Consider the following 72,089-nt stretch of genomic DNA (forward strand, 5'->3'; position numbering starts at 1 on the left):
ATCTGCATAAGAAAGCTTACTCTTATTTACCATCCTTTTCCTGGTTACCTTCCATAACTGGCCTCCCACACACACCTTTCTTTTCTTTTGTCTTTAGTTGAAGATGGTATTTAAGCCTGAATTGTAAGCCACTTCAAGGAGTTACTCATTTTTCTTTGGGTATCTTCCATGTATATATGTCAATAAACTTCTGTTTGTTTTTCTCTTGTTATTCTGTCTTTTATTACAGAGATTTCAGCCAAGAATCCAGAAGGGTAGAGGGAAAATTATTTTTTCTCCCCTACACAGCAACACAGTTTCTAAAAGAAGCCCAATCACTAATGAAAATTAGCAAAGAAGATTATAAACTGAGCACCCGTGATACCAGCTTAACACAAGGTTGACGTAAGGGAAGCCATATTGTATAAAAGAAACTATGTTGTAACTTTGAATGACCTCTGATTAACTAACTCAGCTGGATATGCACCCTCCAGGAGATAAACATGCTGTATAGATTTTATGGCCCTTCCCAGCTGCAATAAGTTGATAACTTTGTTCTTTTGAGTTCCTTAGGAATGTGATGACCCCTAGGCAGAGAGTCTATGTTGATAGCCATCAGCAATGACAACTGAAAGATCTGGTTTGGTGACTCTGGCTATTCCTGATAATTAAACTGGGGATCAAATTTGTTTCTAAACTAATCTCTAAACCGTTTGTATCAGTGACTCTACAAATCCCTCTCCAGAGACACGGTGGCAAAACATGAGTGACTCTCTTTCATTCGATGGTCCCCCTATGCCAAGGCCATTCAGCGGGAAGTAGCCAGACAGATAACGATGACCCTGTTCCCGTTACCAGCATATGATTATACTGAGTTACAAGTGACGGTGGGGAATTGTTGGTGCTACTCACATAAACAATAATCCTTACTATACATATTAAAGATTTTGTTCTTATTATCGTTAAACTAAATCAGAGTTTAGGGCATTGGTCTGTCTCTGATGCATATCCAGTAAAACAAAAGATTATCAGGGACTAAGATCAGATATCTGCCTCCACCCAAAGACCAGATGTCTGGCCCACCTGCAGACCAGCCCCTATATAACTAACCTGTAGTCTTTGTTCTGTGAGATGGTTCTTTTGGATATTAGTCCCCCCAATCTTCCTATTTGCTAGTTTATCACTTAATAAATGCCGTTTCTCTCCGACCACCTTGCCTCTCTACTGTTGGCTTATCTTGCAACGAGTAGAAGAACCCCCTTTCTTGGTCGTAACACCCAGCTCCAGTGAGGGAATAGAAATGAAGACTTAGAGTCTTTCGGGGGTTAGGGGGACAGAGTTGCTGGAAACTATACTGACACATGCAACATTAGCAAACAAGTCTTCTCTTCCTGAACACTGTAAAATTCAGAGAAAGTTTGAAAGAAGAGGAGTGAAAGAAAATTTGGGTTATTATTTTAGAAACTGATTTTGAAAGGAAGAATGAAAAAAAAAATAGGCTGGTTACTGGAAGATACAGCTGACCTCAGAAATAAGCAGATGTGTCTCCACCACCAGGAGACGGTTTTAGAAAGGATTCCCCCTTGTTAGCTGAAGTTTATTCTTATCCCTAAGCACAGACTGCTTGGGGGATCTGGACATGGGTTGATTTCAGAACTGCATATGTTGAGAACCAGAGTAGCATAATAATGGGGAATACAAACTTTGGAACCAGTCTACCTGTGTTGAAACACCATGGCTATGACATTTAACTAGCTGTGTGCTAGTGAGCAATTTACTTAATCCCTCTGCCTCTCAGTTATCCCTATCTGATAGATGAAGTAAGGATGGCTACCTCACACAACTGCAGTAAGAATTACACGGCAACGTATGAAAGTTATGTGCACAGTTCCTGGCACATAATCACCCAAAAGATGCTTGCTTTCAATATTTTGTTATCATCTAATTTTAAGATTGGCACAGTAGAAATCAGAAATCTAATATTTACTTAGATATTTAGACTCAGAGCTTAACTTGCATTGAAATTTTGTTCTAAAGAGTAATAGCATTTGCTTAAGGATATTTTAATTTTTACAAGTTGTTTACACAAATACCCAGATATCCATAGTTGTATTACCTAAAGTGATTAAGACCCACCATCTTGAATCTTATGGAAAACAAATACCAGGCAAAGCAGGACCTGAAGACTGTGGTACAGTGCTGGCATCTGGTGGCAGCAAGCCATGAAACATGGAACTGAAGTGTTCTTATTTAGTGCTTCAGGAAGGGAATATGTCAACACCCATCACAAGCTTTCAGCAGTCTGCTTTGTTTTAGAACCCTTCAAGTTTGAAAATATAAACCAGTCCCTAGGCTTTTTATTGAAAAGAAACTCCAAATGACTAATGAAACTCCATATGAAAAGAGGCTTATTTTCCCTAGAAATCAAGGAACTGAAAACAGCGAGATACCCTTTTATACCCAACGGATTGTCAAATATTAAAAAGTCTGGTACCAATTGGTGGCAAAAGTGTGGAAAAATAGGAACTCTCAAACACTGTCCAAATTTGAAGTGCTATATTGCTATACTAATAGCAATTTAGAAATTCTTAGTAAAAGTGAAGATGTCCATGGTCTGCAATGCAGCAATTCTAATTCTAACTCAGGGTATGTATTCTAGACCTAAGGAAATGTCTGTGCTCAAGGAAATGTGTTACAAGGATGTTCATGGCAGCATTATTTGTAACAGCAAAATTAAAAAGTGGAAATATCCTACATGTTTAGCAATAAGAGGATGGCTAGTTTGTAATATGCATGTGCTTAAATGGCATACAGCAGTAAAACTGGATGAACAAGAGCTACATGTATCAACATGATGAATCTTGAAAACAATGGAGTGAAAGAAGCAAACCTCAGAATGACACATACAGTATACTAAGTATGTGAATATAAAAGCACAATACTCTACCTTATTTTTGGAAAAGCAAATGTGTAATAAAATATAAAAATGTACAATGGAAGAAAACCCACGAACTTCAGCACAGTGGTTGCCTTTGGGAAAAAAGGAAAGAGAACGGGATGGGGGGTGGATAAAGGGAGTTTAACTATATCTGCAATGCTTCACTTCTTAATATTGCTTATTTTCCCTGGCATTTTTATATAAATTGGTGTTTATTATATTCTTCTGTATCTTTCTGTGTATTGATATGCGTACAATGGAATATTATTCAGCCACAAAAAGGAATGAAATCCTGACACATGCTACCATATGGATGAAACTCGAGGGCATTATGCTAAGTGAAATAACCCAGTCTCAAAATGACAAATATTGTATGATTCCACTTATATGAGGCACCTAGAGTAATCAAATTCATAGAGATAGAAGGTAGAATGGTGGTTGCCAGGGACTGGAGGGAGAAGAGAATGGGGAATTGGTGTTTAACGGGTACGGAGTTTCTGTTTGGGAAGACGCAAAAGATCTGGAGAAGGCTGGTGTTGATGGTTGTAAAACAATGTGAATGTACTTAATGCCACTGAATTATACACTTGAAAAAATGGTTAAGATGATAAATTTTATGTTATGTATAGCTCATCATAATAAGAAAAATTAAAAAAAAAATCCATAAGTCAATTTCTGCCCTTTGGGCATCCACTCGAGGGTGTCAGAGAAGTATGCTGCATCCATGCCTGCAGCCGTAATGCAGGAATCAATGGAGAGGTGAGGAGATGGCTGTAGCTAGCATTTCAGCCTTTCATTAAAGCTATAGTAATAGGATAAAATCATGATTTGAGGTTTAGTAATTAGAGACTAGAACAAATGTATTTTACTGCCTCTTGAAACGCTAACTTTTCCTGCCCTTTCACCAACAAGGGACTAGGGTCATTGGGGCTTGGTTGGTTTTGAACAAGGTCTACCCTTCCACTCCTCCTGGACCTCACTCTCAGCAGCAGAGGCGTGACTACAATTTCCTGATGAGTCTTGGTTGTGATGACAGGATACCAGAAGATGGCAGCAAAAGTCCATCTAGCGGTAAAGTCCTTCTGCCAGATGCCATAGAGAAAAGATGAGTCATAAGTTGGCTTTGATTGCTAGGTCCCCACCTCAATTCAGGACCGAGCTTAGTGTTCCATCACTGTATAGTAACACCATGCCTTGGGACAAGAGAGACATAATAAGAACAAGGTCATCAAGATTCAATCATTTAAGAAAGGACTCTTCCAAAGTGAGGAGATGAATAGGAAAAGATAAAGGTGAACCTAGTCAGTTAAACTCATTGAAAACTCCTAGCTTCTAGGCTTGGTGGATCCAAAGCTAGGTAAAGCAATCTCTCCCCCTGAGACATTCAGTCCAGTGGGGGATGTAAACCAGATGTGCTTACATGAGGAAACTCGAGAAGCAGACCAATGCCCAAGGTGTTTGGAATGACACCTATGCTGAGTGTTTCCTTTGCCCTCCAGATTCACTTTCTATCTTTTTCCTTATGGCTCTCTGTCCCAAGAAGCTGATCTGTGTAGACTGGAAGCCAGAGGACACGGGAGTCAATGAATGCAGTGGGGAGATTAGAAGGGTAAAGGTGAATGCCATCAGGCTTTATTCCCATGACTCTCACCCTGAGAAGTTGCCTTGGTCTCACCCTTTTGCGGAATGTTGCTGTCCCTCTCACAGGGCCTGCCCTACAGGAACCTCTCTCATTTTATTTTTCAGTAATGGCTCCTTCCCCTCATCTCTGTTGATCTAGCGGTAATAACAGTAGCTTTTAGTCTTGTCTTCCTGCACTATCTCTTGAAGTCCTCTTCACTCTGCCTATATTTTAATTAAACACTTTGTAAATAAACTCTCCCTAAATGATACTAATTTGTGTGCCATCTGTTTCCTATTGAGACCCTGCCTGATAAAACACCTGGCTAAATCATAGCCATCCACTAAGACTGAGCTCAGGTAAAGAAGAATGAGGAATAGTAGGAGGCTGTTCACGTTTTCATGGAGACCATGAATAATTCAGTACCACCAGAAATAAGTTGTAAGGCAAGAGATGGCAGTTCAGTCGAAGCTGAATGGTAGTTAATATGACACATGAGGCTCTCTTGATCTGGCACCCAGTGTCTTGAGACTGGTGCCCAATGTCAGAGAGTATGTCTGAGAGAAAAAGGCAGTTCTTGAAGGGCATTCATTAGTTTAGTGTTTTAGAGTTTTGAATATAGTTTCCACCCAACATAGGAAGTTGGGAGAGTGGTTAGGGCAGAAACTTGGCAATATGGAAACCAATTAGGGAGAATTTATCACAATCCAGGCAAGAGATGAGAATTTGAACCAGGTTAATGATATTTGGGATGTGTTTGATAAATACTAAGAGGTAAAAAAAATCAATAGAACTGGATATTAAAATATTAGGGGTGTCAACGAATAAAATGAAAACCATCAGAGGCTAAGAAATTATGAAGTTGAGTCTATTAACTTCCCATGCAAAAGAATACATGCCAGTGAAAAAATGAACTGATCTGTTCACTGAGCAAAATAATATGGGGATATTTAAGTGCCAGACAGGGAATTTCATAGTGGTTACGCTAATTGAGGATTAAAAACGAGCACTTTGGATAAAACAGAATGAATCCATGGGTCTGACAAGGTTGGTTCACTCAAGTCCTAGCATTCACGATCAGGAAAGCATCATCAGTTAGTTTCAATGAGTTTCTGGCTTACCATGGTCACTCAAAAAGCATAGTCTTTTGTCAGCTTCAGCTGCTTATAGCAAGTTGTGGTGACACAACATTCAGTTTTGATATCCCCTATGCAAGGGCTGATGTAAAAGGAACATTTTCCTTTGTTGGTTGGGAGTAAGCAGAGGAGGTGAGAAAAGAATTGAAGGTTCTCTCAGATTACTGGCTTGCATGACTAGTTGGATGGGGATACCATTAACTGTGATCCTGGATACAAGAAGAGGCTTGGGGGTGGGGAGGGCAGGCAAAGGGAAATAAAGTTGGATGTCTAGGCCATGGTGAATTTGAAGTATCAGTGGAAAGGATGAGTTTGCCATAGAGAACTGGAGTGAGACTTGAGATATAGTTCTGAGAGTCAACTGGGGATAGTTTAGAGGAATCACCACTCGAGAAGCACATGGAAAGCAGTAAGCAAAGAGATATTGCGATGGTTAATTTTATGTGTCAACTTGACTGGGTCACACTGCCCAGATATTTGGTCAAACATTATTCTGGATGTTTCTGTGAAGGTATTTTCAAGTAAAATTAATATTTAAATTGGAAACTTTGAGTAAAGCAAATTGCTTTCCCTAATGTGGATGGGCCTCATCCAATCAGTTGAAGGCCTGGTCCCGTTAATACCAGATCCAGCTTCCATTTTGGATGAAGTTGCGCTTCCAGGATGTAGCCCTGCTTGCTGCCTTTGGGATGATAAGAGTTTGGGAGACTGTGTCTAAACCTACCTCAAACAAATGTGTTTTTTTGGGCTGGATCTGATTGAATGCATCATAGTATGTGCCCCAGGAGAGGGACCCCTTCTCTGACATTCCACATTTTTATGAGGAATTTGGCAAGAGACAAGGAGTACCCAACCAGTCTTGTAAGAGGCAATTGAAAAGTCTTTGAGCTCACATAGTCAGGTAAAGACCTTTCTGGCAAGAGGAACAGCCCACTTTCAAATATCAGGCACACAGGGGAGTTTGCACACCTTGCCAGAATCAGCTAGGGATTTTGCAGCATTTTCTACTGAGCCAGCTCCTTGCTAGGCTACCTAAGGTAGGAAGCTACTGGGGCTGTCCAGTAGACAAATGGGCTTATGTCTCCTCTGAAAATGATTGTTAGAGGTCTAGAGTTTAGGTCCAATCTCTGTGGGATGGTGTAATTAATCCATAAATAGTTAAACAACATGAGCCCAGGGAAGATAGATGCTTCTTAGACCAAACATAGGAAAAAATCTAACAAAAAACATCAAATTGAAGGAAAAAAGATAAAACTCACTGAAGAAAGCCAATACCCATCACATCTTGCCTTTAGGAATCACACCTAAGTGAGAGAAGAATCTCATTTCTGTCCATTCAAAACCCATTCAGCAGCCAATTAAAGCTTTTGAGGTAACATAAAGACCCCTAGGAAAAAGCGAACATAGACCAAACTCAGGAAAACAGGGAAACTGAGTCCAGGTTAATCCTATATGAAAAGGAATAAGCAGGCTCTGGACTGGAGAGAATGCTGCACCCGGCCCTGCCCCACCCTGGAAGAAGGAAAACTAATTGGTTTTGTTTGGAAACATAGGAGTAAATGTTTGATAAACTTGGAAAACACACAAAAAAATAAGCACTAAAAGAAAATTAAAATCACCCACAGTCCCTCAACTCAAAGGTATTCGTGTCAGATTCCCTCTGGTACTTTTCTTAGGTGCATTTTTTAAAAAATTGAGATGACATACAATAGTGTCATGCAGTACTATTTGAATTCTAAAATTCTGTTTCATGTCGTGTTACATGATCAAAGCTTAACATAGGCTACAAGACTTACAATGAAAATAAACAGATTTTTCCTCATATTTCTAAAGTTTAATGTTTTATAAGTTAAGTTATTATGGAAGATGAGGATTTAACACTCTTATGTAATACCAGTCTCCAGCCCCTCTAATATCATATCAATTAATAGTTAAACCAGTATTTACTATTTTCCTTACTATCATTACTATGATTCAATGCAAAGCTAAGTGATAAATATGATTATTATTTATTTTTGGCACTCTTCTACCCCATTCCTGGAATTCATCTGCCTTATTTTTCCTTTTTTGCAGTTGAATATTTGCATAGGTTCAAAGGAAATAGTTTGGAAATCCAACATGTCTTATAAGACTTACAATTTAGTTATGAGTCCTTAGTGAAAGAAATATCAACAATCTAAGATATGCAGATGACACCATCTTACTGGCAGAAAGCAGCAAATGACTTGAAACAACTTCTGACAAAAGTGAAAGAAGAAAGTGCCAGAGCAGGATTGCATTTGAACATCCGGAAGACAAAATCATGACTACGGAAGAACTACACAACTGTAAGGTACACAATGAAGACATTGAAATTTTGTTTACCTTGGTTCAGTCATCAGTTTAAATGGAGACTGCAGGCAAGAAATCAAGAGAAGACTAAGCCTCAGTAGGACAGCAATGAAAGAATTAGGAAAGATCATCAAGCGTGAGGAAGTGTCATTAGAGACCAAGGCCAAGATTATCTGCACCCTCGTATTCCCAATTACTATGTACGGGTGCAAAAGCTGGACACTGAGAAGGCTGACAGGCAAAAAATGGATTCATTTGAAATATGGTGTTGGAGGAGAGCTCTGTGGATACCCTGGACTGCCAGAAGGACGAACAAGTGGGTCCTTGAGCAAGTTAAGCCTGGACTATCGCTGGAGACAAAAGTGATAAAACTGAGGCTGTCCTACTTTGGGCACATCATGAGAAGGCAGGATTCTTTGGAAAAGACAATAATGCTGGGAAAAGTAGAAGGCCGCAGGAAAAGAGGAAGACCAAGTATGAGATGGACTGACTCCATAAAGGAAGCCATAGGCACGAGTCTAAGGAGCTGAGCAGGGCTGTTGAGGAGAGGACACTGTGGACAGCACTCATTCACAGGGTCGCCAGGAGTCAAAGCCAACTAGACAGTACATAACAACAAGTGGAAGAAAACCTTTTTAAACTAAAAGACACCACCATTATACACTTCAGCTTTATGTTTTGAAACAAGACTTCTATACATTCTCAGTTTTTCACAGAATGAAGCCCTAAAAAGTAATCTTTGATGATGTTATCACATAGACTGCAAAGTAACATTTTTCTTATGCTGAATGTCCAAAACTACACACATTGTCAGGAGATATTGATGGTGTGCTCTCTGTCAACAAGAAGCAAGAGAAGGAAGGGCAGCAATGAAAGGGCAGCAAGGCCTTTTTTTTTTTTTTTTGCTCAGCATTCATCATTTTCAACATTTCTTCTTAGCCTTCTAAGAGATTGCTTACATTCGGTGTCCCATCAAGACTGATGTGGACGTTCTTAACAATAGTCCAAAGCACCTAAGTGGAGACACCAGTTTCTCTGGCTCTCCAAATCTGAAAGTCTGCCATAACTGCTCATTACTGAGCATAGGGTTGGTGTCACTTCCTTAGAAGCATCAGTACTTTCTGGATTTTCCTTGTTAACAGAATCAGAATCTGAGTACCAAAACACTGAGGGGATCTGAAGCCATTTAGCACATCTTTTTGAGCAGTTACCTCAAGCTGACCTTCAATTTTTGAAGCACGCTAGCAATTGCCTGACCCACCCTTTGCTTTACTTCCCACACAATCATTTTTCCATTTGCAATCGTTTTTCCACAACTTTTCATCTTTGCCATTTGCAATTGTCTAGACATCTCCCTCTTCATGCCCTCCTGTGGCACCAATACTGCTCCTTTCTTCTCCTTTTTCTGCCTTTCAAGATTGACTTGAGTTATGTGTGGTTTTCTCTTCTTTCTTCCCTTCATTTTGCAATGTTCTAACCTGATCTTCTTCAAGCAGAAGCATGCATAATTTTCCAATGGAACAGGACAATCTTTTCACAAACACTGAAAGGACAATCAACCTCAGGATATTTTACATATTCAGATATCTATTTGTCATACTTGTCTTGACTTCTGAAACCATGATCACAGGTATCACAAAATAGTAAAATACTCATTTATTTCTTTTTTTCCATCTGTTTTCTACCGGGCAAGAGATTAAAATCATTGAAATTTATATCTTATTTTCAAAAAAAAATATGGGTTTTCAATATCATAGTACTGGAGACAGTCTCTTGAAATTTTCCCTCAGCAGTGGAAGTGTTATAACACTCCAGATGAAAATTAAAAATCCCAGGAAGGCTGTGAAACAAGAACACTAAGTGCTGAAAGGGACAGTGCCCCAGGGAAAGGCTGGGCATTAGGCACCTGAGAAACGCTCTAATCTGGTAGAGGTGGTAAGGATGGAGGCAGTGGCTGTATTGCTCAGAACATCCAGTTTTCCAGCAGGGGGCAGTGTTGTCCAAAGGCTCCAACATGGGAGTCACCTATGGGGTTGGGGTGGAAACCACCCCACAGAAGCCCTGAAAACTCTAGCTGCCTCAGACGTGGGACTTGCCAGCTGGGGAAACTCACCCACAAATGTCTTTTTTGCCTTGTTTTTCATTTTCTTAGTTTCCCATTTCCCTATCACTAGTTCTTTAGGTTCTACAATTGAACTGTAAACCTCCTATGAATACTCTTTTCTGTATAGTCAAAATCTAATCTTTTGTCTTTTTGGAGTCATCTCCCCTGGAGTCTTCTGTTTTCTTTCTACAGTTCCACTGGACATTGGTCGGGTAAGGTCCTGCAAGCTTGTTGGAGTCCCACCAACTGTCATGTCAATAGGGTGTCTCTAGAAATCTTGTCTTTGGAGAAATTGAATAGTCTCAATCTCCAGTGTGGGATGGAAGGGCAAAGTTCAATAGCCAGTATCATCAGGAGTGAGCATGAGAAAAGGTTGTGAGTCTCCCCATTCCGTTAGGAAGACTTTCATCAATCTTTTCAATATGGCAGCCTCCCTCAAGTCCTGCTGTGCCTGATGTCCTGGAATTAAGAGCTTCTCTGGTACAATGTGTCCTTAGAATAAGCCTCTAGTTTCCAGTGCAATTCTGGGAGAGGTGGTCTGTACTCACAAGAGAGGGAAGGCACGCTGGGGGCTTAACAGTTCATTGTACAGATTTTTTAAACAGCTTATTTTCAGCATCACTCCTCAGCTCACCTTCTGAGGTACAGTATTTTACACTGCGAATTTCCTTGTCAGCACTTGAATCAGAATACTTTTCATGGCATTCCCTCTGCCAGCACTTACTATTAGAAAGGAGGTAAAGGAGCTGGTAACATTTGTTTCCTAGTTTCCAAAGATGTGTTGATATTTTTCCACAGTTGTCTCTTCTCCCATCTTCTTTATCCCTGCTTCTTTAAAGAGCCAAACTAAAATGAGAGGTAGGAATTCCATAAAAATTATTAATCCTCAGAGGCAAACACTTCCAATCCAAGAGGTTTAAGCGTAAATCTATTTTTTTCCTTTTAGGTTTTGTGAACACTTACCAAGTAACATTAACGGTTTTAATTTAAATTTGTATTTTAAAATACAAATGGCTCTCAAATTAGTATATTTTCTGTTCCTTCTTCCTCCCCTCCTTTTCCTCCAACAATCAGATTTTTATTGATTATCTTGTCCTTTTTAGTTTTAACAGTATAAAATTAAATATACATAAGCAATAGCATATCAAATACTGTAACCTCCCAGATAAAAAAGATAAGGAACTCAGCACAGTTATAAACTCTACCAATGTAGAAATTATACAATGTAGACATTCCCACCACCTCTTCCCTTTTCATTCCATTTTTATTAGTTATAAAACAAAATGTGAATGCCCACATGTATTTTCGTCAGTCATATATTTGTGTATTTTCATGAGTTTTTACCATAGTTTTTTTTTTCAGTAATTTTATCTGATTGAATTTCATGTTTTTCTAAGAAAAGGGCTCATTCCATGAGATCTAGAATGTTCTTTCAAAAATATTTGTAAGCATTTCTCCAAACTTTTGTTCAAATAAGGGCAAGCAAAGTACTCAAGGGAATAAAGAGTGACCACACAATTTTATAAGCAGCAACCACTCTTTAAGAGGTAATGAATGCTGAAGAATGAAGGCAGTTTTGTTTCTAGGAAGCTTTTAAATTAGAAGACCACACCAAGGCCTAGGAGGAGAAAGATGATCCTAGTAAATTACTAGATTTTAGTGATGACCATTTTGTGCCCAAAAACAAAATGAATTTTTGGGCAGCTAGGCAAAAGACTGTCATTCATAAGAGAAAGAGAAACAGAACACAAAACTAGAGAGTAATATTTGCTTGGAAACCTTTAAAGTACTGAAGTGATGGCCCAGAAAAAATAAAAGAATAAAAAGAATTTAAAGTGGATAAAAAGATGAATGAAACAAAGATAGTCAAGGGAGCTCCAACACAAACATAAGCATACTAGACTTTTTCATTTCATTCTTACTGCTTGCTGTGATTTTAGTAACACCTCCCTTCTTCCAAATTCCCTCTTAATCTCCATGGTTTTATTCTTCCACTTAAAATGTGAGCTGACAGAGCTCAGAAAATATCTTTCCTGTGTCAAGATATTTTCCACGAGCTCTTCCACACCTGTTTTGTGTTATTCTTCTATAAAAACAATTGCTTTAGTAAGTTTTCCCATTTAGGGTAAAATATTTCAAAGTTTTTATTTTCTCTGTGGCAATATTTTTTCTTGTGAGGATTACTCTGCCATTAGTTATTCCCATTCCTTTATTTCTTTTTTCATCTCTAAATAGGTCACGTACAATTTCCTCTTTTTTTTTTGCTCAGGAAGATTTGCCCTGAGCTAACATTTACTACCAATCTTCCTCTTTTTTTTTTGTATATGAGCCACCACCACAGCATGGCCACTGACAGAGGAGTGGTGTAGGTCCACGCCTGGGAACCAAACCCAGGCTTCCAAAGTGGAACATGCCAAACTTAACCACCAGACCACCACAGTTGGCCTGCTATTTCCTTTTTGATTACCCATGTTTAGTCCAGGAAAGCTCTCTTCCATCAGTCAAAATCATTTGCAGGAGATTTGTGGTGGATGAGTTAGGCCCTTCCAGGCAAGGAAAATTTCATCCACTGGATATAGATTTGCACAGTAAATACCTGTATGGCTACCTCTTCTCCCAACAACCACAGGGACAAAATATGGCTTGCCTGTGTGCATTCTTGTTCAGGTTCACCAACTTTCCACCTAAGAACCAGGGAATCTTTTGCAGCCAGGCTGTGCTTCCCCATTCCTACTATTGCAATGAAGAAATTTAGGTTTTGTATCTCAGGTGTGTTTCTCACCTTAAGAAGTAAATTTTGCCAGCCTTTCTTGAGAACTGCAGCCATAAGAATTCTCTCTCCATTTCTTTCCATATGTTTTCAAATTTTATTATCACTTTGGGTACTCATTCCACCTATTTTGCGGTTTGGATTTTTAGTGAAAGCAGGAATCCACTAAGATAGAACATATTTTTCTCAGTTTTCTGGCTATGTCTAGGTGATTTCCAAAAGGATGGAAAAATGGTAACTTTACACCTACATCTTCAGACCAAAATACCTCAAGAGTAGAAATTCTTGATGATCTCCTTCAGGAAGCTGAAGTAACAGCCAATTTCTCATCAGAAACCCATGGAGACCAGAAGACAGTGGGATGACATATTTAAAGTGCTGGGGGGCAAATCTGTCAACCAAGAATTCTATAGTAGATAAAACTGCCTTTCAAAAATGAAGGAGAAATTAACAGTCCCAGATAAACAAAAACCAAAAGACTTTGTTATCTCAGACCTTCCCTACAAAAAACTGCTAAAGAGAGGGGCCAGCCTCATGGCATAGTGGTTAAGTTTGGCACCCTCCACTTTGGTGGCCTGGGTTTGTGGGCCTGGATCCCAGGCATGGACCTACACCACTTGTCAGCTATGCTGTGGTGGCAACCAACACATAAGTGGAGGAAGATTGACACAGATGTCAGCTCATGGCTAGTCTTCTTCGAGCAAAAGAAGAGGAAGATTAGCAACAGGTGTTAGCTTAGAGAAAATCTTCCTCAGCCAAAAAAAAGCACTAAAAAATGCTAAAGAGAGTACTTCAGGTTGAAATGAAAGGACACTAGACAGTAATTCAAAGCCATATGAATAAATAAAGACCTCTGGTAAAGGTAAATACACAGGCAAATATAAAAGCCAGTATTATTGTATTTTGGGTTTATAACTCCACTTTTTTTTCCTATAGCATTTAAAAGACAGATGCATAGAAAATAATTATAAATTTATGTTTTGGGGAACACAATGTATAAAGATGTGATCTGTGGCAACAACAATATAAGGGGGGGATGAAGCTGTAAAGGAGCGGTGTTGTTGCAAGCTATTGAAGTTAAGTGGCTATCATTTGAACTAGATTTTTATAAATCTAGGATATTAAATGTCATTCCCATGGTAACCACAAAGAAAATATCTAAAAAATATATACAGAAGGAAATGAGAAGAGAATCAAAACGGTTCACTATAAAAAAATCAACTAAACCTAAAAGAAGGCAGTAATAGAGAAAATGAGAGACAAAAAAAGGTATAAGACATACAGAAAACAAATGGCAAAAGGGCATAAGTAAGTCCTTCTTTATCGGGAATTATTCTAAGTGTACATGGATTAAACTCTCCAACCTAAAGGCAGAGATTGGCAGAATGGATTTAAAAACATGATCCAACTATATGCTGTCAATGAGAGACTCATTCTAGATCCAAAGACACAAATAGACTAAAGGTAAAAGGATGGAAAATGATATGGCATGCAAATAGTAACCGAAAAAGGCCTAGGGTGGCTATACTAATATTACAAAAGAGACTTTAAATCAAAAGCTGTCACAAGAGACAAAGAAGGACACTATAGCTAATAATACCATATTGCATATTTGAAAGAGAGTAAATCTTAAAAGTTCTCATCACAAGAAAAACAAATTTTGTATCTATGTATGGTGATGGATGTTAACTAGACTTATTGTGGTGATCATGTCGCAATATACACAAATATCAAATCATATGTCATACACCTGAAACTAAAATAATGTTATATGTCAATTACACCTTAATTCAAAAAAACCCTAAAAAATAAATGAAGTACACATTCTACAAAAAAAGATTTCAAATCAATAACCTAAATTTACAGCTTGAATAACTAGAAAATGAGTAAACTGCACTGAAAGTTAACAGAAGGAAGAAAAAAAGAAAGATTACTGTGGAAATAAAATATAGATTCGGAAGACAATAGAGAGAATCAATGAAATGAAAAAGTGGTTCTATGAAAAGATCAACAAAATCGACAAATCTTTAGCTAGACTGACAAAGAATAAAAGAGAAAAGATGCAAGTAAGTAAAATCTGAAATGAAAGTGAGGACATTACTACTGACCATACAGAAATAAAAGGGATTATAAAAGAACATTATGAACAATTATATGTCAACAAATTAGATAATCTATATGGAATTGTATGCTGACAAATTCCTAGAAAAGCATAAATTACCTAAACTGACTCAAGAAGAAATAGAAAATATCAACAGACCTATAACAAGTAAAAAAATCGAATCATTAATACAGCTTTTTTCTTTAGTTCAAGACCAGATGACTTCACTGGGAAATTCTACCAAACATACAAAGAAGGTTAACACCAATCTTTCTCAAACCCTGCTAAAACATAGAGGGGGGAGGAACACTTCCTAACTCTTTCTATGAGATCAGCATTAACTTGATACTAAAGTCAGATAAAGACAACACAAGAAAACTATAGACCAATATTCCTTATGAATATAGATGCAAAAACTCCTAAAAAAAATCCTAATCCAACAGCATGTTGAAAAGATTATACACTACGACACAGTGGGATTTATCCCAGGAATGCACGGGTAGTCCAACATAAGAAAATAGGCAAATGTAATGCATAACATTAACAGAATGAAGGGGAAAAAACCACATGATCATCTCAATTGACGCAGAAAAGGCATTTGACAAAATTTAACACCCTTTAATTATAGAAACTCTCAGAAAACTAGGAAAAGAAGGAAACTTCCTCAACATGATACAGGGAATTTATGAAAACCTCACAGCTAATTCAAGGGTGAAACACTGAAAGCTGTCCTTCTGAGATCAGAATGAGACAAGGATGCCTGCTTTCCTCACTGCTATTCAATATTTTCCTGGAAGTTCCAGCCAGAGAAATTAGACTAGAAAAAAAATTGAAAGCATCCAAATTGGAAAGGAAAAAATAACCTATATTTATTTACAGATGACATGATCCCATATATTTAGAAAATCACAATGAATCCACAAGAAAGCTACTAGAGCTAATAAATGAATTCTGCAAAGTTGCAGGGTAGGAGACCAACACACAAGTCAATTGTGTTTCTATATACCAGCAATGAACAATCGGAAAAGAAAATTAAGAAAACAATTCAATTTATAATAGCATATAAAAGAATAAAATACCTTGGAATAAATTTAACCAAAGAGGTGAAAGACTTGTACACTGAAAATTACAAAACATTGCTGAAAGAAATTAAAGAAGACAAATAAATGGAAAGGCATCCCATGCTGATGAATGGGACACTTCATATTTTCAAGATGTCAATACTATCCCAAGTGATCTACAGATTCAACAGAATCCCTATCAAAATTCTATCAGACTTTTTTGCAGAAATGGAAATATCAATCCTCAAATTCATATAGAATAGCAAGCAGCCCTGAATAGACAAAACGTTCTTGAAAAAGAACAAAGTTGGAAGATTCAAACTTCCTGATTTCAAAACATACTACAAAGCTGCAGTAATCAAAACAGTGTGTTACTAGCATAAGAATAGACATATAGACCAATGGAATACAATTGAGCGCTCAGAAATAAACTCAGATATCTAAGGCCAAATGGTGTTTTGACAAAGTTGCCAAGTCCATCAATGGGGAAAGAATAGTCTTTTCAATAGATGGTGTGGGGGCAACTGGATTCCTCCAGTTGCAACGTGCAAAAGAATGAAGTTGGACACCTACATCACATTACAGTAGTCCCCCCTTATCCACGAGGGAGACCTTCCAAGACCCCCAGTGGATGCCTGAAACCGTGGAGAGTACCAAATTCTATATATTCTATGTTTTATACTATACATACATACCCATATGATAAAGTTTAATTTATAAATTAGGCACAGTAGGAGATTAATGGTGCTTTGGGGCCATTATTGAGTGAAATAAGAGTTTACTTGAACACAAGCATTGTGATACCATGACAGTGGATCTGATAACTGAGTCAGCTACTAAGTGACTAACAGGTGGGTAGCTCATACAGCGTGGCTATGCTAGACAAAGGGGTGATTCAGGTCCCAAGCATGAGATTTCATCATGCTACTCAGAATGATGCATAACTTAAAACTTATCAATTGTTTATTTCTGGAATTTCCTGTTTAATATTTTTGGACTACAGTTGACTGTGGATAACTGAAACCACAGAAAGCAAAGCTGCAGATACTACTGTATAAACAAAAGTTAACTTAAAATGGATCAAGAACTAAATATAAGTGCTAAAACCATAAAACTCTTAAAGAAAAACACAGGGGTAAATCTTCATGACCTTGGATTTGGCAATGGATTCTTGCATGTGACACCAAAAGCACAAGCTAAAAAAGAAAAATAATAGATAAATTGGACCTCATCAAAATTAAAATCTTTTGTGCCAAGGACTTTATCAAGAAAGTGAAATGACAACCTCAAGAATGAGAGAAAGTATTTGGAAATCATATATCTGATAAGGATTTAATAGCTAGAATATATAAAGAACTCCTACAATTCAACAACAAAAAGATAAACAACCCAATTCAAAACTGGGCAAAGGACTTAAACAGATACTTCTCTAAAGAAGACATACAAATGGCCAATAAGCAAATGAAGACACTCAACATTATTAGTCCTTAATGAAATGTAAATCTAAATGAATATGAGATACCACTTCACATCCCACTAGGACTGCTATAACTTTTTTAAAAATTGAAAATAAGTTTTGGTGAGGATGTGGAAAAACTGGAACCCTCATACATTGCTGGTGGGAATGTAAAATGGTGCAGCTTCTGTGGAAAACATTTTGGTGGCTCCTCAAAATCCCAAACATTGAATTATCCAGCAATTCTACTCCTAGGTATATACTCAAAGGAATTAAAAGCAGGGGCTTGACCAGATACTTATATACCAATGTTCACTGCAGCATTGTTCACAACAGTCAAAAGGAGAAAACAACCCAAGTGTCCATCAACAGATGAATGGGTAAACAAAAGTGGCATATTCATACAATGGAATACTATTCTGCCATAAAAACGAATGAAGTTCTCACGCGTATTACAACATGGATGAACCTTGAACATATTATGCTAAGTGAAATAAGCCAAATATAAAGGACAAATATTGTATAATTATACTTACTTGAAATATCTAGAATAGGTAAACTCATAGAGGCAGAAAGTAGATTAGAGGTTACCAGGGACTGGGAAAAGAGGAGAATGAGGAGTCACTGCTTAATAGTTAAAGAGTTTCTGTTTGGGGTGATGAAAATGTTTTGGAAATAGAGTAATGACTGTTGCATAACATTGTGAATGTAATTAATGTCACTGAATTGTACAGCTAAAAATTGTTAAAATTGAAAATTTTGTTTTTTATATATATTACTACAACTTAAAAATAATGCAATATACCAAAAACCATTGAATTGTATACTTTAAATGAGTGACTTATATGGTATGTAAATACTAGCTTAATAAAGCTTTTAAAAAAATCCAGCCTAGGCTTTAAAATTATATACATACTCTACCCTGGTTTCCCATTTGGAAATACCACTAAGACTGTTAATATGGTACTCTCCTTTACTGCAGTATATCCAGTAAACTTCTCTTTGTTCAATCCACAGGTTTTTCTGGTGTACTTTTTAGGAGTCGACAGATGACAAATCCTAATGCGTGGGTCCAACAAATGACTAGTGCACTTGTTGGCTCTGCTGTGCCCACTTATCTGACCAGGATAAAATATACGTAAGTTAAAATATATTCAAAATTAAGATATTGATTCTGGTAACTCGTGGTGTCCTTTACTGAATACAGGCCTCTTTTCTTTGACCAGAACTGGGACTTAGAGTCATAATTCATGTACGCAAACAGTCTACACCCCACTGTTATTCTTTTCTACCTAATAGTATCAAATTTGCTTAGACATTACCTGATTTTAAAGGGTTGAAACTTATTATTATCTCAGTGGAATAAAAATTCCCAAGACAAAAACATCACTAGTCCTCATGAAGTGCCTATTGGTTAGTGATAGAGTTATGCTCCACTATCTCTATTTATGGTCCAGAGCTTTAATTCTCAATAAAAAAAAAGAACAGTTCATTTCTCTCATTGTAAGAGATGCTGAGATCTTAATGGCAAAAGCTATACTGTCATAATTACTAATCACTTCCATGAAAGAGTCAATGTCAATAAAATTATTGATTATTTCAAAGGTAGACACTCATCTAGCTGATTTGAAGGGAACAAACTTTGTACATCTTCTAAAGTTACTATCAGCTTTTAGAAGAATTGCTATCTGAGGTGGCCATGGAGTTATGCTGCTCAGATCTCCCTTTAAGAGAGCTTGTGGTGGGTAATAGAGTTGACTGAAAGTTTCCAGCTGGATCCTCCAGAGAATTCATGTCAGGCCGTGCTTTTCTTGGGCTGTTCCCCACTAAGCACAGTAGCAGTACTAGAGCTTGGCCATTTCTTGCATTTCAAGGAGAAACTCCTGAGGGGCACCTTTTGCTCAGAAACTCCCCGTTAGCTTAAACACATCTTTCTTAGAGTTTACTGTAGTCTGAGGCTTTGCCTGTCCAATCCTGCTTATTTATCTTCTTCTGCAGGCATCAGACTTGCATTGTGCTCTGAAGGCTCTTCTCATCTACCCCTGCTCCTTCTCCCCTTATGCCTCATATGCACTTCCCCAAATAAATCTCTTGCACATTTAATCCCTTCCTGGTTTCCTCTTCTCTGAAGACCTGAATCAACATATTAAGCAAGGAAATTCTGTCCAAAGAGGTAATGCCAGAGCCAAGATTAGCAAGAGCTCATGAGACATCTTTTAACTACAGGAGAAACTCAAAACATTAGGCCTTCTATTAAAATGATGGTAAATGAGTAATGAATTACCACAGAGTATGTTCCTATTCAACACTAGATATGAAAAGTCAGAACTTGCATATAATAATACATTATTATTAAAAGATAACACCACTTCCATAACCAGAAAAAGATGGATTTTCCTGGCACATTGTCAATATTGTAACTAATGCTTTGCTGTTATCTAAGCAAGCTACTTGCAAGTTCACTGTATAGCAAGTAATTTCATTACTCCAGTCATCTGAGTAGGAATAAAAACAAGTTTAAAATTGTTAGTACTCAAAGTGACAATTTGTCCCAGCACTGTATTTGCTGTTCAAAATCAGAGGGATAAATTCTGTTATTGAAGTCTGAACATTTTAAAGAACCCAGAGGCAGTTTCTCAGATCTTCCAGAAGTAGCATTGATCCCACATGAATCAGAACAGGTAATAAGTAAGTTTCTCATCCATGCGATAATTACGCTTACCTTAAATTCAGAATTTTTCATCATGTAGTAGGAAGATGACTCAATTATTAGAATAAATTTACTTCCAGGCTGAGCGTACAAGAACATAGGACTGGAAACATCAGAAATCACATTACACTTCTAAAGCATACAGGCACTCATGTTTGTGGGACCCCCACATACCTGTTCTCCTGTCTATTCCTTATCTTCCCAGTTACTGTACCAGAATCTCTGACTGTGAATCACTTCTTTAGTTTAAAGAAGGACTTGGAAAGGTAGCCCTTAATTTCTGAGAAAGTTTTAAAAGCGTTTAGTCAAGCAAACTATCACACCAGCAAAGCTTTTCATATTGTTGTCCTTAGGATAAGGAGAAAGAAAAAGACAGAAAGGAAGAAAAACCAGGGGGAAAGGCCCCAGAACAGGAAAGTGTGGTGTGAAAGGCCTAGGTCCAGGTCAACTGGAGATGTAGGTAGACTGCAGCTTGGACTCTGTCAGTCAGTGAGATGCATAAAGGCTGAGAGGATTTTCTAAGGCCAAGCCTACATAGGCAGAAGGCAAAATGTTTAGCTGCCCAAGGCAGAGAAGCAGATGTGAAGAAGGTCTATATTTTAGAATATTCTACTTTAGTAAATGAAGTCAAACCCTATTGTTAGACTTGAGAATCACAAATTAAGCAAAAAGTCTTATTAACAACAGACTGAAAACACAGCCATTACTTTAATTCAGCATTGTTAACAATTAAAACAAAGATGATTTAATGGCAAACCTTGCCCATTGAAGAAGAGGAATAGATTGTCAGCTGTGCTTTTATCCTACTCCCCCTACCTCTACTGACATTTCTGGGCTTACAGGGGAACTGTCACCAAGAGCATAAGAACCAAGTGAAAGTGAAGATACATTCTAGCAATTCCATTTCTGAGGATACATCCAGAAGGAATAGGACATGTCTAAAGATGTTGAGAAAAATTATGCAAAACTTGGAAATAATACAAAAGAATGGAGGCATTTCCTTTTCAATATCATATTGGAGTATTTTCTAAGAGATCCATTTACAAGATTATTTAATTATCTAGGAAAATGTACCGTTCACTTCCATTTACTATTATTTTGGGTCAAGACCACATAGTTACATGCTAACATGTAGACTTTTGTTCTATAGAGATGCAAGTGATTTTACTTTCCAGTAGAAAAATAATCCCAAGGATGTTTTGTTGCCCTATAGGCCATTGACCAGTTCTGTATCTAACTCAGCAATCTTATTCCAGCATTCTTTCAGGGCCTCCAAATATTTAATCTCTTGAATTATCCTTTGAACCAGCTTTATCAACTTACTGGTTCCCTTAATAATGAGTTAAATATTTGACATGAACTTGCTACATTTATATAAGTGATATTTTTAACATTTTAAAATATATATACTTTGACAAAGATTAGGCATCAAGATGTTGACAAAAGCATGGTTAAAACAAAAGGTAGGGGCCGGCCTCATGGTCAAGTGGTTAAGTTCACGCGCTCTGCTTCAGAGGCCTGGGGTTTCACCAGTTTGGATCCTGGGCGTGGATATGGCACTGCTCAACAGGCCATGCTGAGGCAGCATCCCACATAGCACAACCAGAGGAACTCACAACTGGAATATACAACTATCTACTGAGGAGGGGGGGATTTGGTGAAAAGAAGAAGAAAAGAAAAAGAAGATTGGCAACAGATGTTAGCTCAGGTGACAATCTTTAAAAAATAAAAGTAGACTCCTAATTCTGGAAAAGGTGGAAGAGATGTAATAACCTTATCCCTCACACTAAGTACAGACAAAAACCCTGGAAATAATACATAAACAAACATTAAGAGATGCTGAATGATGAAGAGAAGAAGGCAGACTATCTAGGGATCTCAAGACTTGGGGGACGACATGGAGGGGAGTTCCCTAGGTTTTGTTTTTGTCTCCTATATACACTGGTTTGGGCTCAGGGGAAGTCCACAATCTTGGAACAGAAAAAGCCAAAAAGGCCTCAGGGAAAGCTTACTGTCTCCAGCCAAAAGGAAAATAATGGGTAGACTAATAAAACAGAAACATTGTTACATACTTGTCCTACTACACTCAAACACCAGTGGAAAAAAATGTGAATCTCCTTCTCTTCCTATCAGCAGAGACTGAGTGGGGAGCATGGACTTCTACCTCCACTTGGTAGAGGTGAGGTAGTGATCTGAATACTAAAGAAAAAAAATGCTGAAAACAGCTAGAGAGAAATAACACGTTACCAATAGTACAATAATGATTTGAATGACTGAGGATTTCTCTTTGGAAACAACGGAGGCCAGAAGACATGGGAACAACATTTTTCTAAAGAAAGAAAAAAATGTACTCACACAGAATTCTATATATACAGTGAAAATATTCTCTAAGAATGAAAGTGAAATAATATTCTCAATTAAAAGTATTTGTCACCAGATACCCATTCTAAAAGAATGGCTAAAGAAAGTTTTTCAAAGTAAGAAAATGGTAAAAGAATAAAACCTAGAAAATCATGAAGAATGAATGATGGAAAGGGTAAAAATATGGGTAAATATAAATGACTATCCTCCTCCTGTTGAGTTTGTTATGTTTGATGGTTGAAACAAAAGTTATCATATTATCTGTTGGGGTTCTCAATATATTTAAAACAATTATAAAGGGGGAAAGTAAAGAACAAAACGGAGGTTAGTTTTCTACATTTCACTCAAAGCAGTAAAATGTCAACATCAGTAGATAGTGATCTGAGCTCTTGTGTCTGACTTATTCATAGTCTAACATTCAACAAGTACCATTCTAAGTGCTAGAGATACAGCATGGAACAAAGTACTGCATCTCTGCCCTTACTCAGTTTACTTTTTAACTGTGAGTTTACATTCTGTCTTAAATGCCTTTCTCCATCTGTGGTACAAGGAGAAATAAATGTTTGGCCTTTGCCTCTGGTTTCTGGCACAGAGCTCCTCATGAGTGACAGGAGTGGCTTTTGTTATTCATAATGAGCCCCTTTCCACCATACCTGAGTTTATGCTAATGAGATGACTATTGGTGGGCCCTAGACAGCTTCAGGATGGGGGATTGGTTGCCAAGGGAACCAGCCACGTGACTAGAGGATTGGAACTTTCAGCCCCACCCCCTCATCTTGAGGGAAGGTAGAGGGGCTGGAGGTTGAGTTCAATCACCAACACCGATGATTTAATCAATCATAGCTACATAATGAAACCTCCATAAGAACCCCTAAACAATGACGTTCCAAGAGCTTTTAGTTTGGTGAACACACTGAAGTGCTTGGAGGGTGGCATGACCAGAGAGGACATGGAAGCTCCATGCCCCTCTCCCCATATTTTGCCTTATGCATCAGTTTTGTTCAGCTGTTCTTAAGTTTTATAAACTGGTAATAGAAAGTAAAGCACTTTCCTGAGTTTTGAGAGTAGATCTGGCAAATTATTGAACCTAAGCAGGGTGGTGGGAACCTCTGAATTTGTAGTCAGCTAGGCAGAAATGTGGGTAGCTTGGGCACTCCATTTGTAGCTGATGTCTGAAGTGGGGTCACTCTTGGACTGAACCCTTAATCTGTGGGGTCTGACTCTAACTCGAGGAGTTAGTCTAAGAATTGAATTGAATTGTTGGACACCAGTTGATGCTGGAGAATCGGAGAATTGATGTTGGAAAAGACACCATCAGTTTGGCGTCTGGGGAAATAACCTCTCTTATCATCTGTTGGTTACATTTTCATATAGTTCAACCAAATATGCTGTTTATTAATCTGATTAATTGAGAAAGGAAGGGGGAGAATATCTAGAGCAGTATTCATTAACTGGAAGGTCAGGATGAGAACGGGCTATGATTGATGCCCATGCCATGAAGAACCATCAAGGACCCTCTTGATGATGTGAAAGATTATTTTGAGTATTCAAAAGCTTTGGTCCAGATTCCACTTCTGGCCAAAATGGAGTCAAGGACTGTATTTACTCTCCAGTCTCCAAAAAAAAAACCCCACAAACACTAACAAAATACATGAAACTATGGTTTTTAAGACACTGGATATCAGGCAATGAAGGGCAGTGATCCCTGAGAAACTAGTACCAAGGTAAGCCCTATAAGTGCCCCATCTTACTGCCTTGAGAGAGTTTTCAGGCCATGGTGCAGGTAGGGGGAACTGAGTTGGAGCTCATCAGACTCAAAGTTGAGAAGACAGAGCTGAGAGTCCAGGGAGACCATGGAAGCTGGGGTTTGTAGACAGAGCATCACAGAGGAGATAGCTTCATAGACAGAAAACTACAGAGACTTGAAGAGGGTCATCCTTGAATATTCAGTACCATCTGAAAGTATTAGAGGAAACAGGGCTCAAACAGGACCTGATTCCACCAGCCAGACTGGAAAAAGTAACAATTTATGGGGCATTGGGAAGAATACGCAGGAAGATCTTGTCTCAGTAGTGGAGAATTATTAGCCCAAGACTGAGCAGTGTTCCAGAACTTTCTAACAAATCATAAAGGCAAGACCTGAAAACATTAAACTGTTTCTAAGTAACATAACTACATCTTAGAACAAACATCAAGAAGATTTATAGCAATACAAAAATATTCAGCACCTAATGCAGTAAAATTCACAATGTCAGGCATCCAATTAATTATTACCTGGCATGCAGGAATTCAGGAAAACATGATTCAAAAAGAGGAAAATAATGAACCTCAATAGGCCCAGAATGACATAAATGTTAGAAGTAGTAAAAAGGACATTAAAATAGTTATTATAATTCAATGCCATATGTTCAAAAATTATAGACATGGAATGTATTAAAAGGACCTAAATCAAAAGATATAGAGATGAAAACTACAATGTCTGAGATGAAATATACAATGAATGGGATTAACAACAGATTAGATATTACAGAAGAAAAAATTAGCAAACTTGAAGATACAGCAATAGAAACTATCCAAAGTAAAACACAGTTTGGCAGTTTCCTAAAAAGTTAAACATATACATACTCTATGATCCAGTCACTCTACTCCTAGGTATGTACCCTAAAGAGATGAAAGCATATGTCCATACAAGGAGATGTACATGAATGCAAAGCTGTTCATAACATCTTTATTTGTAATAGCTAAAAACTAGAAACAATCCAAATCTCCATCATTGGGTGAATACATAAGTTGTGGCATATCCATACAGTGAAATACTACTCAGCAATAAAAAGGGATGAACTATTGATACACACAACATATGGATCAACACATTACAATGTGTATCTCAAAATAATTATGCTGAGTGAAAGAAGCCAAATCCCCTCACTCAAGAGTACATACTATATAATTCTACTAATACAAAATTGTTGAAAAGGCAAACTAATATATAGTGACAGAAAGATTAGTGGTTGTCTGAGGATTGGTGGGGGAGGGGAGGGGATATTACAAACATGCACAATGCTTATTAGCTGTGACGGTTAGTTTTATGTATCAACTTGGCTAGGCTACGGTACACAATTATTCAATTAAACTTCAATCTAGGTGTTACTGTGAAGGTATTTGATAGATCTAATTAATGACTATAATCAGATGACTTTAAGTAAAGGAGACGATCCTAGATCATCTGGGTGGAGCCAATTCAAACAGTTGAAAGGCCATAAGAACAAAACTAAGGTTTCCCTGAGGAGGAAGAAATTCCGCCTGCAGACTGTAGTGTTACAAGGGTCTCCAGCCTGCTGGCCTGACCTACAAATTGCAGACTTGCCAGCCCCCACAATCACATGAGCTGATTCCTTGAAATAAATATCTTGATATTAGATAGATAGTCAGTCCTACTGGTCCTGTTTCTCTTGCGGGACTGTAGCTGATACAAGAGTTTGTTCTTCTTTTACCCTATCATGAGCATAACTCACTCTAAACTCAATATCTAAGTACTCATTATAACTAAGAAGTTTTTACCTTGAATTTATTGTTCAAATTGAAAATCTTTAATATTTAATATGCATGTTAGTGAAAACATTTAAGTTGGGTGCAAGTTTGCATGGTAGGGAGTGTGTTCCAATGGTATCTCAACTGTCCTCCCGATAGGATTAGGACTCTTGACCATGCTGTTTGAGCATGTTCTCCACTATGTCATTATTTTTCCTACATTAAATGAAGCCATCTGTATTGGTTTCCTATGGCTGCCACAACAAAGTACCACAAACAGGGTGGCTTTAAACAACAAATCTGTTCTCTCACTGTTCTGGAGGCCAGAAATCTGAAATCAAGGTGTTGGCAGGGCCACACTCTCTCTCTGAAGGCTCTAGGGAAGAACCTATTCCATGGCTTTCCTCTTAACTTCCAGTGCTGCCTGAAATACTTGGTGTTCTGTGGCTTGTAGACTCATCATGTTAATCTCCACCTCTGTCACCACATGACATTCTTGTGTGTGTGTGTTTTCCTCTTCTTATAAGAGCACCAGTTATATGGGGTGAAGGCCTACTCTAACCCAGTATGACCTCATCTTAACTTGATTGCATCTTCAAAGACCCTATTTCCAAATAAATTCACATTCACAGGTACCAGAGTTTGGGATTTCAACATACCTTTCTGGGGAACAGAGTTCAACCCACATCATCTGATAAGTGCAAAAGCATTCGAAGAAAATGTTTAACATGATTCCATTAATTAAAGGAAGAGGCATAGATACTTGATGCCAAACATTTAAGATTTATTCTTAATAGTCCATGTAATCATGATGTAAGCAGAATCAACACATTCCAAAATGCAATTATAAATGCAATCCTATTGTCAGGAGCAGTGTCATTGCAAGCAAAGGAAATACAACCAGTTGTCCAATTTCAGTTGCTTTATTAGTGGTTTCAATGATGATTTACAACCATCTAGTTGCAGTGCCTGAGTGCCAAGCAAAGAAGAAACTGTTCATTAATTCCTTTGATTTGGACGTAATTGAACTACAGGCATTCACTATCTCACTCATTCCTTCACAGGCTCACACTTCCTCATCTGCACCAACCAAGTAACTCAGTGCATCAGCTAGAGTCTAAATAGGAAAAGAGAAGAAGCCACTTCAAGTATTTACAATGGATGGAATTTAACAATAGTTGTTCACACAAATGAGAGAGGAAGTGAAAAGCAAACAGAGTGGTGAAGCAACCTAGTGATGGGCAAAACCAGGGATCAATGAAAACCCTTAGCCTACAGAGTCAAGAGAAAGAAGGAGAATTCTCAGAGGCCAGAGGCTAGAGGCCAGGGTCCACTGGCAGAAGCTGGAACTACAGAAGGAATTAGGTCTCAGGAAGAGAAGGAGCCACTGCCAAAGAAGCGCCTATCCTAACTTCTTCCTTCTCCCTACCCACCAATCTTTGATCTCTCACCAATGTCTCCCATTGGCCAAACCCAGCCAGAAGCCAGCCTTCACAGAGGCCAAGGGAATACAGCCTGCAGGGGTATGGCAAGAAATCTGGGAAATAATGCTCAGGTCCTGCACATCTTCCTCCTATATGTTTGTTGCTATGTAGAGGGGAAAAATTCATACTTGTTGAACCCTGAAAACAAATATACCCAGCTAATGAACTCATTAATTGTGAAGTAACTAGAAATAGCCATTTAATATGTTATTATGCAAAAATCCCTTTGAATTCTTATAGGTACTGAGGAATTTGTTTTGCTTTTTACTGGAATTTGGGAGAATGGATTAGGGTTTGGGAATGGAATGATGACACATTTTTACCACCTAAAGCAATAGATCCTGCATTTTGCTGCCAGTATGTTTTCAGGAACAAATTAGAGTCAGAAAAGAGAGGTGCATGGACTCAAAGCCTTAGTCTGGTACCAAGTTTTTCACATCAGGTCTATAGAGTCTTCTTTCCAACTCGTAATTTGTATTTTAATTCTTCTAAGACTTTAGAGTCACCTACAGCCTAGACATATTTTACTTGAGTATATGGTAAGCCTTGTTTTTGGTGACTACTTATTTCTATAGCATTATTGTGTATCCAATACATTCAAAATACCAGTAGACAAACTAGGTTACCATCCTATTATGAGCTAGACTATCACTACCTTGAGACATAGAACTATTTGAATTTAAAAATATAGTAGGTTAAAATGCTTTTGCCATGACCTTGTTACTGAATTCTTGCACTCATACCAAACTTCACTAAAAAGGAGTAGTAACTTTTATTGTCCTTAACTCAAAATTATAAGCATTAAGAAAAAGAATAACTACTGTTCTGATACGTTCATCCTATCAGTAATGTCCTTTATCATGTTGTATTGACAGGAACAAAGTTCATGTAAAGAACGATGATATAAGATGTTTACTTGTGGAACAAAGCTAATAGGTTCATCATTCTTCATTATGAGAATGCTGGCTTACCTAGTGTCACATTCACTGGTGTTCCAGACATGGCATCCCAATCATAGCATTGCCACAGTATTCTATGATCTCACAAAAGTGAAACAAGGAGCCAGTGTTGGCAGTCTACGCCTCTCCACCAGCACAACCAATAATATCAAAGGCAGCAACAAAAACAGCAAGAGGGGTTTGGCCTCCAGTAATCTCAAAGAAGTCACAAAAACAGACATGGAAATCCCTGGTTCAAAGCATAATCTCAGAACACCTAAAAGCAACCTTGCAAGGTGGCTGCTGGTTCACAAATTGGACACCAAGAGAGCTATGGGAGAGGAAGCAGGAATATTTGGTATACTCAGTATACTCAGTTATACTAGGAAGACTCAGTAGACAATCCCCCACAGACAAAGGCTAATGTCATCGTCTAGGGGTCATTTGACGGACTATTCGTAGGTGGGTTCAGGTGGTCCAGTTAACAATCATAGCACAAATACATGACTATTTTCAAATATTGTGACTGTGGCCGCCCCTCCAACATCTTTCAAGCCCACACTTGAATTTCTCCAGTTTGGTTAAAAGTCATATCTACACTAAGGGGATGGAACAACACAGACTTGGTCACAGCCTGGGTTCCAGGGAGTATCTGGAAAATGTGCTCAAACAGCCACAGAAGATACTTTAAGCAGTTGAGGAGGAATATATTAGAGATGCACAAAATACCAAACTGGTTTTCTGTTAATATATATTTCCCCATTCCGTGGACCTAAAGTAGCTTTCATGTGCTAGGGAGAGAGATGACTAAGACAGTCCCCTGCCTCTTAAGAGTTATTATATCTAGTAGCTGAGACAGACTTTATTATATTGACTTTTAAGTGTTGGCATGTGAAGTATTTACCAAGACCTGTGACAATACAAAACAAATATTTGATGGTGCTGCATGAAGCATAGGGTATTCATAATGGCAGTTGAGGTCTACGTATGCCCTAATCAAACCAAATGACTTGATAGGCTACCAGGTCTTACCTAGTATATTCTTAGATATTAAGAAGTCTCACTGGGCTATTCATGCTCAACAATATAGCAACTTAGGCTGCCATAGGAACCAGAACTTAAGTCAGAAAAGCTAGGAATTTAAATGGCAAGTTTTCATACTACATCTTGGGAGCATGAGGCAGGTTTTCTCAAGGTCACGTGGAGCTCTATTTGGAGCACAGCTACTTGCAGGGAAAAGCTGAAAGCCACTTAGAGAAGATGAAGTTCTGTCCAAAAGATTGGGCAAGTCCAAGGCTACAGCAAGTGGACACAGGCTGGTTCCTGAGAAGTGGTATAACGCTATAGCATCCCAAACTGGATACTATTCCTCCTCACATGATAGAGGCTTGACCCATACTATCAAATCCCAAGTACTCCAGAGTGAGAATTACCAAAATGCACTTGGGGGTAAACAGTGGATGTTCATCAACTTAAGTAATTCATTTCCTCAGATCAAGACAGTCAAATATCTTAATTTAAAAGTGAAAAAGAATTGTACCAATGTCAGTGTCCTGGTTTTGACATTGTATTAGACTTATGTAGGATGTTACCACTAGGGGAAGGTGAGCGAGGGGTACGTAGGACTCTCTGTACTATTTTTGCAACTTCCCGTAAGATCCTTTGAAAACTTGAAATCAGATTCCAGGCCTGACAGAATAACTTATTTGACTAACTAGCCTTATGAAATATGCTGCCACAGTAGGGATCACCCCAACCCATGTGCTGCAGGCCAAAATAATAAAGCTATCTTTTACAGTAGGGTTCTTAAGTTAGGGGTCCAAAATATCATAATATCCATGGAATTTTTTGGTTTGATTGGGAAATCATTCATTTTTATTTTTCCTAACTTCTAACTTAAATTATTACATTCTTCAGCTAATATAGTTAAACCACAGCACCATTAGCAGAATCAGCTATTTTTGATTCACATTAACTTGTTGCAGATCTCAAATTGTAATTTATCTTCTTGGCAGTGCCCTCGAATCAATTCCAACTCCACAGTGATGAGAGTGTGTAATATTAACCACTAGACCACCAGGGCTGGCTTTGTGTTTATCACTACCTCAGAATTATGGTAGCAATTAGGCTAGCCACCAGATCTCATGTGATCACTATCTTTGTGTATACAGATATTAGTACAAGGCAGTTGCCCATCTCTGGGTCAGGCAGACATTCAACTACTAAAGAATGAAGTAGAAAGTTGTTTCATGGATGACCAAGACAGCCATGTTGTTTTCCAGTACTCCCTATCTACAATTATTTTTCAATCTACACATGAAAGGTGGTGAGCCATTCTTGTTACGTTTTTGCAAAACTAGCACAGTCAGATGAGAACACTTAACTCTTCATAAAGCAGCATGACTTTTATAACACACAATACGTGCACTACAGGGGTGGACCAGGCAAGTTCAAACACGTCTGACAGTTGTAGTAACTTTAAATAATACATTTTAACAGTTACTACTAACAGATTGTGCAATGATACAAGTCAAGCAGTGTGAATGTGGTAACGTGTTTTTCTCCTTATATTCTTTTTGTATATGGTTAGGAAGTAAAGACATGCACAAGAGCCATACAGCTATTTTACAAGGGGTATTCATATACTATTCTGTGAAAACACCCCACATTTAAAAAAATTTGAGGGGGCCAGCCTGGTGGTGCAGCAGTTAAGTTTGCACATTCCACTTTGGCAGCCCAGGGTTCACTGGCTTGGATTCCAGGTGTGGACCTACACACCACTTATCAAGCCATGCTGTGGCAGGTGTCCCACATATGAAAAATAGAGGAAGATGGGCATGGATGTTAGCTCAAGGCCAATCTTCCTCAGCAAAAAGAGGAGGATTGGCGGCAAATGTTAGCTCAGGGCTAATCATCTTCAAAAAAAAAATTGAGGGCAAGAAAACCAATCACATATGAAAACTATTTTTCTAGGAAGGCACAGAAAGCCACATAACTGCAGTGCTAGAAGAAGTTCTTTACCAAGATGAAGTAATTCAAAATGTTGCCCATTTCATTGATGAAAAATAGCTGTGAAAATCTGGAAACATTGCAGAACTCTTTCAAAAGATCTTTTCTTGATGGTAAAAGTGAACCATGGCTTCATAATCTTTTTCTAAATATAAAACTGTATCACAGATTTTGATCTAGCCATAGACAACCTTTTGATTTTTTTAAATAATGGCTTTGAGACATAATTCACACATGAAAAAATTAACCCATAATTCAGTGGCTTTTTACTGTAGTCACGAGATTATGCAACCATCACCACTATCTAATTTCTGAACATTTCGTCACCCCAAAAAGAAATCCCATACTCATTAGCAGTCATTCCTTATTCCCTTTTCCTTAGTCCCTGGCTACCACTAATCTATTTTCTGTTTTTATGGCTTTGTTTATTCCAGACATTTCATATAAATGGAATCATACAGTGTGTGGCCTTTTGTGACTGCTTCTTTAACTTAGCATAATGTTTTCAAGGTTCATACTTTTTATTGCTGGATAATATTCCATTGTATAGATATGCCAAATTTAGTTTATCCATTCATCAGTTGATGAACACTTGGGTTGTTTCCACTTTTTGGCTATTATGAATAATGCTGTTATGAAAACTTATCTACAGGCTTTTGTGTGGACATATATTTTAAATTCTGTTGGATATATACCTAGGAGTGAAACTGCTAAGTCATGTGGTAATTCTATATTTAACCTTTTTCAGGAACTGACAAACTTTTTTCCACAGCCGTGGAACCATTTTACATTCCCAGCAGCAAGGTATGAGGGTCTAATTCTCTACATCCTTGCTAACACTTATTATTGTCTGCCTTTTTTTTTATTTTAGCTATCCTAGTGGGTATGAAGTGGTATTTCATTGTTGTTTCGATTTGCATTTCTCTAATGGACTAATGTGCTTATTAGCCATTTATATATCTTCTTGGGAGAGGTGTCTATTCAAATCCTTTGCCCATTTTTTAATTGGGTTATTTCAATATTGTTGAATTGTAAAATAGCCTATTGATCTTAATGTGAATGCTTTAATACAATTGGAATTTAACTCAAAAAACCTTGGAGAGTTCAAGTGTTTTTGCCTTGCAATGTGAATTAGGAAAGTTTTAATTCCTTTTGAAACAATATATTTGTGAAATTGAGATTTTTCAACCCTTGTATCTATTAAACAAAATCAGAACTGATTAGATGTCTCATATGACATGCATGTTGTCTTGTCCAAAGATTACCCCAATTTAATATTCTGATTCAAGCTAAGGAGTCTTTACACTGATGTCTTTAAACTTTAACTTGCTTGTGCTTAAAATGTATTATCTTGTTATTTAATGCATTAAAGGTACATATTTTTAAATTGCAGGTTTGTTTTAAAATTGATACCTTTTAAATTCTTTTCTTTGAAATCTCATTGTTTTATTTTAAACCTTTATACACATTTCAGACCTCAAAGTGGTCCACAGAAAAAACCACAGAGCCCCTGCTGCAGCTGCAGAGAGGAACACACCTTCCAAAGGGCAGGAGGGATCACTGTGGTAGGTTTTTAAATGCTATAATGAAACACAGCTACTGACAATGAGCCTCTGGCTTTTTCCTACCTCAGTCTAACACTGCATGCTGGAATAGCCAATATTGCCAATTTAATTGGGAGCAAGAGGAAAGATGAAGCTTTTGGCTTTTCTATATGAAAAGTCTTTAACCCTTAAGGATGCAAGCAAATAGATATTTCAGAGATAGCTTGTTTGTAATTATTACGAGCAAACTTGTAAAGCAGATTCTTATACTAGCCCAAAATAGCAATGTCTGCAGAGCGACATTTGGTTTTTCAGAAAAAAACTCTCAGCTTTCTTTTTTTTTTAAGTGCACAGTTTAATGGATCTTAGTGTATACACAAGATTGTGCAACCATCACCACTGTATATCAGAATATTTTCATCATCCCCCAAAGAAATCCTATACCCATGAACAATCATTCTGCATCCTCCCCTTTCTCAGCCTCTAATCTACCTTCTGTCTCTGGATTTGCCTGTTTTGGATATTTTATATAAAGTGCTAGAAACATTCTTTGCTTGACTTGCACCGTATTTCAATTCTTTTCTGAATTAATTGTCAATATTTAAAATTGGGGAAAAATACAGTATGTGGCCTCTTGTGACTGACTCCTTTCACTTACCTTAATGTTTTTGAGGCTTACCCCTTTTATGGCTGAGTAATATTCATTGTATGATACACAATCGATCCTCATTATTGACAGATTTCTGTACCTGTGAATTTTCCTACTTGCTAAAATTTATTTGTAATCCCCAAATCAATACATAGTGGTCATTTGTGGACATGAGCAGAGCAGTTAAAATTATGAGTCTTCAACACTCACATTTCCAGCTGAAAACTCTCAGCTTTCTTTAGCATTATCACTGCGGCTAGCAGAGTTGATGGCTAGTTTGCAAATCTTCACTGCTATCTTATGGATGTAAAGAAAATAAGTTTTTCCAACTAAGTCAGATAATAGAAATATAAGCCACAGCTCCTGAAAGCTAAGCTATCTAACTGAATATTCCTACCCAGTAAGAAACCTTATAGAGCAAAGTATGACAACCCTGGAGTCATTTGCTCTGTGCCTAGGGTAGCTGGGAGTTTCAGGCAGGTTCTTTAGGGAAGCTCCAGAACCCGGACTCCCACACACAGGATACATTCAATACACTGAAAAGAAGGCTCCATGATTTGATCAACAATATCCCTATTCCATGGTCTCAGAGACAAGAAGAACCAGTAGAGAATGAAAGCTTATATACAAAAAACCTAGATAATCGGGAAACAAAGGATGGAGAGAAGAGGGCTTCCTACTGAGGGGATGAAGAGATCTCTGCTAAATTCCCTAGTTCTAATTTGATGTTTTTTAAAAACAGTATTTCTATCCATTTCAACCATTTTAGTACCTGCTGTGGGTCAAGTTCTAGACACTGGAGATACAAAGATCAATTGAGATTCTTGACCTCAACGAGTTTGTAGTCTGCCATTTTTCATTCTAGGAATATCAGACTCAAGACATTCACAATAGAATTCTTCAGGGTCCCCATGCAATGCCCCTACACACGCCCAGTCTTAGTCATCTCAGCAAACGTCACCATCCACACAGTTGTTTGGGCCAAAAAATTGTGTTACCCTTGATTCACCTTTCATCCAATAGTCAATTCACCAATAGTCATGGAAGTTCAAGTTGCAAAGTTTTCAAAATTAGATCTACTTCTCACTATCTTCCATTGCTTTCACCTGAGCCATCACAATCCGATAGACTACAGCCAAAGCCTCCTAACTGGTCCTGCTCCATTCTCACCCCTGCGCAAGTCAGGGTGACCTTTCTACCACATATGTCAAATATCATATCCCTGCTTACAACCTCCCAATGGCTTCACAATACACTTTAAAAAAAATCCCAACTCCTTACCATGGCCTACTGGGCTCTACATAATCCAGCCCCTGTCTGCCTTATTTCCTTTCACTTTCTTCCTCATTCAAAACTCTTCAGCCACATGGGTCACATTTCTGTCCTTATGCACTTATAGTTCTGGTAAAAAGAAACTCCATTCCCCCAGATATTCATTCTGCTGCTTCTTCCTCATTCAGGTGTCTCCACTAGAGAGGCCTCCCTCATAAGCTTAACTGAAACAGCCACCTCTGCTGTAGTTACCCCAAACCACAGTGAGTCTGTTTTGTCTTTATGGCACTTGGTTCTAAACATTCTGACATATATGAGTCATCTCACTGTGGTAGAGTGTAAATTTCTTGGGAAGCAGTACTCATTCTAGATCCTGGGGATAAAACCATGTCTGCTGGTTACCTGACTCAGTGATAGCCACTCCTGGCTATTCTTTCTGGTAGCTTAGGTTGCTTATATGTATGTTTATTTGATTTCTGTTTTGAACATTTGCTTGTTCTGTTTCTTAAATATATTCAGTTACCTCCCTTACTCAGCGTGAGACATCTTCCTCTTCACTTTCTTACTTGCCCCCTTTCCCTGCTATATCCCCTCTTCTCAGAATCAGACAAAAGCAGGCATTTAGCTGGTGCTTCCCCTACAAAAATGAGCATCTCCTTCTTAATGCGAGCCTTGCCTGCTTTGTGTCCTAGCAGCAGATCCTGCCAACAGTAACCTCAAGTTTAAAGGGTACCCTTGAGGCTCCCAAGGATCTTATAATGGAACATGATTTTAAAGGGCTGGAAGTCTATAAAGCAGAGGCTATCTTCCCTGGCCTCGTCAGGCAAATGATTACATAGGTAACGTGATCAATGCACCAGGAGGTCTTTCATATATGAGAGACTCCAACAATAAGTCTAACAGACCTCTGGGAGACCTGGCCAAATAGGGAACAAAATCAGATGATCCCAGTTTGAAAACAAACAGATTCGTTCTGGAGATGGACACAGGAGACGTGTCAATCAGTCGCACAATTCAAGAGGTAGCCAACCAATGTTCTATGAAACCCAAGGCCTGGTACATGCCCAAGCCAATTATACTGACCAGGTCATTTCCTAGGTTCAGGATCTGAGTGTGATGTACAAAATCCTTCCCACCTCCCTCCAAGATAGCTCCAACCCTACAAGCTTCCTCTGGTAGGTAAGTGAATTGGAGTTTAGAAAAGGCTACAGCTTTAGGAGCCAGAGTTTCTTCTCCCATTACAGGAACCATTTCTTGGTCAGTTGGATCAGATTAAACCAATCCTCATATTCTAGGGCCCCTATGAAGCCAATATAGCTTTGCAACTCAGCTGTCTCTGAAAAGACTAGGACTACAGAGAAGCCACCAGGTCAGAAATGCCAGCCCCATAATCTCAAGTAGTAACTGCTCTGATGCTGCAGTGCTCACATTGCTACCATCCCGGACTATTTCCCATCAAGCCCACCTACTTGTTCAGCTGTTCTGTTCAGTTATAACTGAATATGGAAACACAGAACTCAAAATTCATAGGGAACAGAACAGCAACATTCTTCAGGTCCCAGCTTAACAAGGAGGGGGAACATGGGGCTGACCCACAGCTCTAGTCATGAAATTTGATAATCCATAGAGAGACTATGGGCTTTTTCATTAGAAGACATCCTCCATGCACATACATACATGAGCAATGGCATTGGCCCAATTATTAGCCCAGGAAGAAGTGCATGGAGGTGAAGGAGGCAGCAACTCAGCCCGATGGGCTGCTCAGACTCTAAATAAGTAGATTTGAGAATGGCTGGAGGTCAGCTACATTCACCTCCCCATACACATTTCCTGTTTACCTCCACTGAACAGGAGATGAGTCCCTGAAGCCAGCCATGTTCACACTACCACCCACAGAGGGGCACGCCCTACAGGTGGGCTGCTACAGTGTGGTGCCCCAGGCTCAGAAAGATTTTGTCTCCTCTGCTAGGAAGCACTCTGGCCCAGTAGTAGACAGTGACCAGCAGGACCCTACATTATATCTCCCATCCCCATGTTCATTTCATCCTTCTGAACAGTGTGGCTGAGAAAATCTGTCTCCAGTCCAACATGATGGTCTATTAAAGAGAATTAGCAGATTTGTGGACCAAGCCTTGGTCCAACAGGCCAGCAGAAAACGTAAGCCACCTGTTGATGGATAGCTCCCGCTAGAGGTGGGGCAATATCTCACAAGACCACCCCTGTGAAACAGATTTCTATTTTACTTTACTGACTTTACTGAGCCTTTGGCTTTAGGGTTCTTGAAGCTATTAACCTCATCAGCGTTACCACAAGGTCCAGCCATTATTTTCTCAGCTGTGTCACAAGACCTATCTCTACGTATGTGTCCCACAGCACCCTGCTTCCCATATTCACACTCTAAGTGCTCCATCTCTACAAATCTTTCAAACACAGAGACAAGGGAGTTGCTTCTATGTTTTATATACCTGCACAACTGGCCTGATTCCCAGGAGCTAGACCATAGCAGAAGGAGACTCTTTTGGAAGCCAGACAGACTGAGTTGGTTGACACTAGCTTGCAGAAGGGGTTCTTCCATGGCTTGGCTAATGGAGAGTTCAACCTCTGCCACATCACCAAGATCAGAGTGTTGCCTATCCTTTAATTGCTCTTGATCCTTCACATCTCAAGGTCACAGGTCCTCATTAAACTGTACCTCTGGGATACTCCCAGCCTTGCCAGCCTTCAGGAAGGGCTTTCAGCTGTTACTAAAGTTAGAGAAAACAATCTGGCTTAGACAGTAAATGGGCGCCCACCCACAGCAAGGACAAAATCTATGGATGGAATTAGGGCAATTTACCTCGGTGTTGTCTCCTTGGAATCCTGCTTCAAGTAGAGTTAATAGCTCCAAGAGGCTTGTATTCACCTCTTACTTCTGACACACCTGGAATATAGAGATCCCTGGTGATTATACGTTGCATAATAGGTAACCTTTGAGAAACTCTTTGTGACACCTGAATTTGGCTTAGAACAAGGTGTGGGAACTTGAAGATCTTGCACTGTTCCAGGCTCTAAACGTCTCTGGATTTTGTATGAATTTTCTCTTGGCTGTTATGGCACTACCCTTGCAGACATCTTCAAAGAAATGGCTATTTCAGACTTAACGCAGATATCACATTTACCCCAGCCACCACCACCTTACTCAGCAAAACTTTACAACTTGTGGACTAATCCACTTTCTTTCCAGTCCAAGGTACACTTTGAAGATAAGCTCAAGGTTCTTTAAGTCTGCACCCACATCTCCTCCCCCGTCACTCCCAGGCATCTAAAGTACATTAGTGGGGTTTGAGGAATACCCATGCCATTTTCTTTCTCACAAATAACAAGAATGTTGCACCTACTCTACTTAAGTAAGCAATTGTTCACCCTCAAAACAGTTTCACACCAACTACAGCTTCTATCCCTCTGGCATCTACCACTGAAAGCTCATCAGATGGACAGTACCTGGGGGACATGACTCCTCCTCAATATCATACTACCTAGAAGTCCCCAGCTGCCACCAGTCATTTAGCCTCCTCACGTCAATGGGCTCTGTTGCCCAGGACTTCCTGCCTTTGGGGCCTAGTTACCCTTGTGAAGAGCGTGGATTATCCTCCATCTTATTTGGCAACCTGACTTTTTAACTGGTCACTTGCCTTTAAGGTTTCTTACATCCAAGTTTGACACAACATGAAGCACCGCTGCTTACTAGCACAGGCCTCCCTCTGCTTCCAACAGCATCTGGCTCTCTTTTGGAGCCACTCAGGCCTGCCAGCCCCCCTCAGCTCCATATACAATCAGCCTTCTCACACCCTCACTATTATCCTGCCCAATAGGTCTCTTCTATTCCTAGGGTTCCCCTACTGGTTTTAGGCCCCAAGGACTACCACAACATGGCCACAGCTGAGCTGAGTCCCTGTCCTGAGATAAAACTACTAATAGGTTAACCTTACTCATTGGTGTCTGGAAGAGTAGTCGTATGTGATGCCAGAGAGATTCAAAGGGAACTGTTGCCACACAGCGCCCTCACATGGTAGGGAGTAGTCATGCAGCTGGGCAAACCTTTGCTAAGCAACGACTGATTCAGAGACCCAGGGACCCTGGGAAACCAAATAGGAAATTCTGAGAAATTCGGGGTCCAACAGAGCTTACACACGCAGAATGAAACAGTTTATCCTTTCACAAGCTGACAACTGAGGAAGAAAGAGACATACACAAGGTAACACAGCAAGTTTGGGGCAAAGTCAATGTCCTTGCAGGCCAAGTCAAGCTCCTAATACCTTAAAGGATGTGACTTAACTCAATGACTTTTGGCTCAACTTTTCTCCACAGCTGGTTGTTTAGGTATTTTAGAATAGCACGTAGGAGTTTAAGAGATAGAAGAAGTCACTTGTGGGTACAAAGTAAAGTCTGAATCAGTATTTTAGAGAGACTTAATGAAGAAAGAGAAAAGCAGTTAAATATTCTAGTGTGTTTCTCTGACTTTCAGACTTAAGATTAAAAATAAGGCAGAAAAGAAATAGAAAACCAAAGGGATTGCCAGCCGTGAACTTTAGCTTTTTAACGTTCACAGGCATGTGGCACTAATGGTGTGTGGCCAAGGAAAGACTGTTTGGTCTAAAATCAGGCCATACTGCTTTTCATAAGTGCTCTATGTCACAAGTGAAGTTGTTCCTCCAAAAATTAATTCATTTGATTACTGACGATTCTCACTTAGTTGTAGCAAAGACTGAGCAGTTTGTTGAAGAATGCCATTTTCCAAGAGAAACCTGTATCTCGAAGCCAGCATGAGGATATTTGATTCCTTCTTTATTCTCAACTGGTATATTGAGTTGGTTATGCATGAGCAATGGGGGGCAGGGTGCACACCAGGGGAGGAACTGCGTGCAAATGACAGTGAGGCCCTTGTAAGCTACATTTTGGTCAAAATCTTGGCCACAGACAACTTACAAAACAACCCAAAACAGTCAACATCCAGCAGGCTCGGTTCTCTTTCCTTCAGAAAGAATCTTGCGCCAGTGCTCTTTGAGTGAACAATTTTTTCCTAGAAAACCACCCAACCCATTGGCCATCCATCTGAGTTCAATCAGCCTCAAACCACCAGGACAAACCTGTAGTTTGACAGATTCAGGTTTGTTGACCCATTGCAATAAGTATGAATGAACAACAGAGGAGTCATGGGGCATCTCTCAACAAAGGTGAACGTAGTTATTGTAGGATTTGGGGAGAAGGTGGAGTTTAGGTAAATGATTAGCTCAAAGCAAAGCAGGGCAGTGTGTAAAGATATCAACATCAGGTCTCTACTGCAAAGTAGCCCCAAGTTCCTGTGTCCTTGGGGATGATAAAGTTAAGATAGATGTGAAATGTTGTGACCTGAAACCCCTTATCTACACCTGGATTGGAAACCTAGGCTGCTTCTCTCTGTCACAGAGACTCAGATACTCTGGGCAAAAGTCAGGGGGCTTCATCTTACACATCTAATTTCAAACAGTTATGTTTCTGATAATCCATGACTTTAGAGAACAAGGTTCTTCAGTGAGTAAGAAAGAAGTAGTCACTCAAAGGAGGAGGTTCTGGCTGTATTTGATCAAATGTCTTTTCAGCCCATATTGTTATAATCATATATCTTTTCCCTTTAATTTATTGCTTTGATGGATTAGGTTGATAGATTTCCTGACCTTAAACCAACTGATCCCTTAGTCATACTATATCTTTCTCTTGATATATTGCTAGAGCCAATTTTCAGTTAAGGGATTTTGTTCTATATCTTTATTTCTCCCTTCCTCCCTCCTTTCTTTATTTCCTTCTTTTTATATTATCATTGTCAGGTTTTCATATTAATGTTAGCATCATAAAGTAAACTAGAGACATTTCCATGTTTTGCTTTTTAAAAAATGGAGGTTCTTATGATACTTTACAGCTGTGACGACCTGGAGAGAAATGTTTCCTGATAATTTGTAATGGCTTTATCTATATCTGTTATCTCAACTTGATGAATGCAAAGCAGATTTTTACCTTCTCCATCGAAGCTAGTATTTACTGTATCACATACAAGCAGAGCCTGTTCACTGCCCATAATTTGTCTGCCAAGTGTTTTCATGAAATTACATCTTTATCTAATGCTAATTAGATCTTAAAAGTTCTAATAGTACTAAAAGCAGGAAAAACTGAGGCCATTAATGCTTTGCAAATGAGGAAACCCAAGATAAAAAGCTTTCTCTTGAGTCCTAGCCATATTAGAAAGGCAAACTCATACATGAACAAAAGTTAGACTAGGGGAGAGTGATCAAGGCAACTGATTGAGCAAGAGTCTAGAAAAGTCAAGCTCAGTTAAACTAGAACAAAATTAGATTTTCTAGTTGTTCTACAGCAGCAAAAACTTCCACTGGAAACAGCTAGAGTAACAAAAAGAGATAGCCCCTGCTGACAAGCTGAGAAAGTCCTTTATTATTTCCTGTCTTAAAATTTGATTAAACAAAGAAAGCCTCATGTCATTAGATTAGTTTTGGCCAACTGATTTCTGAGCCAAAGACAAATTACATTTGAAACTCACTGATATTTGAACGTTATTGAAATTTGAGGCCATTTCTACTGTTGGTAATGAGCAAGCACACAAAGACTCCTGGAGCATAGAGGACAGTACTGCAGTATCTTAGGCTTATTTAGAGTTAAAACCAAGAACTTGCTTGGCTAGGAAAAATAAAGAAACCTAGAATCTTCTCCCAACTTGGTCACTGAATAACTCTGTGTCCTTGGGCAACTACACATCCAAAGCTTCAGTTGCTTGAGTCATGAAGTACAGATCACACCGAGATGCCTAAGGACATGAGAACAAAAGTGGAAAAGCTTTGTGAGTTGTGGAGTGCTGCACAGTGTAAAGTTATCATTGCTGATGGGCCAAGACCCTGATCCACTTGAGGTAAGTCTTAATACCAAAAAGAAAGCCAGGTAATGACAATTTCTAGATAAGTTCTTACAGTGACGGAGATAATCCACACATAGTAATAAATCACTTTTAGAAGTTGTTGGAGTGTTTTCTGAGAGATCCTCTTGATTAAACTCACATCTCTAATGCTGAAAGTTAATTGTATTCAGAAGAGAATTGACATGTGAGGGTTCATCAAAAAGAGAGATGAACAAGAATGGGAAGAGTGTCTCAAATCCCTGATCTATGGTTTTCCTATGCAGTGATAGTCTCTAAAAAACAAGTTACTGCAAATCAAATGATAATGTCTGGTTTCTGATCTGTCCCAAGTAGTTAAGTATCAAGCAGAGCTTTCTAGTTTAGAACTGAATGGCAGACCCCAGATTTAGATGTAGAAACTTAGTTTCATTTAATAATAAGATAGTTTACAATAGGAAAAAATCAAAAGTGTCTGGATTAAGTGTTGTCACTGTTAAATCATTCTACTAGTACTTACTTCCAGTTATTTGCTACAATACCTACACATTGGCTACACTTCGAAACTCACATTTCATCTTAATCTAGGATAAAGTAAAATTGGCCCTCTGCTCTAATTCATGGTTAACAAACCTCTTTGCTACTCAACAGGACCACTAATTCCCAAAGACCAGGGGCCGACAGGAGAAGAAAACAGCAAGTAGAAGAAAGTTAACTAGAGAAAGAGCTACAGTGCCTAAACAAAAGACCGAAGCAATTAAGAGGGAAGAAGTATCTACCTTGACGACATCCAGACATCTTAAATGATGCTTGGCTACTCTCTTTATATAAACTGGCTTCCTGACCTGATGGTTGAATACTGACACCTGAGGCTCATTTTTGACATTATCAAACAGGTGCTTCCTTTCAACTTGTGGCTCAGAGGTATTCCTATTGGAAAATCATAGCCACCAGTAGCCTACTGTGGGAAAAACCGATGAAATCTTAAAGAAGTCTGTAGTTTAGTTCATAGTATGATACCAATGTTGATTTCTTAGTTTTGTTAAATGTAGCTGGTTGTGTAAGATGTTAACATTAGGGGTAGCTAGGTAAAGAGTATAAAGGAGCTCTCTGTATTATCTTCCCAACTCTTCTCTAAATGTAAAATTATTTCAAAATAAATTTATTAACTGAAAAAGCCTACAGTTTGCCAGCACTGTGCTCCACAAGGCAATGGTTGGCCTCCAACAACCAGATCTGTCCTTAACTCTACAGCCTCTACAGTCAATTCAGGAGTATAAGGCAGTATCCAACCCAGACTGCACTTCTACTCTGGAAAATGGCTTCTGTGATGATGAGGAGGAGTATTTCTAGGAGCAGTGCTCTGTCCATGATGGGAGAGAACATAGAGCTCTGAGGGACTCGTCACTATCTGTCTCACCCCCACCGCCCTGCAGCATCAACTGGATTCTGGAGTCCATCTAGAGGGCTCAGGAGGAATGTGACTATCGGAGAATCCGTTACTACTGGACAGACTGTTGGCACGTTCTCTCCTCTTGCAAATGCTCCTTTCAAGAAAGCTCATCTGCCACTGCATTGGCATGTTGGAAGAATGCTGCCAGTTTAATTTGTAGGCAAAGTTCTCCATTGACACACATTAGCAGTCTATTTTGATGGCTGGAGTTTCTGCTTAGGCAGACCTAGTGGTGCTTAGCAATATTCTTAATACCCTTGTATTGAAGCACTCCTGCTGAAGGTTCAAAATAATAATCTAATGAGAGGATCCCTATAAAAGACTTTAGTGGGTATTTTACTAAGTGGGAGTATTTTGTGCTAGCTGACTTTTAGCTAATCACTTCCTTAAGACAGTAGATTATTTACCCTCTCTTTGTTACAGAGTTCCTGCCTCAAGTATGGGACGTACTAAAGCTAACACTCTCTGCTCCCCTTCATTAATACATTCTGTAGCTTTTGTTAATATTTAAAGGAGCTTTAAAGTCTCTTGGTTGAGCTTTATTTATCTGCAAGCTCCATTACTAAGCTTTCCAGGTGACTCAGTGAAAGCTTTTTACCCAAAAGGTAAATATCTCAGACTAAATCAATCAACTGTTTGTTGTCAATCTTAAAAAACTTTATATCATTCTTTATCCATCAGATATAAATGGTAGGAAGATAATATGAAGATATATTGAATAGGAAAAAAATGGGGGCAAGCTAATGTTTTGTATCATTCCCCACAAGATGCAAGGAGTACTAGGAAAATGAGCAATGAGACAAGCTCCCCACCTTCACGGAGTATACATGTTTGTAGGGAAGAGAGATAAAAATTGATTAAACGTAGACATCAATAAAATAAGTATAAGTTGTCATAGATGCTACACAGGAAACAAATAAGGAGCTGAAACAGAGAATAAGGTGGAAAGAAAGGGAAATCTACCTTAATGGGCTGTCAGGAGAGGCTTCCCTGGGAAGATGACATTTGAGCTGAGACCTAAAAAAAGAAGGAATCAGCTCCAAGAAATATTGGCAAGGAAGAGCTCTGTAGATGCTTATGTAAATCCCTGGGGTGGGAAAGCTGGGCACGTCGGAACAAGTGAAGACGAGTGGGGCTGCAGCACACCAAGAAGGAAGAAGTGATCCATGACTGGATTAGAGAGATGAGCAGGGACAAGTGATTCAGGGCTTTATAGGTCACGGGATGCAGATTGGTTTTTGTTCCAGGTACGGAGAGAAGCCAAGGAAGAGCTTTAAGCTAGGAGTGACATGATTTGTGTTAGACTTTAAGAAGATTACTTTTGCTGCTACTGGGAATGAAGCGCTAAAGCAGATCAAGAGTGGAACAGGAAAGCCAGTTTGAGGCTGCTGAAGTGCTCCATACCTGGACTAGGCTAGTGCCCAGGGTGAATGACAAAGGAGGGCAGATTCAGGAGATACCTTGCAGAAAGAAAGTACTAGACTCCCCTGTGGATTAGATGTATGGGCTGAGGGAGGAAGACTAAAATAACTCCCAATTTTGACTTGAATAATAGAGTCAATAGAGGTATCATTACAAAGTAAAAGTTTAAAGATTGGATTTGCTTTTTTTAGGAGATCATAATCTCAACTCAAAAATACAGGTTTGTGTCTTTGGGTTTCAAACTTTGATGCGCATTAGAATATCTCGTAGGCTTATTTCTTTGCTTAAAATACAGATGCCTGGGCCCTACTGAATCAGAATGGGAGGACATAGGGCCCAGGCATCTGCTTTTACAACAAGCCCTGCAGGGTTCTGATGTACAACTTTGAGACGCACTGGTTTAAAGAGGAAAACATGAGATGCACAGTCACAACAATATTTTTAAGGAATAGATAATAGGTCAGATTTACCTATAAGTTCATTGAAACCACTATTTCTGGTTTACATAAAAATAGTATTCAGATGGCAATGATAAAGAACTCATGAATATTCTGACAAAACTAAATGTATTTCTAAAAGTTAAGTTGGATGACTGGGAAAGAGGGAAGGCAAGTAGCAGTTTCTAAAGGAAATAATTATCTTCTCCAGATTCTCTGTCTGGACCAATTTGTTTTGTGTTAGTAAGAATGTATCAGGTAGTATAGTCATACACACACACGCATACACACGCACAGTAATTTGATTAGTTAATACAAGATATTTCTGATCCTGCTAGAGTTTATAGAACTCCAAAGTGTTATTGATATTATCAATAGAATAATAGTAAATTCAATAAATGTTCACTGAGAAACACTACAGTAGACACCATGAAATGCTACAGAGTTTGTGTGGGTAGGAGGCATGTGTGATGGTTTACAGAGATGAATGAAGATGGAAAAGGAAAGAATGCCCACCATGTGACAGATTGTTAGCATGTCTTATTTCACTGAGCCCTTACAAGGCCACTGTGAGACTAAAAAGATTGCATTCATTTTAGTGATGAGGAAACCGAAGCTCAGGGACATTACGTACTGCACCTGAGTCATGATGCTAGTAGGCAGTAGAGCCAGAATTTAAGCCCACATCTGTCTTGTTCTAAAGCCTATCTATCTATGCTTTCTTCTTCACTCCACACAGCCCACAAGGGATTTACAAACAAGTGAGGGTATTCGAACATTAGCACCAAAACATATGTTTATGCCACAAGGTTTTATAAGTACTATAAAATGTATAAACAAATTTCTAGAACAATCAAATTGCCTGGGTGCCTTGGCAGGAAAAATTAAGGCAAACAATCATCCCTCAAAATTTTCAGCTAATCCTCGATGGAAAGGTAGGATTGTGAAAGAGTTGCTGAAAGCCAAAATATTTCTTCCTCCCAATGTTTTGGACCTTTTATCAAGTCCACCAGGAAAAGGTATGACTTTGGCATTAGCACAAGATAGGCCACAGTAAGAAGCAGGGCATATACCTGACTGTGTTGTGAGGTAAGGCTGCTGCAGGACTGTGAATCAGTTTTGCTGCAAGTATTCAATCTTTGAGGTTCCCTGAAGCTTGACTTAAGCCTAATATCAAATTAAGTAAACATACTTCTTCCATAGGAAAGGAGGGATGGATTTGGGTTTTAATATGTGAAATACAATTTGGGGTAAATACAAATTGGAGGAACAATGATCAAGCATTAAATCGGTATGAGGTTTTTGCCTCTGATGAGGTATGGACTCCCTTGGAGATATCATTCATCATTCAAAGACAGAAAGGGCAAAGCAAATGATTCCAAGGTTTGTTTCATATCCTGAAGGTGGCACAGCCCTGTGAAAATTAAACAATTGTAAATGCATAGTTTCCTGTAATTCTTTTCACAATGCTGAGAATTGTTGATTATTATCTACAAATTGCTGGTTTCCTTCTTCTCTATGTGTCTCAAGATAAAGTTAGACTTTTGGAAGGATGTGAAGGACACCTTTCCCATAAATATTCATGTGTAAGAACCCCTCACCATCAACTACCCATCATGGTGGATCACTGTATTAGTTACCTATGGCGGACTAACAACTTACCCCAAAACTTGGTGGCCTAAAATAGCAAATATTTATCTACCAGTTTCTGTGGGTCAAAACTCTGAGTGGCTTAGTGGGTGGTTCTGACTCAAGGTCTGCCATGAGGTCATAATCAAGACAGTGGCCAGGGCTGAAGTCATCCTACACTCAAAGAGAAGAAGAGCCTGGGGCTGGAGGATCCAACTCCAAGCTCACTCAAGTGGCTGTTGGCCAGACATCTGAGTTCCTCACTTGATGGGTCATACCACAGGGCTGCTTGAGTGTCCTCACAATGTGACAGCTGGTTTCCCTGAGAGGAAATGATCCAAGACAGAGAGAAGCAAGGAGGAAGCCACAGTGCCATTATGACTTAGTCTTGGAAGTTATATAGCATCACTTCCACCATATGATATTCATTAGAAGTGAGTCTGTCAGTCTAGATCACACTCAAAGAGAAGGAAATTAAGCTCCACATCTTGAAAGGAGCATCAAAGAATTTTTGAAATTATTTTCAAATCACCATAACTGGGGCCGGCCCTGTGGCCAAGTAGTTAAATTCGTGCCCTCTGCTTCACGGCACAGTGTTTTGCCGGCTTGGATCCTGGGAACAGATATGGCACCACTCATCAAGCCATGCTGAGGTGACATCCCACATAGCACAACCAGAAGGACCTACAACTAGAATATACAGCTATGTACTGGGGGGCTTTGTGGAGAAGAAGAAAAAAAAAGAAGATTGGCAACAGATGGTAGCTCAGGTGCCAATCCTTAAAAAAAAGAAAACAAAACAAAAGACCACTAAAAAAAATCACCATAACCATTGAAGTAAAAGACTAGCGTGCTTCCCCATGAAACAGAGACAGTTCCTATTAAATATTAGTGGAGCACTCTTGTGATTGTCAGTTAAGAGTGATGAGTTGCTTAGTAAGAAAAAAAAATAATGATGACCTATTGTATCATGTGGGAAATCATTTTGATGTGATGGTGGCCATCATTGCTATCAGACAAGCTATCCCAGAATCCCAGAGGTTACAAAACAGAAAGGTTCACAGACCAAATTTTGATGTAAATAATAAACACAGAGTTTATTAAATCAATCTAAAGCACAGTGAGAAACAAGAGGGAAAAGATGGGATAGTTTAATACACTTAGGAGAGAGTACAAGCAGGATGGAAGGACAACACACCTGAATCCTTAGAATGTTCTCCTTTTCTCTGTCACTAGCTCTGAATCTCTCTGTCTCTCTGTCTCTCTCTCCCTCTCTGCCACATCAGCTTCCCCCTACTGATGATGTGGTTGGAAAACGATATGTTACGGGCTCTCAGTCTGCAAATGGAAGATTCTTGGGACCAATGGCATACACTTGCTCTGTTGCAGAGATGCAGAGATCTGAACACAGACGTAACTTGTCAATAAGCCTGCTGAACAGCTATGAGATTCACTTGTTTTTCTTGGGAAGAGCACGTGTGAAGCCAAAATTGTACCCTATAGGATGTCACCAATGGGTGGCCAATTTAGGGTTGATATAACTGTCAATCAGAGGTAGCATGATCATGATTTGGTCTTGGTCTTTCCATCAGTTTCTATCCATAAGAACACTCTTGTCTGTTTCATTATTATTCCATTTATTCTGTCTATCTTTTAGGTTACCAACTTACTACCTACATTAAAAACCTCTTATATATTCTGCATGTCTCATAAATGACATGCTTACTCATTATCTGTACTTAACACGTCCTCTGACTTTTGCCTATATCTTATGAGCTTCTAGCTAGCTTGCTATTTATACTTAACTCTTGTGACTTTCATCTATCCCATTAAATTTTCTTTTCTATAGCAGAGTTGAATTATTGAATTATAGCAGAAATATGAATGATAGCAGTTGTATTATTCTCAAATACAAGTTTCCCCCACTATCCGAAAGTAGAGCTTTCCTGTGAAACCTTTTGTAAGCTAAAATGGTGTAAGGCGAAGAAGCAATTACCATTAATTTATATGGGGAAAACTTTTGAGCATTCCCAGACCCAAAAACTAACCTACCAAATCACACCAAATAACACATAAACCTAAAATAACACTAATACATAGTAAAAGCAGGAATGATGTGATAAATACACAGCCCGTATAAAGTAGAAATAAGATCTGTACAGTGTAGTTTCCCTTAGCAGAATCGGGAAGACGGCAAGCACCCTAGAAGGCTGAGAGGTGCTGGTGGTGATGATGGGGTGTCAGACCGAGTCATGGAGGGTGGGGTGGTGGGAGGTACAGAGACTAGGGTGTAGGAGAGAGAGGAAGAGGGGCGTCTACCAACGTCTCATCATCATCTGACTCCATCAGGGCCCGCAGGCCACTAACATCCATATCTTCTTCTATGTCTGCCTGCCTCAAGTTCTAAGGTCGTGGTTTTTCAGCTGCTGTGGCTGACGTAGCTGATGTGGCTGGCTTGAAATACGACAGTGTGCTTGACTGCTTAGCCTGTATAATGGCTCTCTGCAAAACAAATGCTGAATGCTATGTTCTCATCTCAGCTTTTTTCGTAAAACCAAAAATCTTTGGATTTCTTTCAGTTAGCAAAAACAGGTACTAATGTAGCTCTTTCTAAAAGTCAAGTGGCATAAAGCAAACTTTCGGGTAGCTGGGGAAACCTGTAATACCAAAAAAACCCCACATTTTGCACTATCTCTGAAAGCAGAAACAGCTCTTTGCTAATTGGGGGAATATTTTTTCTCAATAGGTATTTGGATTGTATTATCTCTAAAAACAATAAATGATAGCATTTAAAAGAGGTGATTAGATCACTGAGTGATGGAGCTGCATGGCTGACAGCTCTCTTGGACAATGGCAGATCTCTACCCATACATACACCCTACCCCCACTACTACCTGCCGAACAACCAGTGACAAACATCAAGGCCTACCCAGAAAAATGCAGGAGACTTAGTGATGACTTCAGGAACCAGACAGGACCTAGAGAGCCTCTTGCAAATTGAGTTCTCTGGAAGCAAAGACAGAGTTTAGGGTGCAAGATGCTGTTAGAGATCAACATGTTTGAAAGGAAGGGGAAGCAGAGGGAGAAGCTGAACTGCAGTGCAGACCCAAGACAGCCTAGTTCAATCCAGTGGGGATCTCTCAAGACAGGACTGTCCATCAGAGTTGTTTCCCATCGGGCCAAAATAGCAGAGCCTTTATACCACTACATCCTTCGGTCGTTGGATATGGGCTGCCTTGGTAGGGCATGACCTCCAACAAGGCTACTGTCTAGATGAGCCAGACCCTGAAGTCACTGACAGCTGGAGGCTGCCTGCTGACTGCACTCCTCCTAGCTGGGTAGCAAATCTTTCCTTGAAGAAGGATTCTGTTGAACACAGAGCCAGATAGATCTTTCCCTGTGGGACACGATGTGGTTTACCTGACAGGAAGAAGGGAGCATTCAGACCAAGAGATTTAAAAGAAAGGGTTTTGGGGAAGCAGAGGCCAAATTTGAGGGTAGAAAAGCCAATTGCGAGTTAGGGGAAGCTGGGGAGGGGTGGCCTTCTCCAAGGGAAGTCCTATGTCTCTGGATGCCTCTCTCAGGAAGCAGAAAGGAAAGTCAACTATAGCTAGAGCTTCAATTTCTTATCTCCCCTCTCTGTCCCTCTCTTCTAAACATACTTCACTCCTTAGAGACAGGGTGGCCAGAGGAAAGGGTTCTGTTGTACCCTATCCCCCGTATCTCTGAGAGAGAACACAGCAGTGACTTCTGGCCCTGGGAAGCTTCCCACAGTTAAGCCAGAGGCAGCAGGAAGAACTGAGACTCTAAGAGAAATGTTCTGGAGAGGACATATGCAGAAAATAAGACCAAACCTTTTAGTTACATGTATAGTTTAGCAAATGATACCTCTTAAGAAAGAAGAGAGGGACCCCAGCAAACTTCTGAATTACTTACAAACTTCCCACATTGTGGAGTAAAGTGGCTTTTTCTTTTTCTTTCTTTCTTTTTTTTTTTTGAGGAAGGTTAGCCCTGAGCTAACATTTGCTGCCAATCCTCCTCCTTTTGCTGAGGAAGACTGGCCCTGAGCTCACATCCATACCCATCTTCCTGTGCTTTGTATGTGGGATGCCTACCACAGCATGGCTTGCCAAGCAGTGCCATGTCCGCACCCGGGATCCAAACCCGCAAACCCGGGGCCGCCAAAGTGGAATGTGCGCAATTAACCAATGCGCAACCAGGCCGGCCCTAAAGTAGCTTTTTCTGAAATATTTGCCTCGTTTATAATTCTAACCTAAATTCTGAATTTTCCAGTTTGATCACAGGTTCCTATCAATGGTAGGTGGATTAGTCAGGACGTAGTAACAAATAAACCCTAAAGTTTCCGTAGCTTAACACAACAAAAGATTATTTCCTACTCACATTATACAATCAATACAGTCAATGGGAGTCTGTGCTACAGACTCAGTCACCCAAGGCATAGAAGCTCCACCGTCTTGTAACTAGACCATTCAGAAAACATGTCCTACACCCACTTCCACATGCCACTCGTTATCCAGAATCCAGTCACCTGGCTGCCACCTCAATGCAATGGAATTTTGGGATTGTAACCTTGCTATGTATCCAGGTAGGGGAAAATGGAATGGGATTTGGTGAGCATATAGCATCGCCTCTGACACAATGAGGAACAGCTAGCTGTCTGATTCAGCAGAAAAGCCTGGTGAACTTTAAAACACACTTCTCAGTTGCTCTTACTTTTATCTGAGTTAAATAATCCCAGACTTGGAACCACATACTGGCAACACTGAACAACTGCCTTTGGGAAGAGGACATTAAGTTATATTTTTGAGACGAATTGGTGCCCAGGGACTATTGCCTTAGCTTATCTATAAACCCTGAAACTGTTGGTGTATAAAAATGATGAGTACAACTGAAAAACTACGGTAATAAATCCGGGATCAAATAACATTTTAGGAATAATCTTCACAATTTTAAGAAAACCAGAATCGATAGAGGACTAGTGGTCTATCAAAACACCAACGAGAAAGATAAGCATTCTTCTATATCCTCCCTCAGAACGGAAGATGATAGCCCCTTGAGGTTGTTTCTGTGAATTATTTCTTTTAAAAATATGAATAAACAGAATATTTCCAGAACATTCATGCCATTTAAACTCAGAGATTAATATGGTGTCTGAAGATCTATTGTTCATTCTATCTCTTTCTCAGTTCAATAAAACCATGATGGACAGGTACCACAGGTTGCCTCCTTGAGTAGAGATGATTTACTTTCACTCTACAAATATTTATTGAATATACTATGTGTGAGGTAGTTTCCCCTGGAGATATAACAGTGATCATACAAAAATTTCCCTGCTCATTTAAAGTTTACATTCTGATGGGTAAAGACAGACAAATAAACAATTCAGTAAAACAAATAATGTGTCAAAAGGATATAAGTGCTATAGAGATAAACAGAGCGAGGAAGACAAATGGGAGTTGAGATGGGAATTGTCACTAATTGGGAATTAGGGTCTTTGGGAATAAAAGAGAAGTGATGGACTTCACGTCACTGTGAGATTTTTCCTGATGCTCTCAAGGCGGATAGTGATAGTAAAGGCTGTGATGGGGGAAAAGGAGTTGGAGATGGAGGTTTTGCCAGGAACATGAAGAACTCTGATCTCCATTCATTCCTGCCAATGGCGATGTGGAGACTGAGGAACAAATGATTGTAACCAGAGAATGTAGAGCTCTGGAACTCTTGCTCTCCATTGATTTGTCTGTTTTCCCCATGGGACTGTGAACTCCTTGAAAGCAGGGACTATACCTAGGGATTCAATAAATGTTGGATGAGTAAAACTCTATGAGACGCATTTGTAAATGCTGCGGTATTATTTATTAGCTAGCAATCTATAAGAGTGGTTTGGTAATTGTGGAGGCTTTATAATGTGTCAACTTGGCTAGGCCGAACTACATTTTTCAGAATTCCCTTTCTTGTGTGTTTACAATTAGGGTCAGCCACAAGAAAGATTCTTGGGAAATTTGGAGCACAGAAGGGAAGCAGCAGCCATTTTGTAGCTCACACACGTTGTTGCTGGTCTGCTGACTCACTCATTGGTTTGAGACAGTGGCTGGACCCGCAACTGTTCTACCCTTCCCTGGATCCTCCTGAAGCTTCTCCAATTCCTCAGGCAGATGTGTGTGTTTAACTCCATGACGAAACAGTACACCCACACCACTAAGGTCAAGGGAAACAAAAACCAACATGAATTTTAGTCTGCACTTGGGATATTCCAGCCTGGGTTTTCTCTTCCCCACTTTACAGTCATCTTCGCTTCCTGACTGCCTGGCCTGGACTTCACATTCTAGCATCTGATGCAAAGATTTACACACACACACACACACACATGCATATCTTTGTGGTTCTGCCTCTCTAGTTGAATGATAATGGATACAAATATTTTAATTATTAATGTCCTCAGGGAGTTAAGAGAAAATATTGCATCTGTAAAACAAAGACTAGGATACTATAACAGAAGGAACATTCAGAAAACAGCACCCAAAAGAAGTTATTAGAACTCAAAAATAAGATAGCGAAAATATGAATGAGGAATCTCCCAGAAATTAGAGCAACAAGATTGTGACTTCTGCCTTGCTCACACTTTCTCTCTGGCTCTTCTTCCTTGCTCGCTCTGATGAAGCCAGCTGCCATGCTGTGAGCTGCCATATGGACAGGCCCACCTGACAGGAAACTGAGAATGGCCTCCAGCCAACGACCAGGGAGGGACTGAGGCCCCCAGTCCAATAGCCCACAAGGAACTGAATCCTGCAACAACCACATGAGTGAGCTGGGAAGCTGGTCCTTCTCCACTTGAGCCTTGAGATAAGTGTGGCCTCAGCCCATGCCTTGATTGCAGCCTCATGAGAGATCCTGAGCCAGAGGACCCAGCTAAGCTGTACCCAGATTCCTGACCCAGAGAAACTGGGAGATAATAAATGTTTTTTGCTTTAAGCTTCTAATTTTTGGGGTGATTTGTTATACAGCATTAGATAAATAATATAATAAAGGTAGGTGATCATTAATCTAAAATCAATTGATATCTATTCAGAAGTTTTAGGTAAAGCATAATCACTTATTACAGACTATCCTAATGCAATCATGTGCAGGTTAGGTGGAAAGCATTATAGTTTGGGGGTATAATAAACAGTGTAAACTTTGTTCTACTCTCTCTCCCTGCCCCAAAGTATCATGGAGTAAACTTGGCAGTGAACAAGACATTTTCAGAAGAGAAAGATTTCTACGGGCCTGGGACTAGCACTAGAATATGGCAAAGCTGAGAATCCTGAAATCTAAAGAAAACTAAAGATGCATTTGTTTGTGATAAATAAATGAAAGTAATAGGATATATTGGAGTATATGAGGAAGCCATTTGGTTTAAAACTAACTTGACCTGACCTTGTTTTTCCAAAAGGGCCTGGCATGCATTGTATGTCTGCTTTAAACATTTACAAGGTCCCAAAGACAAGAAGGATGCTCTTAAAGATAGGGATGTATCTTCCCTCCATATCAGTATTTCTTTAAGGATGAGCATCTCTTCCTAGAAACTAAGGATTAATTACCAACCTGCTGTGCTCACCTTGTGACCACTGACCTGCTGTGCCAGCTAAGCAATCTGACTATTGTAATCAGTAAAGTGACTATTGTAAAAGGACATTCCTATCATATGTGATGTATGTTCTTTTTTCCAAGAGAGTATATAACCACTCTGTATACCTCACTTCTTTGGTGCCTTTCTTTTGTGTCCCAGGCTATAGTCCTCAGACCTGGCTCATAACAAACTCACTCCAATTTTGACTTATAGATTGATTATGGATTATTTATATCAACATTTGTCAGCATTTTGGCTTCCCTGGGAAACCTTTGGAAGTTAATGACTCACATCCTGATATACCAAGATATCTAACCCTGAGTGAGGTGTGTAATTATTAAGGATGTGTTATATACGTGTGTATGATGCAGGACTGCCTTACTGTAAGTTACAAATCACTGAGAAAGGCCAAGGTCCTACAGTTTCAGGATTAGTCTTAATTCTGAGATTACTCCTTTTTTTGGCTGTATGTTTTTAGGGAGATATGTCAATATGACAAGTTGTGACATATTTATAATGTCAAATATGTATGTTGGTCTTATTTTCCTTTTCCATACATTTGTGCAGTGTGTGCACCCATCACGTGATTAACAATTGTCCTATATTCAGGAAATACATTCCATGAAAGCGTTATACAGCTATGGTTTTTAGATAACGGTTCAAGGATTTCTGTGTGAAAAAGTGTGTGTCACATAGACCTGCTTTTGTAGTTTTTAAATGGAGATTTCATATTACAATGAATCTTTCACACATGTTTAAGGATTTTAAAAATATAGAAGATGAAGAGGATGAAATGAAATCTACAATGCTGAGCTCTAAAGGAATTAGCAGACTTAGATTACAAAGCTTCTCACGTTATATTCCATCAATATTATGCAATGTTGACTTAATATTGTTTTTTTAGTATTTATTTTCTCATTTCAACTCTATGACTTGCCAAGTGAGTAGAAAAAACTCACTTGTCCTGTGTGTCTCTTCCTTATCACTCACACAGGACACTTCACTTCTGACACTTCTGGTCAACAATGTGTGGGGAGTTTTCCCTCACTAAGCAATTCTGTTTGACAGTAGCTGGCTGTCCTATAACTCAATTCAACTCAATTCTGACACTATCTACTTGGAGATAGCATCAGATCCCACAGGTTGTGGACTCAGTCCCATAAGACTGCCCACCCCTGCTTCAGATGGCAATCACAAGTCCCAGGTTATCACCTATACTTCTGACCAACCAGCTATAAGTCAGGGTTCCCATGATCCCCTCCTTGGGTTGGATGATTTGCTAGAATGACTCACAGAACTCAGAAATACTTACTTACTGTTCCCCAGTTTATTATAAAAGGATAAGATAAAGGATACAGATGAATGTCCAGATCGAACAGGTACATAGGGCAAGATATGTGAGAAGGTGCATGGAGCGTCCATGCCCTCTCCGTGTGTGTGGTTCTCCCAGTACCTCCACGTATTCAGCAATCTGGAAGCTCCCCAAACCTCACGCCTTTGGGATTTTTATGGAGGCTTCATCACTTAGGCATGATCCATCATTAACTCAATTTTCAGCCCCTGTTCCCTTCATGGAGGAGAGGGGATGGGGCTGAAAGTTCTAAGCTTCTAATCATAGCTTGGCCTTTCTGGTGACTGGCTCCCATCCAGGAGCCCACCAAGCATTACGTCATTAGAACAAAAACCACTCCTGGTGCTCTTATCACTTAGGAACTTACAAAGCTTTTAGGAGCTCATTGCCAGGAACCAGGGGCAGAGACTAATATATAAATATATTTTTTCTATTATTTCACACTAAAAGCCAGAAGCAAATCAGCAAATAAAAATGCATGTGAACAATTACAGGAAAATATAATTAAAATTGACTCTAATAATTTAAAACTCTCTAAACACAGGAGGACTGCCAAATTTACTTTTGATTATGGTACTAGGTTTTGAAAATGGCTAGAACAATTAGCAGAATTACTTATTAAAAGAACATCGTATTTTTTCCCTGAAATTTAAGTTATTCATTTAATGCTTAACTATTTTGGGAAGCAGTGATGGTTTAAATCAGGAAATCAGTTACTTGACTTCAGCTCTGGAACTTTCTTTCCCCTAAAGAGTATGAAAGGAAGAATGCTAAAGAAGACTAATGTCTGACAATGCATAGGAAAAGTCTATGCCTTTTCCCTACCTTCTCTTCAGTCACCTAAAAGAAAGTTTAGGCACTAAATTCCATGTATTTTATTCATACAAGAGAGCCCCAAACTATCACTCTGTGTTTATTTACAACTCTAACATACTTCATTCATTCATTAAACAAATATTGAGCTCCTACTATGTGTCAGCTCCTTATGTTAGTTATTGGGATTATGACAAAATAGAAACAGTTCCCGCCCTCATGAATCTTACACTGTGTAGGGGGATATAGATACAGCTGGCCCGCTGTGTCCGAGGGGGATTGGTTCCAGGACTCCTGCAGATACCGAAATCCGCTGATGCTTAAGTCTCTTATATGAAATGGCATAGTGTTTGCATATAATCTATGCAATCCTCCCATATACTTTGAATCTTTTCTAGATTGCTTATAACACCTAACACAATGTAAGCGCTATGTAAATAGTTGTTCAAGTGCATTGTTTAGGGAATAATGACAAGAAAAAAAGTCTGTACATGTTCAGAACAGACGTAACCATCATAGGCCTTGTGATCTGCAGTTAGTTGAATCCATGGATGTGGAATCCATGGGTACAGAGGGCCAACTGTAATTAAACAAATGACTGTACTAAAATAGTGTAAATTCCATTGCTGGAGGAGAATTAAGGGAACACACAGCAGGGAGACCTAAACTACTAAACCTAAGTACTACTTAAACTGTTATAGTAGATTTCCCATAGGAAATGATTTTTCAGCCAAGTAGAAGATGATGTTGTTCATTAAGATAATAAAGGAGGGGTAGCAGCTATGGCAAGGAAAATGATAAATTTTATTCTAGATGTGTTGAGTGAGCTTATGGAGCCTACACACAAGTTATGATATTTTGGTGGCAGTCAGATGAATCTTATCCGGGGCTCACAAGAGAGACCTGGATTGGGAGTCTTCACCCTGTGGCTGGTAAAGGAAGCCAGAGGAGTAAATGAGCTCACCCAGTCAGAGGACACAGAGTGGAAGAGAGGATGCCTAGGGCAACATCATGAAAGACAGAAACATCCAGAGACAGGTAGGAGAAAAACAGTCAGAGAGAGAGCTGACAGAAAAGTAAATAGAAATCCAAAAGAATGTAATGCTCCAGAAGCAAAGGGAAAAGAGTACTTCACAGAGAGAGGGAACACAGAGTGCTGTCAAAAGCCAAATAAAATGACAACTGAGAAATGTTAATTAGATTAGCAAAAAGCTTGTTAATAAACTTGGCAAAACCATTTTGAGCAGAGTGGTAGAGAGATAATACAGATTGCAAAAGAGTGGGAGCTGAATTAGGAGAAATATCAAGTATAGGCAACTCGTTCCAGAAGTTTGGCTGTGAAAGGGATCTGAGAGTGCAAGAAAACGAGAATGAGTTGAATAAGCAATAGGTGAGGCAGGATGGGACAAAGAGAGACTTTTTTTCTTTGTCTTTTTAATGGGAGAGAGGAACATGTTGACATTTTGATGGGAAAAAGAGTCTAGAAATGAAGGGGTTAAAAATAAGAGAGGGAAAGGTGGAGATGGAGAGAGAGAGGGAATGAAAGTAACCAGAAGTGATATGAATTTTAAAGGAGATAGGATCCAGACCACCGGTTCTACTGCGAATGGAAGGAATGAGGAAAAGACTGGTAAGGATACTGATAAAGGTTTGTAGATTTAATTGCAGGGAGTTGAGAGGATTTTGTTATCTGGTTTCCCAGGCTGCATAAGATTAAAAACAAGAAATTAGAAGGTGTGGATTTATTAGGGGCAAGTACATTGATGGTAATAAAAAGAACAGTTGATCTTAAAGGATATTTAATTCATTTACTTAACATTCACCTAGCACTGTAATAGATTTGATGAGGACACTTCAATGAGAAAAACATTGTCTTAATTTAAAAAATAGGTGAAAAAAACCCCCCAAGCTTCCCACTCTCAGTTAACTGTAGTCCCACCATTCCACTATTCATCTAGTTGCTCCTAGGAGAAACCCAGGAGAAATTTCTAGGAGAAATTCTTCCTATCCATCACTTGTCCTCTGCCACCTCCGTACCCCCAGCACACACACACTTACCATGTCCAACTCACTGGGAAGCCCTGTCAATTCTCCTTCCAAAACAGGTCTAGAATTTGCTATTTCCATCTCCACTGCCTCAACCTTGATCCAAGCCATTAGCACTTTTCACCTGACTACTACAGTAGCCTCTGTTAAAAAATAAAACTCCAAGTGAGGAAATTTTAAAGATCTTATTAGCTTTATTCAACAATTCATGAATTGGGCAGCATCCAACCTAGCAGATAGAAAGGAGTTCTGAGGAGCTATCTGAGGCAAGAGATTTCATAGGCAGAAGGAAGCAGGAATCCGGAAGTGGTACTAAGCAAAAAAGCAGATCTGTTATTGCAAAGTTTCCTTTTTTATAGGCGTTTATTAGGCAGATTACCCAAGTCATGCTGATCAGGCGATTCCTGATTGACTGGTTTAAGATTCCATTTCCAGGAAAGCCAAAACTGTAACTAAGTCTCAGTGTGGTGACGTGGCACTTAGCATAAGTGACTCCATTTTGGACCTGTTATCTAGTCTTTACCAACTCCTAACTTGTCTCCTTCCCATATCCACTCATGCCTTTCCATCCATTCTCCACACAGCAGCTAGAACATACATCAGATCATTATACTTCCCTATGTAAAACCTTCCAATGGCTTCCAAATGCTCAGAAAATAAAATCCAAAACCTTCACCATGCCGTGAAAAATCCTACATGAATGTTCTCCTGCCTGCCTTTGCAAATTCATCCTTACCACACTTCCCTTGTTCAAAACACCTCCTCCACATGGGCTCCATCTTAGTTCCGAGAATATGCTAAACTCTTTATCAATGCTAAACTCAATATCAATCTCTGAACTTGTTGCTTCCCCTGGCTTTCTGCATGATTGGCTCTTATTCAACTTCACTGTCACTCCTGAAAAAGACCTTCCTTGGCAATTCCATCAAAAGTGTTTTACTTTACTCGCTATCATAGCACTTTAATGATTCCCATCATAACACTTAGGACAATCTGTAGTAATTTGACATGTTTACTTTCATTGTCTATCTTCCCCTCTAGAATGTAAATTCCATGAGGGCAGGGACTATGTGTGTCTTGTCTCCAATTCCTAGAACAGTGCCTGGCATATAGTAGGCATTCAAAAATGTAGCTTGAATAAATGAATTGATTGAAAACAACTAACCAATAAACAAGGAAGAATGAAAGTGTACTGAATTACACATAGGATAAAAGTTGTGAGAAAACATAAGAGATGATAAATTCTCCTTGTTAAGTAAAAATAATGACAATGAGATAGCATTTAAGGCAAAACTAATCTATGATGCTAGAAGTCAGGATGATGGTTTGTCTTAGAGGGGTGCAGCTAGTGACTAGAAGGGAGCAGGAGGCAGGCTTCTAGGGTGCTAGTAATGTTCTGTTTCTTTGAGTGCTAATTACCCAGTTGTGTTCAGTTTGTGCACCTTTCTAGATGCATATTTCAATAAAAAGTTAAAGTTGAGGATAAACATAGTTTTATAGACCATATGATATCAAAGTATAATAACTAATGCTCATAATGGTGGCCTAAGTCATCAAAAAGATTAGGTTATGTCTATTGTGAACTATTTTCAAAGACTTCAAGTATGTGATGTAGTTTTTAAAAGATTTCCACTAAAAATAGTTAACATTATACCACCCAGATGGGTCTATTATCTGAAAAATTGGCTTAAGCAGAACACCTTGTACTTCAACTATGCCCAAGAAATAAGGTGTTAACACATTAACGCCATTAGAACAACCACAAGAACCAGGCCAGGACTATTGCCCCCATTTTACAAAAGAGAACTCTGAGACTCAGGGAAGTTACGTGATTTCTTTATCATTGCATATAGAGAAAGCCTAGAGTCAAGTTCCTCTGACACCAGGAGCAGCACAGTATGCTTCTTACTACTCTTTGTATGAGTACATGGCAATCTAGGAGAAAAGAGGCAGAGCCAATGGGGTTGGGTCATTTTAGGGAGAAGGGCCTGCTAAGAAGATGCTCTGTGAGTGGCTCCCATCTTCAAGATTCCCCTTAACATCTGCCATGACTCCTCCTCACCTCCCTTGAGTGACACTCAGCATTCTTTTGAGCAATGAAACTGTGGTTCTTCAACAGGTATTCACTATATCTTACCATAGGTATAGCTAGGCTCTAAGTAGAACCATCTTTCATTGCTAAGAGACTCTGTACATCTGTTCCCTGGTTGTAGATAATTATAAATATAAACAAAATTGACCGTGCAAAATTACTATTTTCTGTTGGGACCTAGAAATTTCACCTCAAAGCTGATAGACGCATTTAAACCAATGCCTAGGTAACTACTCCTTTGACATCCAAGTTCAAGACTGATTGATTTTGGACTGATCAAGGACTATCTGGTCTATATTGAGTGAGGATGTGGGATGTTAGAGAAAAAGGAAAAGGTGAGGCCCACTTTGGTATATAACAGTCCTGGGAAGGTCAGTTTTCCCAGAATCCTATCAGATCTGGAGAGCTTGGTGCAGGCCTCCTCTTGGGCCAATAAGGTGAGTATGTGTAATTCAGATAATCTGATAATAGCCACAGATCCCCCATGGGAGCCTCAGAAATGGCAATTCTAAGTCCTAGGAAGAGCCTGAACTTGATCCAAAGTTCTAAGGTAAAGCACTAGATAAGACTCAGAATTGAGAGAAGACCTGAGACCAGATTAGGTTTAACAAAGCCACACTCAACCTCCCAGGCCTATGGAGGACCAGATATGGCAGAGGAGAAGTCATTCACTCCCAAAGAATTGCAAGTCTTGCCAGTGTTTTCCACCCTGTGGCAGATACTGTGATCCATCATCCCAGATTTCACGTTGAGGACTGAGACATTCATTATCCCACCTGCCAGGAATGTTGGTGGCTGATGGATCTCAGCTGAGTCCCTGTTGGGGCGTTGCCAAAAGCCAATAAGAGCCAACTGCCTCAAGGTCATACTGCCTTTCCAGGGATAGACTTCATCCAGTGACTGGTCAAGGTTAGAGCGGAAAGCCTGGTCCCCTTATCTCAGGGTGGGACAACAACTCTGAAGGACCATCCCGGCTTCAGAGCTCCCTGGGAGATCCACTGAGGACTTTGCTGTGTCTGCAGCACAGTTCGCCTCCACCCAGTCCTGCTTCCTTCAATCCCCCACAAGTGTTGATCCAGAGAGAGATCCTGAATACATTTCCTACACACTAAGCTGTACACAAAACTATGGCTCAGAATCAACCTTTTGGGAATAGGAAAACTGGCCTCAGACAATCTCTTAGAAGATATAGAAGGTATCATAAGTTTGGGAAACAGAAAGGCCATGGGAGCAAATAGCTAAAATATGAATGCAGCAGAATATTGTTTTAGGTGTAGTACCAAGGGTTGATATTTTTAATGTCTAAGAAACTCATATACATCAATAAATAAAAGCATAGATGCTTCAAAAGATATAAATGTTTAATGATATGAGTAGATAACTCAAAAGTAAGCAAATATTAAGAACAATCTTTAGTAATATAAAATACAATTAAAGCACTATTTTCGCTATTAAATTAGTGTACATTAAAAAATTATAAAATGCCTAACCCTGGTGAGGTTTCAATGAAACACATTCTTACGTACTGCCAGTGGTGTGCAAATTGGCACAATCTTTTTGGGAAGTACTTTAACATTTGATATTAAAACTAAGCAATTAGTATTCTGTGTTAAAGTAATCCCAATTCTTGGAATCTATCCTAAAAAACAGTTCCAAATATGGGAAAAGCTTTGGTCTGCATATTTTTTCATCACAGTATTAATTCAATTTGCAAAAACACGATAAGAAATAAATACAAGACTTATTAAATAAGCCAATACATGTATTTGATGGGCTGTTACGTAATCATAAAAAATGATTACAAAAGGTTTGTAAAAATTTGGAAAATGTTCATAACTTAATGTTAGGTGAAAGAAAAAAGATACATTCTGTATGTCCTCTCTGCTGTTGAATAGAAAATTTCTCTTCCACTTGATATGGCTGTTAAACAATTATGTCCTGCATTTAAAATATTTTTCCTGTCATCAATTTAAGATACTGAAAAGATATTGTCTGTATATCAGTTTTAATTAATTTTACGATGACCCTATCATGTTGGACATTACTCATTCACATCAGTTTTCTCTAGGAATCAGGCAGAATGGTTCAATGAAACTTTGATTGGAACACAATACAGCAGCAGGTGAAAACATTGTCCCAGTGTGGAATGGCTTCCGAGAATTTTAGGGCTTTTAAACAGTGCAAAGCCCCGGATCATTGCCCTAACTCTATTTGCTCTAGCAAATGCAGTCAAAAGACTTTATTTACTGAAATACCAGGGAGATTTTGCCTCAGGGAGACTTGACTCATAAAGCCATCAACAACAAAGCCCGAGGCTTTTCTGGCAGGGAGACTGCACCCTGCTGGTGTTAGCTCTGGCAGGAGGAGCTGCTCTTCATCATTAACCAGTTAGTCTCCATGTTATTTGAGAAGTGTGCAGCCGGAAGCGAAGGTAATGGCTTTATGTTTTGTACAAATGCTCCAGGGTAAAATCCACAGTGAGGTCCTAGAAACACGGAAATAGTTCTCTTGCATTTCTCTGCATTTTTGAACAATAATTCTTGAGGGAAGAAATGTTCATCAGATAGTTTGGTCTGTAACTTCATTCCTTATCCTCATTGCCCTGGTTGAGTTTGATACACATAAAAGTCTATTCTTTTACTGGAGTAGTACTTGGAAAATCACTTACATATTACCAAGAAATGTGTTTATCACCAAATACTTTGAATGTCGTTTATTTTTACATTTCAAACCAAAAAGTATGGTCAGAAATGTATCATCTGTCCTCCTGTCATATAAATTTGCAAAAATTATTCATAATGTGTGTTAAAATACCTTAGCTATTGAAACATGAAGTCAATGGTTTTCTTATTTTTTATACTTGAATTTTATTGCCTTATTTTTTCTCAGTGGGATACGATTTTCTATAAGAAGTTAACAGGAACCTTAATTTTTAAGTGCAGGTAACATTTTTTAGAACAATATTATTTGTTTCAAACACTGATTTATGTGTACTCTTATAGCAAAAAAAAAGCGTTTCTCTTTAGGTGCAATCATAGCAAGTCCATTTTGCCAAGGTGACACTCTTAATATTCAACAGGATATAGCAAAGATATGGAGGACCTGGAACTCTCATACGTTGCTGATAAGGATATAACATAGTACCACCACTTGGAAAATAGTTTGGCAGTTTCTTAAAAGGTTAAATATATTGCTACTGTGTGATTCAGCCATTCCACTTGTAGGTATTATCCAAGAGAAATGAAAGCATAAGTCCATACAAGGACTTGTACATGAATGTTCATAGCAGCTCTATTTGTAATCACCCAAAACTGGAATCAACCCAAATGTCCATCAGGAGGTGAGTGGATAAACAAATTGTGGTATATCTACAATTGTCCATTATCCACAAATACCCAATATCAGCCATAAAAAAAGAATGAACTGTTTATACAGACAATAACATGGATAAATTTCAAAACAATATGCTGAGCAAAAGAAGCCAGGTAAAAAAGAATATATTTTAAGTCTGTGTATACAACATTCTAGAAAATGCAAACTAGATTAAGAAAGCAGATCAGTGACTGCCTGGGAGTTAGGTGTAAGGAGGGGCAGGAGGGAAGGATGACAAAGTAGTTCAAGGAAGCTTTGGGGGCTGATGGATATGTTCATTTTCTTAAGTGTGGTGATGGTTTCAGGTATGTACATATATGTTAAAACATATCAAATTCTACTCTTTAGATATGTGCAGTTTGTTGTATGTCAATTATACCTCAATAAAGCCCTTAAAAATAAATAAATATAAATAAGATAGAAGGAATAATATTCAATAGAATAAAGGTTGTAAAAAACATAAGATGCAATGACACAGTTTCTTTAAAAAAGGATATAAAATTTACACATCCTGTTTTTTAAAGACTTGCTTGGGGAGCTACGTAAGGACTAGCAGTAGAGCTGAAGAATCCCGTAGAAAGAACAGTCACTAAGCGATTTTCTATTCACTAGGTCGTCAGCTAGGTAATAATACCCTGGGAGAGAGAGAGAGATTCTATTAAAATATCAACAACAACACAATCTCTCTCTCAGACATTTGAGGAGAGCAAAGTAGAATATTAAATAAACGAAATCCAGTTCAAATACAATCTAAAGTTCCTCCGTCCAGGAGAGAGAGATAGAGAAAATTAAAAGACCCCTAGAGTAAACAGCAGGCACTCACCTGACAAATTGTAGCCCATTATGTAGGCAAGAAAAGGTGGCTACGAAGTGCGTGTGAGGGCTTATATCATCCTGCAGAATTTCTTCTTTTAATAAAACTCCACCCGTGGCTAATTTCCCCAAGCAACCATCAGTATTTAAAACTTAAACCCAATTGAAAGATTTTACATTTCACTTGGGTAAGAGCAAAGTAGAGAGAAAGAAAGAAAGAGAGAGAGAGAGCAAAGAAAGGCCAGAGACCCGGGAGTCTGCCATCCCTGATTTGATGTGCCAGCCACAGAAGCAGATATCCTAAGCGAGTTAAGAATATTGGATCTGCCATCCTCCTTGAAGCAAGGGATTAATCCTATTAAATATACCTTCCCTCCGAGGCTGTTTTGGAACTGCTGTTTCACCCAAAATCTTCTCTGGATCCTCTTGGCAAATGGCTTTGAGATGACATGATGAAAATGAGCTTTGGGTCTTGTTTTTAATGACCTTCCTGTAAACAGAAAGAATAGGCTCACGTCTAAAAGTTCTGACATGGAAGTATTGGAAGTAACACAAGTGCGAAACAAGCAAGAAGATGAGGAGAAAGACAAAGAATGCAAAAAGAGATGAGAGGAGAAAATAAAGATCCTAAGTATGATTATTTGGAGGTAGGGGGAAAGAAAGGAAACTGGATTGCCTAGAAAAGTAGACCCTTGAAACAACCAGGACCCCACAATATTTACTGATAGATACAGCTTCATAAGGAGATAATGACTGATTTTGTCTAGAAGAATAAACAGAGATCATCCAGGCAGAAATTTATGTAGTGGGAAAATGAAGCCTAGGATGCAGCACAAATAAAAGGGTAACATTATGAAACATTGTGCTGCCCTTGCTGGTGCGTAGAATGTGTGTGTAGTGGGGCAGGTGGATAGGAGAGTGGAGGACCAAACCAGGAAATTGATATTGGCAATGCAGTTAACTAGACTACAGATCTTGCTCAGATTTTACCAAATAACAATATTTTTAAACTAGAATATTAGCATTTTAATAGTGATATGTACATAAATCAAGGATGATTGCTAAGGACTCATGTGGGCTATCATTCAGAAATAACTTCAGTGATGCTGATGAGCATGTACCAACCTATGTAAACATATTTCCTGGTATAAGACACACACAGCCCCTGTCATATAGAAGTGTGCAATCCAGTTGGGAAGCTGGACAATGTAAATAAAGATGAGTACACAACCCAAGTTGCTAATAAATGTTTAAGGTGGAAGCAGTCTTGTGGAAACAACTGGAAACTTGCCTGCAGTGGTGACTCCATGTAACTCCAAAATAAGAGGGCAGAAAAAATTTTAATCTATGTGTTGAAAGGGCTCTTTGTTGTTTTTACTGGGACAGCAAATTTTTATAAGCAAACCATGACTTTGACCTTTTAAACTTGGCAATTTCGTCCTCTGCTCCTCAATTTTGGGTAAGTGAGGTTTCCAAAATGGTATAAAAGAGGAAAAGAGTCTTTTTCCTCTACACATCTTGGGTTCTCTAGCTGGGGTCCTGTAATTAGACTGACAAAAGGCAGATTAACAAGAAAAAAACAAGCAGAAATTTATTAACATAGGCATCATGCATACACACAGTGGCATTCAGTGATGAGTGACTCAAAGGGGTCATTAGAACTTGGGCTTGTATAGTATCTTAACAAAAGGACAATAAATTTGTAGAGATGTGACAAAACAAAGGAAAAAAGTTTCAGGCTTCCAAGGGCGGCAAACCGTGGGAAGGTAAATATATGACGGAAACTAATGAAAGATAAGCGGTATTTGTGCAGGTCTATTTTCGTGCTGACTTTCCATCTTCTTCGTGGCCATAAAACTTGCCTGGGAGAGGAGATTTATGGCAGTCTTCATTTCTCAGAAGTTTCTGCTTTTAGATAAGGAAAGTTCCAGAAGGCTTCATTTTGCATCTGTTGACTCTCCTTTGCCTCCAGCTCAAAATAGTCTTTATGCCGAAGTGGCGTATTTTGGTGTGGTATATTCTGCAACCCTTTAGTAGGAACAGGAAAAGTTATAGAGAGTGGATTCCTGTGTCCCCAGAGGACAGTGTTCCTGGGAGCATTATCCATGGAAGTTACTCCCTCTTAGACTCAACAGAAGCTGAACATCTATTCTGATCATTCAAAGGTTAGTGACTGAAGTGGTCATTGGGACCTAAAAACTATTAGAGACTAGAAAACTTGCAATGATTTTCAAGTCAGAGCTGGTTGTCTAAGGCAGATGATCTTAAAGATTTTTGTGCCACAGACCCTTCAGCAGTCTGGACAATAATGTTTTTGAACTGATAAAGTAAAAGATCTAAGATTATGAAGGAAACCAATTACATTGAAATACAGTTATCAAAGTATTAAAAATTTCATAATACAATAATATGTGTGATTCTTTATTAGTGCATTAAATAGCAAAATCTAGCAGTGGGCTATGTGATTAATTTTAAAGTATTGTGATGAATATAAAGGATTTTCAACATAGCTGCAAGAACTACCACAGGATGTGACAGTGCCTGTGATTCTTGTTGGTGACAAAGTTACAGGTACTGCTAACACTACTATAGTTTGTTACCTACATTCATAATTGAAAGAAATGCTAATTTCAGTTAGAGATTAGTGAAAATGAAGATGTCAGGTTTTTTCCCTTCTAAGATCACACATCCTCCTCAATTCTATTAGTTGACCCCAGATTAAGAACCCCTGGTCTAGGGGCTGGTCCCGTGGCCAAGTGGTTAAGTTTGCATGCTCTGCTGCAGGCGGCCCAGTGTTTCGTTCATTCGAATCCTGGGTGTGGACATGGCACTGCTCATCAAACCAAGCTGAGGCAGCATCCCAAATGCCACAACTAGAAGGACTCACAACGAAGAATATACAACTATGTACCAGGGGGCTTTGGGGAGAAAAAGGAAAAAAATAAAATCTTTAAAAAATAATAATAAAATTTAAATAAAAGAACCCTTGGTCTAAAATTCTGTGATCTTATTCTACACCTCCACACTGGGTCTGTAGTGTGTCCTGAGAAAATCCCCATTATATACCAAACTACATGTGCAGTGACAACAGCCAAGCCTTTCCAGACCCCTTCCCTCTTCAAATCATAGAGAAGTGGTCAGGAGACTGCAGTGCCTGGCAACTCTGCTATTTGTGTAATATCCGTTCATGTCTTGTTATCCATAACGCTCTCTGCTTGGCCTGTCTCCGATGTCCCTATGTCACTCTCATCTTTGTAAAAAAAATTTTATTGTAATAATCATGGTTTCAGAGTTTAGTTTCCTCTGGGGAATTTTTTTTTTAATTTATCTTAATATATCACAGACATAAACTGGAAGAATTCCAGGTGCTCTGCACTTATAGCAAGAGCTGTTAGCTCCAATTTTATTTGGAACATGAAGCAATTAAAAATAATGAGGCTGAGTCATGCTCCTACTTGTCAATCCAAACTGTTCTAAAGAACTTTCACCATCACGCAAAGGATTGTGGTGAGTGATAACAGACTTTATCTGTTATATAACAGGTCACACCTTCTCTTTTAAACATTCTTCTCCAGCTCAGCAAATTTAGAACGGTATATTCACCGTGCATATACACTGTGATTACAACCTCATTTCTGAAATATTTTTAAGGTACTCATTCAAAAATAAAACACAGAAAGTAAATATAACTCCAAAGTCTTGCTTATCAGTAGGCCATATTGATGTAGTTGATCATTATTCAAGGTCCCAATAACAAACACATGACAAACTCAGCTGGGATTTTTGAATAGACTTTTTAAGAAGAGGTTATTTACAAAGGTATGGGCTGGGTTAAGGGAATCAACAAGGGATGCTGAAGCACGTAGGGACTAGCAATTGTGGGAAGCCATTACTTGGCTTGACAGGGCAAGGGGAAGAAATGGTGTTAAGGGATCCCAGCTGAGAGCTGGAGCTGTGGAAGATGGCAGGACAGGAGTTAGAGGGAGGTAAACATGGATGGCCACGACCTTATCTAAGTGGAGGGAGTGGAGGAGAGATAGTGATGGTGATGGAATAAACACCCTGACCTTTCTCTCCTATCCTTCAGGCTCTTGCCAACCCCCACCTCCATGGCCCAATCCGACCAGAAGCTAAAAGGCAGGGGTGACCAGGCCATGTATTCCGTGGGGGTCAGAGCAGGGCAGAGAAGGGTGGAAAATCAACGTGGAGGGGGGATAAACGGAGAATAACCAGCACATGCCCTCAGCCCTTTTGAAGAGTGTTTGTACAAAAACAAGTTGAGGAAATTGAAGGCAGTTATGTGGTTTATAATTCAAGCCTTTCTTACGATGATGCTTTTAAGGAAGCATGGCGTTCCAGTTCCATATTGATCAAATTGTCTAGATAATTGCTTGTTTGCCTTACCATTTTACTTTGCCTTCCTGGTCCCAGTCAGTGGGAATGCCTGGAGCTGCATCTTTTAAGTGAGGCTGATTTGAGCTTAATTGTTTATCTGCTCAAAGGAGAGCACTGCCTGAGTGGTTTGTTAAAATCATTCTTGTTGTTCAAATTTTGTCTTGAAATACTGAAAGTTAAAGGGATGATTTAAAGAACAACCTAGACTTCAAATTGCCTAGAGCCACATGATTCAGAGGGTTCTCCTGCTCTTGTCTATTTAGGTGAAAAGAAGAGTAAACACATTTATAAATGTCAGACACGGCTCCTGTAGGAACTATTGATGCAGACAGCCAGAGCCAGCATTAAAAAAATTATCCAAAGGGCTTGATTCAATATCATTGCTGATCAGAAGTCTGGGAAAGAACTGCTGTTGATGTGTTTGGAGAGCCTCACCCTTCCCTGATTCTCTGTCACTACACACAAGAACCTCTTTAAAGGAGCCAGTAGCTCTTGTGGTCTGAGTAGAGAGACTTCAGCCATTGAGCAGCTGGGGTGATGTAGTGCCCACCTCACTGCTCTATACCCAGTGCCTCGCTCTGAACTTGTCACCTGTCACTTATTAAGGAACTCAACCACAAACATTAATATTTTTTCTTGTAACTGGGAGACACTTCTGTGAATTTAATTCGCTCCACATATATCAAATCTCAGTGATGCCATCACTGGTTATCACCATGATAATTAGTGTGGTTCCCTCCCACAATGGGGCTATATTCCAAAGTATTATCCTGGTTGTGTTCTATCTTTTTCCCTGCCTCCTCTTCACTCTCACTGGTACACTGAAGGCCAATTTCACTATTCCAGTCTCCACTGAAGATGAAATAAAGGTACATAAGAAATATTCAAAGAAACTTCTAACTTTTGTGCCAAATGAAGAGTCTCAAATATGTGTATGCTAGCTTTTCCTCTCCAAGAGATTAAATGAGACAAAGCCTAAGCAAAGTAGAAAGAGATGGCAAAGTAGAGACTCAAATGGAAGGACACAAGAATGGGAGAAATGAATTTTCTGTCACAATAACCAGGGTGCTGAGTAAAAGGGATCCCCCTTCCCCTACACCTGCCAACTCAAAACCTGTGAACAACCCACCTTTCAACATTATTGGACATTTGCAAGACCTCTTCCCCACCCTACCCTGGACCAAAAGGTTGGAATGGGAGGCCTGAAAGGAGAATCTCAGGCCCTGGTAAGGTGGGACTGAACAAGAACAGTGGGGAGTATCCTTCTTGAACAGGGCAACAGCAGACACACATTTACTGTTCCACGTTCAGTTAAAGGACTATATCAGAAGGATTAAGTGCAGTTGCTTGTGACTGAACCTTCCCCCCACTGAAATAGTGGCTTAAACAAAAAGAAGTGTATCTATCGTGTAAAAAAAATCTGGAACTGTACAGACTCCCTCCATCTTATTATTCTGCCAGCCTCTTTCTATCTCATAGTCCCAGATGGCAACGTGAATTCTAGCCTTCACGTCTATATTCCAGATAGCAGGAAGGAAAGAAGAGGGGACAATCGTTCCCTTTAAACAAACTTCCTAGGAGTTTCACGTGATGTTTCCAATTATATTTATTTGCCAGAACTTAGTCACACTTAGCTGCAAGGGAGGCTTGGAAATTACAGTCTTTATTCCGAGCAGCAAAATCTGTGGGTTCTAGTTCTAAGGAAGAAAGGGAAAATAGATATTGGGGGATAACTAACTGTCTCTTCTAGAAAGATAATCACAGTGATCTTTTTTTCTTTTTGTTAAAAAAAAGGCAGCAGACCCAAAGTGGAGTCATTTATGCTAAGCCCCATGTCACTACACTGAGACTTAATTACAGTTTCAGCTCTCCTAGAAATGGAATCTTAAATCAATCAGGAATCGCCTGATCAGCATTAGTTAGGTAATCTGCCTGATAGACCCCTACCATCCCGTGAAGGAAAGTGATCTTGCAATAACCAACCTGCATTTTTGCTTAGTATAACTTTCTTTTTCCTGCTCCCTTTTGCCTATAAAAGTCTTTCATTTTGTGTAGCTCCTTGGAGCTCCTTTCTATCTACTAGATTGAATGCTGCCCAATTCATGAATTGTTGAATAAAGTCAGTAATATCTTTAAAATTTACCAGTTGAATTTTGTTTTTTAACAATTTATAATGAACTAGAAGATGGGTAGAAGATTAGAGGGCGAAAGACAGATAAAAGAACAGAAATAGTGCATGAAGTCTTGGCATTTTTGCTTTTAAAGAGTGGAGTATACCAAACACAGTCAGTATCCCATAATGTGGCAACAGATATAGGAACAGGCAATTTTAATATATTTATACTACATGCAGTAGAAGATGTAATACCCGCAGTAGGATCAGGGGATGGGCATTCATTCAGGATTGGAGCCTGATCAAGGAGGGCTGCTGTCTGGGCCAGCTTCATAATTCACGTGGTCCAGTGCAAAATGAAAATCGAAAGCCCCTTGTTCAAAAAGGGCATCACTAATGTTATATGCAAATATAGGGACAAGGAACAGAGTACATGCATTTTGTGCTTATCCTCTCAGCTCACAGGCATGCCCCATTGTCTCATTGGGCTTAATTTACAAAACACAAGTTTAAAGATAAAATTAAGAATTTCAAGACAGTGACGGGGGGCATTAAAACAAAGGCAGGCCCTTCTGAACATGGGGCCTTGTGGGACTGCACAGGTCACATGCTCAT

Source organism: Equus caballus, chromosome X (assembly GCF_041296265.1).
Source record: "Equus caballus isolate H_3958 breed thoroughbred chromosome X, TB-T2T, whole genome shotgun sequence".
NCBI classification, from domain to species: Eukaryota; Metazoa; Chordata; class Mammalia; order Perissodactyla; family Equidae; genus Equus; species Equus caballus.